General features: G+C 44.7%; 4 protein-coding genes across 4 annotated transcripts; 1 reads left to right on the forward strand and 3 right to left on the reverse strand.

The window, feature by feature from the left end:
* Nucleotides 1-13005: 13005 nt before the first annotated feature.
* Nucleotides 13006-19448, forward strand: LOC310856152 (E3 ubiquitin-protein ligase pellino homolog 1-like; the record flags this gene model as incomplete). Its single annotated transcript, XM_083761398.1, has 7 exons — nt 13006-13094; nt 13674-13752; nt 13840-13938; nt 15781-15969; nt 16645-16836; nt 17427-17741; nt 19158-19448. 7 exons carry the CDS (start codon nt 13006-13008, stop codon nt 19446-19448), a joined length of 1254 nt encoding a protein of 417 aa, XP_083617524.1.
* Nucleotides 19449-23317: 3869 nt separating this feature from the next.
* Nucleotides 23318-25830, reverse strand: riiad1 (regulatory subunit of type II PKA R-subunit domain containing 1). The gene is made up of 4 exons (XM_083761495.1): nt 25727-25830; nt 24388-24464; nt 23523-23572; nt 23318-23424 (listed from the first exon to the last, which is right to left on the reverse strand). Exons 1-4 carry the CDS (start codon nt 25796-25798, stop codon nt 23354-23356), a joined length of 270 nt encoding a protein of 89 aa, XP_083617621.1. The 5' UTR covers nt 25799-25830; the 3' UTR covers nt 23318-23353.
* An 11197-nt stretch (nt 25831-37027) lies between these two features.
* On the reverse strand, nt 37028-56598 carry LOC310856153 (interleukin-6 receptor subunit alpha-like; the record flags this gene model as incomplete). The annotated part of the gene is made up of 9 exons (XM_083761399.1): nt 37028-38168; nt 38673-38802; nt 40543-40606; nt 42950-42987; nt 45172-45340; nt 45806-45978; nt 47282-47463; nt 54822-54945; nt 56430-56598. Coding segments are annotated over 9 exons (1305 nt in total), but the record flags the coding sequence as incomplete, so codon positions are not given.
* A 5481-nt stretch (nt 56599-62079) lies between these two features.
* LOC310856154 (uncharacterized protein) lies at nt 62080-70010 on the reverse strand (the record flags this gene model as incomplete). Its single annotated transcript, XM_083761400.1, has 2 exons — nt 69928-70010; nt 62080-62396 (listed from the first exon to the last, which is right to left on the reverse strand). The coding sequence occupies exons 1-2, from the start codon at nt 69995-69997 to the stop codon at nt 62080-62082; spliced, it is 387 nt and encodes a 128-aa protein (XP_083617526.1). The 5' UTR covers nt 69998-70010.
* Between the last annotated feature and the right edge of the window lie 2079 nt (nt 70011-72089).

The raw sequence follows: 72089 nt of genomic DNA on the forward strand, positions 1-72089 counted from the left end.
ATCAATCAATCAAAAAGAGTGAATAGACTCTGTTGAGTGTCGACGATCACCAATCAGTGAGTCATTGTCCACAGTTGAGAAGAGACCACATCCTCTCTACAGCCAGTGTTGTTTTTGGCAGCAAATTTCTATTTTCGTTTTAGTGATAGTCTCTTGAATAGTTTTCACTTAGTTTTAGTCACCTGGAATGTGTTAGTGTTAGTTTAGTTTTAGTCGACTAAATGTCATGAGATTTTAGTCGACTAAATCTACAGGTGATTTAGTCGACTAAAATGTCGACTAAAACTGTTTGGCGGGCTGATTTTACACTTGTAGTTGTTGAGTTGAGTTGAGTTGATACACTTGTTGTTGTGAGCTTGTAGATCTGCTATTTTCAGCATGCAGACAAGTGTAAAATGACTTATACTGGATCTCTTGTCCACTAGTCCCTTCCTAACATTTTAGTCTTGTTTTTATTTGTTTTAACTGTCAATAATAGATCACAGCTTAGTTTTCATTTAGTTTCCATTTGTTCCAGTTTTTGTCAGTGAAAAAAGGTAGTTGACGAACATTTTTCGTCTTAGTTTAAGTCGACGAAATGAACACTGCAGCCAATCATCAACAGGTCATCAGCAGTGGGGGGGGAGTGGGCCAGGGTGAACAGCAACGTCTTTAGAGGAAGCATGATTTTCACTCAAAACATGGTTTATGAAAACCATGTGATGTCATGGCGGGCCGCGTTGGACCGCAGGCCAGGAGTTTGACACCCCGGATAGAGTGTATATTCAGACTTGTTATCCTCAACTGAAAGCGTATTTTTATGTTTAGCTGGAGAGATCCCCGTACTGAACAAACACTATGGTTACTATGGTTTATAGATTTTAACAAAACAAATACAATTGCTCTGTCTTATACAGGGGCGGCTGTGGCTCAGGAGGTATAGATCACGCAAGTCGTCCAATGATCCCTGGGTCGGCGGTTCGAGTCCCGGCTCCTCCTCCTGTCCACATGTGGAAGTGTCCTTGGGCAAAGACACTGAACCCTACGTTGCCTCCAATGAGTCGGTCGGTGTGAGCTCGCAGTGAGGACGCTGGCGTCGACCGTTCGCCGCTTCAAATAATCTAGTCCCTGATTATAATACAACACCATACAAACATTATTTTAGAACACGATTTGCAAACAACAAGATACATAGATTTTACAAACAACATGATTGCAGTATGAAAAAGATTAAAATATACAAACATGACTAAAAAGATAATCAAGAATCAAGCCACCCAGGATGATGGTGAATAATGACCATAAAACCATTGATTCTGTGAAAGAAAAGAAAAGTTTGAATAATGAATTATACCATAATTGTTTAGTGGTTTTCATTTTTCTTTCTTCAGAGAATCAAAGCTGCTATATATGGTCTTGACGCATCCTGGATGGCTGTATTCTAGGCTTACACTAATTGATATAAATCTGGGAGAAAAATGAATGGTTGATTTTTCAGTGGGTCCAGAAAATGCTCTTTACTCTATAGCAGTGGTTCAAGGACCCCCCCAAGGACCCCCACAATTGACACTCATTAGCCCGCGGATCACCATTTGAAAAGATATGCCAGGGAGCCCCATAAGAGAAGATATGTACGGCTCTAGCAGTGACTCTCAACCCATTTCATTTCAAGGACCCCCAGTTTGACATGCATTAGTCTACGGACTCCCATTTAATGGCATTTCAACTCTGGGACCCCCAATTTATATTGTAAAATCAATGTTAATTTTACTCTGAGAGTGTACAAAATGGGGTCCATTTGTACACTCTCTGAGTTACAGACCCATAATGGTCCATTTGGTTACAAACTATCATTTAGCTGGGGACTCCCTGGAACTCCCTCAGGGACCCCTGGGGGAACCACTGCTCTATAGCAGGGGTGGCCACACTTTATGACTTGAGAGCTACTTTCAAAATGACCAGCTCAACCACATCTACCCACAAAAAGAAATATTATACATTAAGATCATGTGACGTCTACCTGCACAGCTTTTGTGATCTACTGGTAGATCGCGATCTAACTTTTGGGCACCCCTGCTCTATAGTGTTCACATTTAACCTTAAATTCAGTTATTTTATTCATACATTGTCCCCAACTTTGAATTGTTTTAGCAGATTCATCTGATGACCGTCGTCCATCCATGTGACACCTGTTATGATTTATGTGTAAAATTACACCTCTATTAGAAACACTATACAAACGGAACAACTTTACCAGTATACATTATCACAATGATGCAAATATTAAGTGAATGCAAAACATTGAAATATTGATGCCTGCATTTGTTTTTTTCCCCAAGTTAACTTTTCCTACTTGGATGTATAACTTTTTAGTGACTGATAGTTCTCTATAAGTTTCAATGTAACACAGCTCTACACGTTTAGTTATTCTTTGTGATATAATAGTTGTGTTCCAATTTGGCTTTGACAATATACTTTTCTCATGCCAATAAAGCCCATTTACATTGAATTTAAGAGAGAGAACATACCAGAGAACATACAATCAGCTTTGATCAAGCTGATCGTCAGTGAATGGCTGAATCAGCTGAAAGGCTTTGTGATCAGGCTGTACTGTATGTCAAAGTGTAAATAATTTAATCAGGGAGAAAGAGAGAGAGCAGCACATAAATAGCACGTCATGAACCTCAGTTAGTCAGTTCATACATTGAGACTTGAGGACTTGACCGAGCTGTTACTACAAAACATACTTTTAAGAAGCTGTCATTTTCTTCTACCCAGCCTTGTTGGACATCCTACTGAAGATAAGTCAAGTAAGTAAGGGGAATTGTCTTGGTTTATCACGGTTTTCATGTCTATTACAATGTGTACTGAATGAATGTCAACCTATACTTATAGTTTTCATTTCACTGCAGGCGTTGAAGATTTTTTTTTGTCTGAAATACAAACTAAGGTTGCTTGTCTGTCTAAACTCTAAACTCTACACCTATAGCCTACAGGTTAATACTAGCTCAAAATCTGTGGAGTCTGTGTGTCGCGCCGGTTTGGCAATATTGTCCTTTTTCATTATTTGAACACTTTATTCATAAAAGTTACTTTGCCAATTTAGATGTATTATTATTATTATTACATATATCTTCAAGTGAAGCGCACAACGCCTCAAGATTTGAGCTTGCTGTAGATCTGCTACTTTTGAAAGATTTTTTGACCAATACAACTTTTGGAGAAAAAAAGACAGAAATAGAAAAGTCTGTTATCCATTGGCATTTGCAACATTATAGCTTGTTTAGTGTTTGTGGGGATGTGCAAGATATCACTGTGCTTATATTGCAGAATAATTACGGTAATGTTGATATTAAGTAACAACCCTTAATAACAATAAGTGCAACATTATCTATGGGTCTTACCTCGACCTACTGTACATCAGACTTTGATAAAAGTGACACTTAACCATGAGTGTAATAATGTAACATTAACCACTTTAAACATGGCGTCCCTATTTTGCGCATGTCATTTTAGAGGGAGATTTCTAAAAAAACGTCTAAAATATTCGAAAATATCTAGATTCACATGTTCCACAAGCTGTGAAACATTGTGGCCGTGAAGACTGGCTATAATATACAGGGCTTAAGTCTTCGTTCAAAGGGAAGAAGTCACATTTTGGAACCTCATCACGTGTGTTTTTCTTTGTCCTCAGGTTAAGTGGAGCGTAAAGGACAACCACTAGAGGTTAAAGCAGGTGACAGAGGAGTGAAGGACGGCAACGACCACTATGTCTGTAACGATGGAGCAGTCCCTGGACGTCACCAAGAAGTTCCCCGTCCCCGTCCCCGCCCCCGTCCCCGTCAATTATGGGAAGCTCATTGTCCAAGGGTATGAAATTACTCATAAAAAATAAACTATATATGCACAGCAGCTTTTTTTTTAATAAAATGCATACAAAAATAAAAGAATAACCTCAGCTTAATAATGAAGCTATCAAGATTATCAGCAGATGTGTAGAATCAAACTGAAAGTGAAGTGACTACAATCATGCTGCTGGTTGCAGGTGACGACCAATTTGGTTTAATTGTACACTCAAGAGTTCAATTATTGTTAAACATCAGAATTACATAATTTACAAGAAGTCTACACAATTAGGAGAATGTAGAATAATTTTTATTTTGATCAAATATTTGCCTCTCCAATGGTACAAAGAGTTTTGGGTCTTAGTCGAGTTTTGGGTCTGAGCTAAATCTCATCAAGTGGTGGTCCGTGGCTCAAATGGCAAACAAATAACGGGCCTTGATATGAAAAGGGTTGAAAACCACTGTATTAGTGTCACATATTACTTGCCGTTCTAAAGATCTGAACAGAAATTAATCTTGTGGCAAATCTTGGCTTTATTAACACCAGCCCTCCCGTCTTCTCTTCACAGGCCCAACGGGGAGGAGGACATGACCAAAAGCCACTTCGATTTGAGCAAGAGACCTACGGCCAACGGTTGGAAACCAAGCGCTATACACATGGGATGGGCGTCAATCAGGTGAGATCAGTGGTGGACAAAGTGCTCAAATGCTCAGAGTTTATTTAATTTTCCCCAAAAGTGGATGTTTCTAACGGTGAACTTCTCTGTGTTCCATAGTCTGTCAGCCTGGGGGACCAGCACAGGATGACTTTCACCAACGCAGTCACCACGGTCGTGGTGGAACACTGTAGAGACAAACATATGGACATGTTTCAGGTCTGTAGCTTACTTATTACTCATTTACTTAGCCTAATGACAGACATGCCCGACATAGGGACACTATTATAATGGTGAAATTGCTTAATACAGTGTATGTAAACAAGACAAGAGACATGTTAAGAGACATGTTTGTCTCTTAACAGGTCGGGCGGTTGAGGCCAGTCACGGCGAGCCATATTGACTTCCCGGTGACTGACGCGGTAGCACAGGCCGACGGCTGCAGCCTAATCTCGCGGTTCGCCTGCCGCATCAACTGCCAGAGGAGCACGCCCCACAAAGCACACATCTATGCCGCCGGCTTCGACTCCTCCAAGAACATCTTCCTGGGTGTAAGTTATGAAATGTCATGATGGACAAAATGTGTTGTAGGGCCGGCTACACAATTGTGTCTGTGTGACTGTGCAGGGCGTTGCTGAAAAAAGAGAAATCATGCTCAGCATAGTGTACCTGTCATGTATAAGAGTTGGTATAAGTAATGGTAAAAAACACATTTAAATCTGCTACAAAAAAAACAAACAGTTTAGCACTTTTACTTTTGGTAAATACTATAATAAGTAGGCCAGTAAGTACAGTACATATTTATTTTAATGCCAATACGTATATACTTTCACTAGAGCTAAATTAATTGAGAATACAGGACATTGATTATTCTATAGGACGATTTGTTCCCCCAAAAAAGTGTACAGAAAGTGCTTAAATTATGTAGTTATGTGTCTAACCCCACATATACCTGGTTTGCTTTCAGCTTTCAGGAAGAAAACAAAAATACACAGGGACATATTTTGAATATTAGAAGCACGCCTGGGGGTCTACATAGACACATACATACATAGACACATACAAAACAGAAAAAGTACAAAACTATGGCACTCCATCTTTACACAATCTTCTTCCACCCACCCCCCCGCAGTTGGATGCAGTTAAATGGGAGACCGACGATGGTCAGATGGACGGACTGACCACCAACGGCGTGCTGGTGAAGCGCCCGTCCGGCCCGTGGAGGGAGATCTCGGTGCGCGGCCACGCCTTCGCACCCCGGCAGCCGCGCAGCAGTCCGAATCGGGGGGAAAGGGTGAGACATGTGTGACCTGTTCACAACAAACGGTGTGCACGTGCACAACAAGAAATGAAGAAGTTATTAGAAGTCAGTTTGCATTCCATTCTCTTGCATATTGTATACTTTTAGTGGGGCTTTCTGTAGTCGCGTTTGCAGTCTCTTGTCATGGTGCAGTGGGGGAGCGGGCTTAGTGTCGCATTGACCCCGTAGGGCTAGTCTCCCATATTGGCTTAGAGGCCGCCCGAAAAGCACACCAGTACATCGCTCCTAGACCACGTGACTAGAAAGACCCATCATTGATCAGCTCTGCAAGCTGATTAAAAAAAAAAGAAAAATCTTGAAGATTAATAGTTGGCAGCTTGTACATAATTGAAATAACGGTAATTTCTTTCTTTTGACAATTTAGTTCTAAACCACTGACATACATGCATTCCTGTCGATACAACAAAAAAATCAACCAAATCATATGTCTTTCTGGTGTTTCCGTCCAGGTGGACGGCTATGAGCCTCAGGAACTGATGGACGGCTCTCTGATCGACCTGGGTGGCGTCACCCTCCTGTGGCGCACGGCCGAGGGCATGGCTGAAGTGTTCTAAAAATCACACCCGTGTGAACTGAGTGGTGCAATTTCCCTCCCCACCTCTCTCTCTCTCTCTCTCTCTCTCTCAGCAGGCACATCACTATCTCTCTCTGTTTCTGGCGCCCCCTACTGGTACTAATAAGTCACATACTCGTGCTCATGACATACACATACAGTAGATACATACATACGCACGGACATTGCTGGTTGTAGGAGTGGTTGCACCACTCAAAAATTAATAAAGAAAAGGAAAAAAAGGAACAAATGTTTCATTTGTATTTATTTTTCCAATAGCTTTTTTTCAACAGCTTTTGAATGTGGAGGGGTCTTAATTGGGCCCCTTGGGTTTCTGACAATGAACAATCCCTCTGGTCAGTCTGGTGATGCAAATTGAATCACCTCATTGACTGACTCTCTCAAACTTTACAAGCATTAGGCCACGGACCCCTGAATTACTGACAAAAAACAAAATAATATATATATTCTATGTCAAGTGGATGGCAGAGATCGGTGCAAATGGCCCTTCACTCTGAGAGTGTACACATTTAAAGCAATAAGGTCACATTCACACCAGAGAGCTTTGCTGCGATTAAAACGAATCCTGCTGCGCATTTTCAGAAAGTGCACTTCGTTTGGCACGTGTGGAGGCTCATTCGAATCCTAATCTGTATCAAAGAACCGCATTCTACTCTGAGCTAAAACAGGGGTTTCGCTTCGCTTCCACTGTGGGACTGGGGAGTAGAGACTTTAATCTCGATAAATTTGTAAACATTTTGCGCTGCTGTCTGTTATATCAGTGCGCTCAGCGTCATTTAAAATAAACACACCTTATACAATGTATTCAGGGGTTTTCTTTTCACCAAAAGGGAGTGTTTGGCAGAAGCCTCAGCTTATAATGCCAGCCCTTTTAATATTCAACATAGCTATAAAAGGATGAAGATAAAAAACTAAACAGACAGAAAAACAAAACAAGCATAACAAAACCAAAACAAAACATACAAACAAACAAAAAACGGAGGACAACAAAAATAATAATAATAATAATAATAATAATAATAATGGTAATGATAATGATAATGATAATAGTAATAATAATAAACACAAAACAGGAAAGAGTATTTTGGTTATTCTTTTATGATATCAATCCACTTTATAATTGTCTATCATATTGTTTTTAAATAAATGTAATGAGCTGCTTAATTTGACCTCTTTATTGAGGCTGTTCCATAATGTTAAAGATCTTTGTTTGCCATTAGTTCTGGTTTTTATCTTTGAATAAATGCATGTACCTCTGAGATTATATCCTGTTTGTCTTATATGAAACATCCCCTGGATGCAGTCCGGGAGCATGTGATTATTGATTTTATACATGAGTTGAGCGATTTTAAAGTCTACTAGTTCTCTGAATTTAAGACTGTTTCATTTTATAAATAATGTATTGGTTGGCTCATAGTACTCATTGTGGACAATTCTTATTGCTTTTTTTTTTAAGTATGTATATTTGGTTGCTTAATGTTATTTCCCCAGACTTCAATACAGTATGTAATGTGTGGTAATATTAAAGATTGATACAGAATATATAGTGAATCCATGGAAAGAATGTTTTTTGTTTTATGCAGTATTGCGATTGCCCTTGATATTTTTGTTTTTAATTGATTTATATGGGAGCTTAACTTATGGTCAATAACCACGCCAATACATTTATTTTCATAGACTCTCTCTATTTTTACTTTATCTATCGTATAATATATATTGTATATTTTGTTCTATTTGACGATTTCCAAATATAACTACAATTTGGCCTTTTTAAAATAGCCGATCTACAAGCTCACAATCACCACGGTGCGATGCATTCCGAGCTTGTAGATCTGCTATTTTCAAAGTATTTCTATATATAAAATATATTTAGAAGATTTTCTTCTCCCCCCCCCCCCCCCCTCTCTCTCTCTAAATTCAATTCAAATTTAAAGTTCAAATTCCTTGGTTACCTTTCAATTTGCAATACTTTTTTTCCTTTTACACAAGCCTGCCTGCCTGCCTGTCTGTCTGTGGCCTGCCATGCCCTGCAGCTCACGCACAGAGCTACTGTAGAAAGCAGTGGTTCCAAAAGTGAAAGAAAGAGTGGCAGCCATTAAACACGGTGCCGTGTCATTAGTCAGAAGGTTCATTGTTCCGAAATTACTATCCCTATCTCTAACCCTAACCTAAACCTAACCGCAAGCACGGGAGCAAACATAAACCTAACCCCAAGCACGGGAGCAAACCTAAACCTAACCCCAAGCACGGGAGCAAACCTAAACCTAACCCCAAGCACGGGAGCAAACCTAAACCTAACCGCAAGCACGGGAGCAAACCTAAACCTAACCGCAAGCACGGGAGCAGTGCATGTTCGGACTAACGGGACTTCGGATCTATGGGCAGTTTCCTTAAACACAGACGTTTAAACAGTAGTTTGTTTTAGACTACTTAACAATTGTCTGTGCAACCACTTTCCATAAAAATGTTACGTTTATTGAACTTATTGGGGTTAAGGGTGACAGAGCAAAGTCCTCCCTCCCTCTCTCTCTCCCCCTTTCTCTCTCTCCCTCTCCCTCTCTCTCTCTACCTCTCTCTATCTCTATCTCTCCCTCTCCCTCTCCCTCTCTCTCTCTACCTCTCTCTATCTCTCTCCCTCCCTCCATCCCTCCCTCCCTCTCTCCCTAAACAGTGGTCCCTGAGGGGCTCCAGGTGGTCCCCAGCTAAATGGATAGTTGTTAACCAAATAGACCCTTATAGATATTTAACTCTATTAAATGTACTCTATTTAACAAATAGTGGTATAGATAGTCAGGGTCTGTCTGTCTGTCTGTCTGTCTGTCTGTCTTGACATATGGGAGACTATAGCCTATAGCCTATAGCCTACTACTGCATCAAGAATGTGCTTGCATGTGTATCTGAAAAATATAAGATGAAAGTGTAGCATTTTTACCATCATGATCTCTTCAAAGACTCCTCACAAACACACACAGGTTGCTTCTTTCTATTCAACCTTGACCCCCAGAACATGGCTACTCTTCTCTTAAAAAGTGACAGTGACACCTGGTGGAGTTTGCATAGAAATGTAGGCGTATTTGCCACTAGGCTATGCAGTACCTACTGTAATCCTTTTAGCAGATTAAACAAAAGAAAGATCAATCAATCAAAAAGAGTGAATAGACTCTGTTGAGTGTCGACGATCACCAATCAGTGAGTCATTGTCCACAGTTGAGAAGTTTCTTTTGGTATTTAATTTATGTTACCAACGTTTGTGTACACAGCAACACGTACAGGCCCTGTTTTATGTCAATCAATCAAGTCACCTTAATTCAAGTGACATATGCCAAAAAATATATATATATTAGATCATGTGATCTCTACCTGCACAGCTTTTGTGTGTCTTTTGGGGACCCCTATAGTGTTCACATTTAACCTTAAATTCAGTTATTATATTCATACATTGTCCCCAACTTTGAATTGTTTTAGCAGATTCATCTGATGACCGTCGTCCACCCATGTGACACATGTTATGATTTATGTGTTTGATGTGTTTTATTGTATGCAACCATTAATTTATTAACCACGTTCAAAGTGGCATCCCTATTTTTGAAATGTCTTTATAGGCAAACATTTTCTCTTTTTGCCCCCAAAGAAATAGTGAAAATAGTTGATCTACAAGCTCAAGCGACACGTTGAGACCTTGTAGATCCACTATTTTTGCTATTTTAGAAATGGGGCTAAGTTTTTTTCCTCCACTAATTTCTTTTTAAAATTACACCTCTATTAGAAACACTATACAAACGGAACAACTTTACCATTATACATTATCACAATCATGCAAAGATGAAGTGAATGCAAAACATTGAAATATTGATGCCTGCATTTGTTTTTTCCCAAGTTAACTTTTCCTACTTGGATGTATAACTTTTTAGTGACTGATAGTTCTCTATAAGTTTCAATGTAACACGTCTCTACACGTTTAGTTATTCTTTGTGATATAATAGTTTTGTTCCAATTTGGCTTTGACAATATACTTTTCTCATGCCAATAAAGCCCATTTACATTTAATTTAAGAGAGAGAACATACCAGCTGACAATCAGCTTTGATCAAGCTGATCGTCAGTGAATGGCTGAATCAGCTGAAAGGCTTTGTGATCAGGCTGTACTGTATGTCAAAGTGTAAATAATTTAATCAGGGAGAAAGAGAGAGAGCAGCACATAAATAGCACGTCATGAACCTCAGTTAGTCAGTTCATACATTGAGACTTGAGGACTTGACCGAACGGATGAGCTGTTACTACAAAACATACTTTTAAGAAGCTGTTATTTTCTTCTACCCAGCCTTGTTGGACATCCTACTAAAGATAAGTCAAGTAAGTAAGGCGAATTGTCTTGGGTTTTAACTTTTGTCATTTGTGTTACAATGTGTAGTGAATGAATGGTAACATTTTATGCTATAGCTAAACCGCTGTCAACTTTTTACTTAACTTGTTTTCCTGCTGATAAAGGCTGCTCAGTGCACTATTTATTTCAGTAGTTACAATTAATAGCTTCCCTGCAGGCTTTGCTTCAGATTATTTGTCTGAAATACTAACTAAAATTGCTTGTGCATCCATACAGGCTTTAATAGCTAGCACAATAGACAGGTCTCTTGTGTCATGCCGGTTTGACAATATTTTTACTCTGCTGGAATCATTTGAAAACTTTATTTAAAGGACCTATAACATAAAATTAAACTTTTTCAATTTCTTTTGTGTTTTTGGGGCTCCCATATGTGTTTTCTCTCCCCACAAATAACCAATTTTGAACAATCAGGCTTTCATATCATATTGGCGCTTTAATGGAAATTGCTCTCAGAAACAGCTCGACTGATTTTGGCCTCATCGTGATGTCATCAATGTCACCCTACTTTGTATAATTCCTCCTCATCTTCAGTCTTCAGTTGCAAATTTGCATTTCCACTTTGTTTACAATGTCCACCATTGTTGATTTTCCAAGCTGGCATGGAATGTAAACAAGCCTGGTTTAATCTAGCATCAGTATTATAATAGCCTGACCTAAGCAGAGACATTTCTGGCCTAGATGGGAGGGTCGCGCCTCAGAAAAACGCGCACCCTGATTGGATCTCATCGATCTGTCCGTCACCCCCGGCCCTCCTCTCCCCCCTAGTGCAGCGCTACGTCACATCATTTAGAGCGACGCCCACCCGGAAGGGTTGACTCCCACTTTTAGACTGGTTCAGCCCACGGCTTTTTCCAGGCTTTCATCTTTCGCGCAGACGAAATGAAAGCCTGGGTATCGAGGCTAGTATTATAATGACTCAAATATTAAATAATCTGCATATCAGCACCCCCACCACCTCAGGACATTGTGGTACTGCAGCTAAAATTGCTTTCAAAGTCCAGAAAGAAATGACAAGGCCTGGTTATATCAGAGTGGTGATTGAGGCTCAAACCATTAGAAATAACTTTGAGGGACATAGACAAAATGCATGTTATTTGTGCTTTAAACATTACTTTGCAGATTTACATTTATTTTTTACAGATCTTCAAGCTCACAAGGCCTCACAATTTGACAGATTGTTAGCTTGCAGATCTGCTACTTTTGAAATGTTTTGGCCAATTGTTAAAACTCTGTTTTTAAAAGTGCATAATGGTGCCAATACTTTTGTATGTTGACTATGGGACATTTATTGTAGTGGAGTATTTCTACATTGTGGTTTTGCTACTTTTACAAAAAAAGAACACAGTACTTCCACTGAAACCAAGATATAAGTCCGTTATCCGTTGGCATTTACAGCATTGCTTGTTTAGCGTGTTTAGTCTGCCTCCAGTTTTGGGGGTGAAGTATAACAGGATATTAGGCTGCTTATATTGCAGAATAATTACTGTAATGTTGCTAACAACCACTAATAACAATACGTGCAACATTATAGTTTTACCTCGACCATATCAGACTTTTATAAAAGTGACACTTGTAATAACCACTTTAAACGTGCCGTCCCTATTTGGGTAAATGTCGAAAGTATCTAGATTTACAAGCGCTCAAGCTTCGGGATGTGAAACATTGTGGGCGTGAAGATTGGCTATCGCCATACACTAAAGTGTAAACTGTACAGGGCTTAACAGGGCTGGACTGGGACAAAAATTCGGTGCGGGCATTTTCGCGTGAATTTGGCCCAGACCGGCCCACCACAACCAGCATGCAGATAGCAGAAACTCTACCGCCCGCTCTGTCGCGGCACACACAAACAAACAAGCCCTAATACCACCACACAACCCTTTGTAGAGGGTTTATTTGTCACTCACTGATACAGGTACAGTGAAATTATCATGATGGCACTGGCAGAATGGCAGCACGCCCGGACCTTTCCTGGTGGCCTGCCGCCTATTGGCCTGCCTGCCTGTCAAAAAAACGGTTGCGGCCCACCGGGAAAATGCCCGGTATGCCCTGTGGTCCGTCCAGCCCTGGGGCTTAAGCGGACAAAGCGAGGTTGTCTCATTTTGGAATGAAACCTCACGTGTGTTTTTCTCCTCAGGTTAAGTGGGGCGTAAAGGACAGCAACGACCACTAGACTTTGAAGCCGGTGACAGAGGAGTGTTTGGCTGGCAGAGAGAGCCCTGCACCGCCCTCCCTCTGAAGGAAGCAACAATGTGCGAAGAAGTTACCAGGAGGTTCCACATCCCTGTCACCATCGCCATCACCAACCCCATCAAATATGGGGAGCTCACTGTCCTGGGGTATGAAATTATTCATTTATTTAATATTCATCAAATTACACTCTATGCACAGCAGGCATTTTGGAAAGAAAAAAATAAAACAAAAAATAAAGTTTTGCATAGAATCAAACTAAAAGTGAATGAGTCATGCTGAGTCATGAGTCATGAGTCATGCTGCAGGTTGCAGGTGGCGATAGTACTTGTCATTGTTGTTGGTCTGACTCGCCTAATTACTAACCCTATCCCTAAAATGAAACCTACAGTATGGTTTCATTTTACACTCTCGAGTTGCATTATTGTTAAACAATGCAGCAACTTAATTTACAAGAAGTCTACAGCTCTACACAAGTAGAGAATGTAGAATAATTGTCATTATAATCGTTTGCCTGCTATCTCTCCTATGGTACACAAAGTTTTGGGTCCTATTAAAGTCGAGGCGAAATCTCATTAAGTGGTAGTCCGTGGCTCAAAATGCAGAATAAATAATATGAAAAGGGTTGAAAATCACTGTATAGGTGCACTGTCCACGCGTTACTAAAAATTAATCTTGTGGCAAAGTTTGGTTTTAATAACCCCAGCCCTCCCGTCTTCTCTTCACAGGTCCAACGAGGACATGACCAAAAAACACTTCGCTTTGTGCCAGAGACCTGAGGTCAACGGTGCGAAACCAAGAAATCAGGTACGATCAGTGGTGGACAAAATGCTCATGTTTTTTCCCCAGAAGTGGATGTTTGTTTCTAACGGTGAACTTCTCTGTGTTCCATAGTCTGTCAGCCTGGGGGTCCAGCACAGGATAACCTTCACCAACGCAGTCACCACGGTGGTGGTGGAACACTGTAGAGACAAAGATACGGACATGTTTCAGGTCTGTAATATACTGTAGGATCCATAATGGTGCATACAGTGTGTTTTGCAAGTGGTCCCCCAAATAATTTCCAAAACACTATCACTGTAGGCCTTGATCATCTAATATACCATTACGGAATACATTTTAACTTTAAGTATACTATGTTAGTTACCCTTGATGTATTGGTCATTAAAATAAACATGCCCTGCTCTAAAAAGAAACAATTATAAAAATACACTATATTCTGATAGTTATGTCTGTTCAATAAGAGTATAGTCTCCCTGACTCTCCAGCTCTTTACCCACTGAGCTAATAGATACAGCTTAGATGTTGATTAGCTTACTAAGAATATATATATATACACGTCACACACACGTTAGGGCATTAACATAATAATCGATTAGTCGACTAGTCGACTAGCAAACCACTAGTCGACACTGTTAATTGACATCCGATTATTCGCTAATATTTTTAATTAAAAAATAATAATATTAATATATATATATATATTTTTTTTTGCCTAAAGCTTGACAACACAACTGTCTGTGTGCTGTGGTGTTGGTAGTTCGCCTAATCCATTCATGGTTGATTGTGTATTATTATGTCTCATACTGCTCTAATAACTTCTGTTCTACTGAAAAGGGTAACTGTAGGCCTACTGAGATTCGCCCAGAATTCATGCCAGAAAGATTGGTCGTCGTTGCCCTCTGGTGGGTGAATTGATATAGCTTATATGTATTGGAAACGAAACGAAACGAAACTGAAACGAAAAAACCCCACAAATCAGCCAAGATGGAGGAGAAAGAGGATAGTAGCCAAAACCATCGATGCGGCGAGGCGAGTGGTTAGTCATTTCCGACACTCGTCTATAGCAACATGTGCACTGAAGACACGACAGGACCAGTTAAATGTCAAAGATAACCGGCTCCAGAATGACTGCCCCACGCGTTGGAATTCAACCTTCACAATGCTGGAGCGGCTTAACCAGCAGCGCATCCCTGTCCAAGCCGTACTGGAAGACGAGAAAGTCACCAAACCCAGCGTGAAAAAGAAATGTCAAATTAAACCTTCGCAGTGGGAGGTGATCGCGCAGCTCCTGCCTATACTTGGCCCCCTTGCAAAGGCAACTACCATCATGTGTGCTGAATTGCATATCCTACAGTTAAAGTAAAAAGGGGGTAAAACGTGTAGGCCCTTAAACTTTTTTACAGGGCCAGTTTCGAATTGCAGCCGCCTGTAAGTGACATGTAAAAAATGATAAATGTTAATGTTGCCGTTGGTGCGATCATGTATTGAGTAGTGACAGTCAAATGCTGCTCTTTGTTTTATTACGAGGGGAATTCCACGGGGAACCCCTATACGCAGCCACGGTGCGGTGCGGAGCCAATCGTAACGCAGGTTTTTCCCGAATGCGCTGTTTCAATGAGAAGTCTAGAATTGCTCGGTTTTATTGGATAAAAAATATATATATATCACTGGCGAATAATCGATTACTAATCGGCTATCAATGTAGTCGAGTCGACTACCAAAATTGACGTTTGGTTAATGCCCTAACACACGTACTTACTCACTTAACCTATTTTGCGCGGGAACCCGCAGATTAGATTAGATTAGCAGATCTACAAGCTCATGAGCTTGTAGGTCTGCTATTTTTGAAAAATCGAAGAACGACTGACATAGAAACATAGCTTTTTCAGAAAACCGTCAGGATGTAGAAGACATTTTTAGAATCTGATCTCAGGTCAGAATGGGTTAAGTACATAATGACATGCCCAACATAGGGACACTATGGTGACCGTGGTTAATAGGCCTACAGAGAACATGTAAACAAGCTGTAAGTATAACGTTCATTTGTAACAGATCGGGCGCCAAATCGAGCGACAAATGGAGAGCCAGGTTGACTTCGAGGTGACGGACACGGAACCACCGCCCGGTGGCGACAGCCTGATCTCGCGGCTGGCCTGCCGCATCGTCTGCCAGCGGAGCCCGCCTCACACCGCGCGCATCTACGCCGGCGGCTTCGACTCCTCCAAGAACATCTTCCTGGGTGTAAGTTATGAAATAGATTATTTTATTTCTCTCCAAAACAAAATTGTACAGCAAGTGTTCAAATGATGTTTTTATGTGGCCAGGCCATATACCCACCAGTGCATTAAGTTAACCTGGGATTTCACCGTAGCACCAACCCACCTGCACTGAAGCCGCCGCGCCCACAGCTGTTGATAATGGAGGAGGGGATGATTGTATAGTGTGTCAAAAAGTGGTGTATTTCGATTGGGGCTATTTTCAAAGGCTTTCAGCTTTCATGAAGAAACCCAAAATACAGGGAAGACATGTTTGAATATTATAACCACACTTGGGGGTCTATTAGACTAATGATAACTCCATAGACACATACAAAACAGACACTCCATCTTTAAGTGGCGGCGGTGGCTCAGGGGTAGAGTGCCTGGATGGTAACTGTAAGGTTGCCAGTTCGAAGCCGGGCTCCCCCAGAGTTACTGTCGAAGTGTCCTTGAGCAAGACACTGAACCCCTAATTGCTCCCGATGTGCTAGTTGGTGCCTTGCATGGTTTCCGCTGCCATCGGTGTATGAATGTGTGTGTGAATGGGTGAATGTAATGCACAATCTCTGTAAAGCGCCTTGGATAAAGGCGCTATATAAATGCACCATTTACCATTTTACCATTTAAGTAAAACAATCTTCTTCCACCACATCATCAGGAGAATGCAGTTAAATGGAAGAATCCTGATGGTCAGATGGACGGACTGACCACCAACGGCGTGCTGGTGATGCGCCCGCTCCATGGCTTCACGCGGGACTCGGCGCCCGGCCCGTGGAGGGAGATCTCGGTGCGTGGCCACGCCTTCGCTCTCCGGGAGACCAAACGCAATCATCCGCGACGGGGGAATAGGGTGAGTGAGGTCAAGCACGTTCACAACAAACAGTGTACACGTGCAGACAAATTATATAGTTATTTAAATAATAATAATATAGAATCTAGATTATTATTATTATTTAAATAAACTATTAAAGGACCACTTCACTACTTTTCAACCTATCTTCATATAATAGGTCCTCACTAATAATCATGAAAGAATGGTGCAATATTTTTTCTATTCGGTCTGTGTCTCATAGTTTTTTTTAAACAAGATTTTTTTACAAAAATATTTCGATCTGCCTAATGATGATGGAAGACGGTTTCTAAACTGCCCACAGCTGTCCTATGAGACACAGACTGAGTAGGAAAAAATCGTGCCTTTTTTCATGATTATTAGTGAGGACCTATTATATGAAGATAGGTTGAAAAGTGGTGAAGTGGTCCTTTAATCTAGATTCTAGATTAATAGTTGGCAGCTTGTACAGCGCGAAGTATGTTACATAAATCACACAAACGGTCGTTTTTTGGGGACGTTTCAGCGCTAAACTACTGACATAGTAGTACAAAAAAAGAACATCAACCAAATAGTAGCCTTACATCTTTCTCGTGTCTCCCTCCGCCCAGGTGGACCGCGACGAGCCTCAGGAGCTGTTGGACGGCTCGCTGATCGACCTGTGCGGCGTCACCCTGCTGTGGCGCACGGCCGAGGGCCTGGCTGCTCGCACGGCCGCCGCCGCCGCCGCCGCCGCCGAGGGCCTGCAGCGCCGGCCGTCGCTCAAACGCTACGGGCGGCCCTGGCACCCGTTGCTCTTCAACGACCTGCCCTTCCACTCCCAGGTCCTGCCACCCCACGAGGCAGAGCGGGCGGGGGAGCAGCCGTGCGGGGCCTACCTCCAGTGCGGCCATGTGCAACGATACCATGGATTCAGCAAGGCGGAGGTGAGAGTTACAGTATAGGCCTGAACCTCTGGGGCAATTATCACATCATAGCCTGTTAACTATACCGTGACGCATGCAGACAGCACAGTAGCGTTGGGGCCATAGACTGTAAAAGAATATGGACAAAGCGTTCGCCAGGTCTGATATGGACGTAAAATGAAGCCAGTCAGTCCTTGTATTGTAAATCGCCATCTTTCTAGATCCGTTTTGGCCCAGCTGGCCATTGGCTGGCCCATGCAGACAACGAGGCGGGACTTCCCCCCTTCTTCTTAGTTGGTTTTTATTTTGACTCGAACGGGGGGTGGTTCATAGACTGTAACGGTAGCCACGCCCCTCAGAACATACGCGACTTTATGGTCATTTTTTAAATAAATGGGACCATAGTTTTCCAAAAATAATATTATGAAATGAGACTTTAAACTAGTGACTGGAAGCAGAAAGTATTCATGACCATGTTTATTAAGGTAATACAGTCTAGGTGAAGTTGGGCCCAAATACATGGACCTCTATGGGGATATGGGTTTTTTTGGGCCCAATGACAGCGCCACAACAGGCCATTATATGAACTTTCAGGATGTCCCGATTTCCTTAGTGGCTTCACAAAATATCTGTCTGACTGCCCCCCTGGTTGGGGCCCAGATGCATTTAAGGCCCATGGCCACCCACCCGTGCGGCCGTGTCGTCGGTAGTGGTGGGTTCAATGAATCGATCATATGGCAATAATCGTGTCGTATTCCTTGCCGATAATCGTATCATTTTGTACCATATTAACGGTACGGAAGTCGGAAAAGAGGTGTGACTGGCCCTGCAGCACTTGAGTGGTTTAAGTCTGTTTTTATTTGTAAATACATCGAAGATGCGATTATATAATATCCATCTTTAATGGATACAGCCTTGGCCTGGAGGAGAGGTCATCAGGTGGTCCCCAACCTTCTTGAAGTGTTTCGACCCTTAACCCATTCTGAACGGGCACCCATTTTGGTGTCAGCATCATGTTATGCTTTAGCTATTGAAAAATAGCAGATCTACAAGCTCATATCGCGCCACCGAGTGGCGCGATACGAGCTTGTAGGTCTGCTATTTTTGAAAAAAATCGAAGAACGACTGACATTTTTAGAATCTGATCTCAGGTCAGAATGGGTTCATCAGACCAGTGTGTGTCCAGCGGAAACCTCGTATAGAATCTGATCTCAGGTCAGAATGGGTTAAACCACAACTCTCTCCAGTTGGCGAGTCAGTCAGCAGTGATTGGCCAAACAGGAGGCTCCATCTGCCTTGTGTGGTCTTGGGGAATTTCAGCCACTGAGAGGTCTCTGTAGGACTGTGGTTTACGTCTCACCAGACCATAAGTCTGTGCGGTGTGCATGTACATGTTTTGTTAATATTTGATTTCATGACGGTGACAACCCTCTCTAGGTGGAAGCGGAGTGTCCCTCCTGCCGGGTTCGAGGCCCCTACGTGCCTCTGCAGCTGGGCTGCGAGGAGGCGTTTTTCCTGGACGCCGAACGCGGACGCCACGCGTTTGTCCCCTGCGGCCACGTGTGTTCCGAGGCGACCGCCGCCTTCTGGAGTCGGATGCCGCTGCCTCGTGACGCCGCCTCCTTCCCCGCCACCTCTCCGGCCTGTCCCTTCTGTTTCCAGCGGCTGACCGGAGACACCGGCTACATCACACTCTTCAAGCCTATTTTTAAAGATGGAGACTCGTGATTTCTTTTTTTTTTTACTTTTTCTGTTTTGTATGTGGTGGAATCAGAGCTACAAAGTCTAACCACCTGCCTTCACTATACCAAGACATCAGAGACGACAACAAAAACACGTCCGTAGTCCATAACTACAACAATGTGCAAACACAGCAGCAAGATTTGTGAACTGTTGCGATAAAAGAAGTCACCCTAAGGACTACTATCTGTACAAAGTAGGCCGCTAGACATACTGCACATGTAAACAAAGCTGCTACATTTAAACATTTTTTGCATGCTATTTAAATAGTCTTGAGACAAATTGCTGCTATTTGTACTAAAGTGACTATTTGTTTCAAACAAGCTTTAGTTTATACCCTGTATAACACGCATATAACGACACAATGGGACATAGCTCTGTTTACAAAATACTGTACCCTCTCCAACTGTATATACTTTCCCCCTTTTCAATTGTTTTTATTATATTTTGACAGTTGCTTTGGCAACGTAAACATGTTTTCTCATACCAATAAAGCTCCTTTGAATTGAATGGAGTTAACATTACTCTAACAGACCACATGTGGTTAGATATTGAAATATGTCTTCCCTGTGCATGTTTGGTTTCTTCCTGAAAGCCTTCGAGTCAAAAGGCCCAATTGAAATACAGTAGGCCTACACCACGTTAGTGGCATCACAATAGAGCACCGAAGTCTGACGTCAATATCGGTAGCTAGAGGGCGCAAATTCACAGGTTCATGTACTTTTTATTTGCATTGTAATCCCAATAGGGGGATTTTAGATCGCCTCATGTAAGAACTGTGTTTGAAAAATAAACATGTCATCCCGGCCGCTTCACTCATATGGATATGAAGAATCAACTGACTGAGAGAAAACGCTAATGTTAATGCTACTGAATTAGTTACATTTCTGCTAGAAGCAGACCGTATGAGTGACTGACTGTTGCAAACGATACAGAGACACCTCCCTGACAATAACGCAGAGACAGCTTGTTTATTTTTGGACCACAACGCTTATAGTAGACGATATTAAGATCACCCCATGTTATTCTCCATAGAGAAATTACTTCCGCTAACCAGGGGAATCGAAGGGATGAGCGAGTTATGTCAGGACTTCGGTGCTCTATATATCATCCCCTCCTCCCTCATCATACAACAACAGCTGTGGGTGCGGCTTCAGTTCAGGTGGATCAAGACAATCATGAATAATATTCTAAGTCAGCGGTTGCCATGCACCCCCTGTTACCTCCTGACCCAAACATGGAACTTTAAATTGCATAAGCTATATAGACATACATTTACAATGTATCCGCATATATTAACCTGAATATGGCATATATATGTAGCATAGGCTATATTCTGCGTATACTTGCCATATATTGGCATATGTTAATATATTTAAAATAAATATCATGGGTTGTAGGAGGTTGTCCTCTAGGGGAAAAAAACCCTCTTTTCTTTTCTCCCCATATATGCGAGATACTGTATTTTATGTCCAACTGCTGCTGGTATGAACAATAAAAAACAATTAAAAATAATGAATAAAGACTAGCTGGCCACTGCCACCGACATCAAGAACTCCCGGCCAAAAAGCTTGTACTGTGGGAACCAACACACGGGCATCGATCGAGAGGGCTCGTCTGAGGACGACGTAGAGAGAAATAGCAGTTAAGAACAAAAAAAACATTGCATGGATGCACCTGGGACGTATCCTCAGTGATGTATCCCAAGGTCATCGGGGTTTCGGGTCTCACAACATCATACCCCTCACTCAGGTGACCCAGCCGGGGTGATAAAGTCTGACTTATGCGTCCCATTAGGGAAAGACCATGGCCACACAGTCCGCTGCTGCCCAACTGCTCTGCCGGGACTGGGAGGTCGTGGTGCGTGGAGGGACTACTAGGCTCTGTGGGTTGACTCCTGTCCGGGCCCCTCCTACGTCTCACCAGGTCCACTCCTCAGTGGTGTGCACAGACATTTAGAGGGGCAGGTGCTCAAGTGAAAAGAAAAGGGCACCTTGTGCAGCGCATTTTGGGGCGGGAACCCATTTTGGTGCTTTAGCTATTGAAAAATAGCAGATCTACAAGCTCATAGCGCGCCACCGAGTGGCGCGCTACGAGCTTGTAGGTCTGCTATTTTTCTTTAATCGAAGAACCACTGACATAGAAACATAGCTTTAGATTGTGGGGGCCTAAATAATATAGTAGAAGCGTTTTTTTTATCAAGAATTGATCAATGTCACCGCATGGTCCACACACTACAAATTAAGGATTTTGCTCTTAAAAAAGAATTTAAGAGCAAAATTGCCAAAAGGGCAGTGCTCTAGCACCCCCTAGTGTCTATCTGTGCACGCCACTGCCACTCCTGCTCTCACCAGGTGCAGTGCAGGACCTGTGCGTTGCACCAGACTCCCAGCACCATGCAGACACATCATTCAGGACTCCAGCGGCAAATTCTTGAGCCGCAATGGTTGCGCAGGCTCCACCAGCAATTAAGCTCAATTAACCAACAATTAAGCTCACATAGATCGGCTATTTTCAGCGAATATATAGGTTTGGTGTAAGTGGAGAAAGAAAAGCAAGTACAAGTATTGCATCACTTTCTAACCCTGCTAAGATATCTGTCAGACTATCATCTAAGCTGTGGACTCTGGAGCCACTGGCGTTCTAGCCTGTATGTACAGATTAAAGTCCCCAGTGTTTGTTTGTTTGTTTGTTTATTTATAGTTTGTTTACTTTTGTGTTTTTATGTTTTATGTGTTCCGCCCTATGGACCGGTCCCCTGTGAGCGTCTTGAATAAAGTTTGAATTTAATTTAATTGAATTGAGGCTTTACGTGCATGCTTAACTGTCTGAAAATACATACATTACAGATTACACTATACAAGTCTATGAGCTAAAATACATACATTACACTATACGAGTCTATGAAGCTAAAATACATACATTACACTATACGAATGAAGCTAAAAGCGTTTAATAGGCAACACAATTCATTGATTGATTGATTGATTGAAATATTTATTAACAGTTTGTAGAATTTACAGTACATTTTAAGCACAAACTCAATACAAAGACTGTCAACTGTGAGTGGACGACCCAATTAAGCATTACACTTGTTTACAACAGCGTCCACATTGTTCAATTCATCAAAACATTTAAAGACATACAAACATTTAGAGACATACAAATAGACATTTCTATGTAGCTAAAGTACAGAACAGGAATTCATCATATGGGAAGCAAAAAAGGGAAAAGATACATATACAGTGAGGGAAAATGGGGGGGGTGGGGGGGATTCAGATTTTACAGAGGCCAGTTTCGAATTGCAGCCATCCGTAGGTGCCCTTTGAGAGCGGTTTTGAAGGAGTCAAGGGATTCACATGTCTTAATGACTGTTGGTAGGGCGTTCCACATTTTGGTGGCATAGGAGCGAAAATAATTTAGTCCCTTGTTTGTGCCGAATCTGGGTTGTACATGGTTTGTTGCACTCCCTCTGGTGTTGTGGGTGTGGACTTCATACAACATGTAGCTTCATCTCCCTCTCATCTAAGGGCCATTGGCCTGACAAAAACAAAAAGCAAAAAATGCATTAAAGACACATGGTTTACTTAGGCTGATCTGCAAAAGAAAATCTGAGTGATTAGCAGGCAACAGTGCAGCACTATCTCTCTCTCTGTTTCTGGCACAACAGCGCCCCTACTGGCACTAATAGTCATAGGCTACTGGTGCTCATTAACACATGCATAGGCGAACCATAGGTGAACACGGACATTGCTGTTCCTTGGAGTGGTTGCACCACTCAAAAATAGCAGATCTACAAACTCACATGTCACACATGTGGGCATGTTGTGTGAGCTTGTGGATCTGCTATAGTTTCGGTGCGGGACACAGTGGTCCTATTATATGAACGGGCGTCATTGTGTGTCTGTGTGTGTCTTCTCTCTGGGCTGGATGGTGGAACTCAGGTCTGCTCTGGTGAAGTATTCTGAAATTAAAGCATATATTATAATGCTCATAATAACTGTTTATTATTATATGGGATGGCAGTGGGCATGGAAACGGCAGTACTGCACTGGTTCTCACCTGCCGCAAACTGTGGAATGTCACCATCAGGCCTCTTCACAAACACCTCTCTGTGAAAACATTTGGTGATTTATTTGTTATGTTTTAGATGTAGCGATAGCATGTACCACAATGTAGACATACTACAAAAGGCCTGTATTAAAATTACACTTCATTAAAATGTATTCGCATTCTTTTTAATGGTGCCTTTTATCCAAGGCGCTTTACATAGATTGTGCATTACATTCACCCATTATTTACACACACATTCACACACCGATGGTGGCGGAAACCATGCAAGGCACCAACCTGCACATCAGGAGCAATTAGGTGTTCAGTGACAGGTGCTCAAGGCCACTTCGACACTATTTGAAAGGTAATTATTGCACTAAAGCAGTGGCTCTCAACCAGGTCCTTGAGTGGGTTCCAGGTGGTCCCCACAGCTACAAGATGGATAGTTATAGGGAACCAAATAGACCCTTATAGTTTTCTAACTAATACAATGAAACCAAATGGCCCTTATGGGTTCATTTTACACTCTCAAGAGTTATAACATCTGCATTGCTTAATTAAGACGTTTATACAATTAGAGAATATAGATGCTATAATTTGTGACTTGTGATCAATGTTTGCTTGTTTGCTTTGTTTCTGTTTATCTCTTTACCACATCAATACAGCATTGGTGGGATTGTGGAGATAATCTTATCCAACAATAACAACATATTCTTTAGATTTGGGTCTGAGAGGCTAAATCTCGTCAAAGTGGTGGTCCGTGGCACAAATGGCAATTAATGGTCCTTGATATGAAAAAAAGATTGAAAACCAAGTAAAACATATTTCAAAATGTAACTTTTTCTTTTCTTCCAAAAATATCAGATGTACAAACCTCAAAAAGTCACTGATGAGCATCTCCACCTCGGGATGAGACCTCAGGTACTTCTCATTGTTCACACGGGTTTCTATCTGGACATTAACACACAATATTACAATTTACAATGTAGGCATTTAGCAGACGCTCTTAATCCAGAGCGACTTACATTTAAGCAAGAACAAAAGCATGGGAATACATCATACATAAAAGCATTTATCATGAAACATGCGTAAGCTAAGAAGGTAACAGTGGAATATCTATATGATGAAACTATACATACACTATACATAATAAACTATACATATTCACTACTATGCTATACATATGTACTATGGCGTGCTATGACTATATACAATACAATTATAGTGCTGTCTACATAACATGCTATAAGTCTGTGTAAAAATGCTATCTAAGCCAACAGAAATGCTATCTAAGGGGTTAGGGTAAGTGCTATGGCTATATTTACACAACAGCACTCATTTTTATTAACGGGTCGCGCTGCTGCCTCCTGCATTATGTACAAATTCAAAACAGGCGGTACACAGGGCCGTTCAGTGACCCACGACGAGTGCTTCCAAACTCCAGCACTATAGAAAAAGAATCACCTGCACAGAATGTCTTGACAGAAAGTAGCTCATAACATCTCTATTCTCTACGGTGGATTTTTATGAAAAACAAGCTCGGCAGATTGAAAGAGGATAATTCAAGCTTGGCCTAGAGCTGCAATGTTGGTGAGTTTAACGTCGTTTAATACAAGCAGATCGCAAATGCAATTTGGATGAGTAGGGAGTCAATGGAGGGTATTGCAACTCTAGCTTCATCCCATTATAAAAAAATCTAGAGTTGCAAATTGCGGCTAATGTAAAAATTTAATATATGTACATATCACAGTATTTGGAACATTTTATTGTCTGATATTTTGTATAGATGGAGAAGGGGTGGGAGCTATAGCTATGCTTCTTTCCACTCCTTTTTTAATATGCTTTTTATTGTATTTTATTACTGTAGTTATTATTAATTATTTGCTTATATTTGTTTAAAAAAAATGCTTTATATTCAAAATAAACATTTCAATCAAGCAATCAAATGTTAATGTATTGACATGTGTAGGCCTATGATATCTATAAGTCGTTGTTCATGGCATGCATTGTTTTGGAACAATAATATAGGCTACATACAAAACAGTGTTTTTTAATATCGGCAGTTTTATTAGTTGGAATTGGAATGACTAAAACCAAGGCAACTGTAAACGTTGCATGTTTTACACAGAATGCACTTTGTTACCAAAGAAGCGCCGAATTAATTAATTAAAGGACGCTCATTGAAACAACACAAAACTGTTCATATTGTTTACCTTAAACTGTCGCAGTTTGTGCTGTTGCTCAGGGCTCAGAGCTCCCACGTCCGTTTGGTCTGCTGCTGCCATAATCACCTCTGCTCTCAACCACAACAAAGACGCATCAATGTGTTCTTACTTTGGGTTGATTTAGTGCTGAATTAGGCTACGAACTTGGGAGGGTTTAAAACGACGTGAGAAACAACCTGCTGGAACAATTTCATGGTCATCTGTTGTTGACAAGATACAATACAGCTTGTTTGATGCGTTTCTATGTCAACGGCTTGCAACCGTGCAAAACTTCCAGATTTGTCCAGCTGGAGGCAGTGTTGCACAGCCTACAAATTGGCATGACATGTACTGAAGTGAAGTCAAAACAATCTGTCTGTCTGTCTGTCTGTCTGTCTGTCTGTCTGTCTGTCTGTCTGTCTGTCTGTCTGTCTGTCTGTCTGTCTGTCTGTCTGTCTGTCTGTCTGTCTGCCTGTCTGTATGTCCAGCAAACAATGCTACGATGAACAGCAGACAAAAGAGATGTATTTATTTATTTATTTAAGCCTCATCGAAAAGACACACATCAATTATTATCAAAGGACGCAGACATTTTTAGACAAAAATATAGATTTATCTTTGAACATTAACTTCATATTAATACTGTATTTCACTGACAACTGGCCCTGAGTGAAGTAGCTAAAAGAAAAAAAAAAGAACATGTCTTCTAAAACAGTAACAAACAACACAGAGGTTTTCAATATCTCCACATTTGATTGCATTTTTTAAATTGCAAAAGTCCTACTTGTAAAGAGAACACAGACAATGAGAACGTTCGGTTCCAGAGGTTATTATTTTATATTATTATTATTACACTTATAGTGGTACATAAAATTGTAGATCTGCTATTTTTGCTATTATAATAATTATTTATTATCTTTTTGTAGTAGTGGAGTGGGTATGTGAGATTTATAGACATTGGATGAATGAAGAGTATTAAGAGCTTGTGTGACTAAATAACTACATGGGATCGAATGGGACACGTTCACCAGTTTGACATTTATCCTTTCTAATATTATAATAAAGTATATTATAATAAATCCTTTCTAATATTATAATAAAGTAGGCTACATTTACTTCTTTGGTACTCCCTATACCAACAGCCTCCTTCAAAACCGCTCTCAAAGAGCACTCGCATTGGGCGCATTGGGCGGCTGCTAAAAAGGTTAATGTCCCCCCCCCTCGATGTTTCTATACTGTTTTCCTTTTTGTATTTGATGATTCTTTTTGCATACAGTGTATATTTAGATGGCTTTAAATTATGTTGATGAATTGAAAATGGAGGACCCTGATGTAAACAAGTCTTCTTGGTGGGTGCTTTTTTCTGGTTGTATCCGCTCTTAGCAGTTCTTGTATTGGACCTGCACTTTCATTCAACTGTATACCCATTCTGCAATCTGTTTTTCAATCAATCAATCAATCAATCACTCAATCACTCAATCAATCAATCAATCAATCAATCAATCAATCAATCAATCAATCAATCAATCAAATACTATATGTTTGATGCCAATACTTTTCTACTCAGACTACAGGGAACACATTCAATTACCACTACAAATAACAAATACCTGTAACTCTTTGAAAGTGCTCTTTGAAAGTGCTTCTGTTGTTGTTGTTGTTGTTGTTGTTGTTGTTGTAGACTGTCTAAAGAGGAGCCGGCCTGGTGAAGGAGATGCAGCCTCTCCCCCACAAAGCAGAGCAGTTAGTTTCACAAGAGCATCTTGAGAAACGAACAATGTCGCCACACAATCTGCAATGAAACGCAGAAGTGTTTCAACACACACGCATGCTGTGTGAACGACAACACCAGACTGCAGCCATTAAGTCCCATTTCTTCTTGTTCAGACGAGATATTTATAGTGACCGACTGTATCAACCCTGTGGGAGGGTAAATGGGGCATTTATATAGCGCCTTTATCCTTTATCCAATAAGGTGCTTCACAAAGACTGTGCATTACATTCAGCCATTCACTCACCGATGGCGGAGGAAACCATGCAAGGCACCAACCTGCACAATCGAGAGCAAGAGTCTTGCTCAAGGACAATTCGACACTAACTCTGGGGGAGCCCGGGATCGAACTGGGAGCCTTCCGGACCCCAATCGGGCCGCTCTACCCCCTGAGCCACTGACGCCCCTGATCTTTATAGGACTGACTGTCCACACTGTCATTAATTGTGATCTTTAAGACCACACTGTTATTAAATCTGATCTTTAAGACCGACTGTCCACAGTGTTATTTATCATTGATACAAACATATCCGATCCATAACCGACTAGTTAGAGAGAGTCTGGAAAAACCGACGGACCCAGGTTAGACTAGAGAGAGTCAGGAAAAACCGACTGACCCAGGTTAGACTAGAGAGAGTCTGGCAAACCGACTGTCCCAGGTTAGACTAGAGAGAGTCTGGCAAACCGACTGTCCCAGGTTAGACTAGAGAGAGTCTGGCAAACCGACTGTCCCAGGTTAGACTAGAGAGAGTCTGGCAAACCGACTGTCCCAGGTTAGACTAGAGAGAGTCTGGAAAAACCGACTGTCCCAGGTTAGACTAGAGAGAGTCTGGAAAAACCGACTGTCCCAGGTTAGACTAGAGAGAGTCTGGCAAACCGACTGTCCCAGGTTAGACTAGAGAGAGTCTGGCAAACCGACTGTCCCAGGTTAGACTAGAGAGAGTCTGGAAAAACCGACTGTCCCAGGTTAGACTAGAGAGAGTCTGGCAAACCGACTGTCCCAGGTTAGACTAGAGAGAGTCTGGAAAAACCGACTGTCCCAGGTTAGACTAGAGAGAGTCTGGAAAAACCGACTGTCCCAGGTTAGACTAGAGAGAGTCTGGAAAAACCGACTGTCCCAGGTTAGACTAGAGAGAGTCTGGCAAACCGACTGTCCCAGGTTAGACTAGAGAGAGTCTGGAAAAACCGACTGTCCCAGGTTAGACTAGAGAGAGTCTGGAAAAACCGACTGTCCCAGGTTAGACTAGAGAGAGTCTGGAAAAACCGACTGTCCCAGGTTAGACTAGAGAGAGTCTGGAAAAACCGACTGTCCCAGGTTAGACTAGAGACAGTCTGGAAAAACCGACTGTCCCAGGTTAGACTAGAGAGAGTCTGGAAAAACCCCACAAATTTGGGGTTGGTTAAGGCCGATGGTGACCATTATTAGTCCTAGCTGGCTGGAGGTAGAGAAGGCAACGATTTTTTTAATGTCGTTTTGGGTGAGGGCACAGGTGGCTGTGAACAGGGTGGTTAGGGCGCCCAGGCATAGGCAGGTTGTTAGTGCTACTTGGTTGTTTTCTATTAGGGGGCTGAGTCGGATTAGTAGAAAAATGCCGGCTACAACTATAGTGCTGGAGTGGAGGAGGGCGGAGACAGGTGTTGGGCCCTCTATTGCTGAGGGGAGTCATGGGTGTAAACCAAATTGGGCGGACTTGCCAGTGGCTGCCAGGATTAAGCCCATTAGGGGAAGTGTTAGGTTTATGTCTTTAGTGGCGGCAAATATGTGTTGCATTTCTCAGGAGTTAACATTGGTTGCGAGTCAGGCTATTGCCAGAATTAAGCCGATATCACCCACGCGGTTATAGATAACTGCTTGCAGGGCGGCGGTGTTGGCGTCAGTGCGTCCGTATCATCATCCGATTAGCAGGAAGGACATAATTCCGACCCCTTCTCAGCCGATAAAGAATTGGAATATGTTGTTTGCTGAGACCAGAATAATTATGGCGACCAGGAAGACGAGAAGGTACTTAAAGAAGCGGTTTATTTGGGGGTCTGCGTGTATATATCAAGACGCGAACTCTAAGATAGATCATGTTACATACAGGGCGATGGGGATAAATACAATTGAGTAGTGGTCAAATTTGAAGCTTAAATTAATGTCGAAGGCCAGTGTATTTATTCAGGTTCAGTTGGTCACAATTGTCTCTGTGCCTTCGTTTAAAAAGATGAGCAGTGGGGCCAGGCTGACGAAGAAGGCCAGCTTGACTGCAGTCTTTACTTGGGAGGTGGCTCAGTGTGAGGGCACGGGGTGGGGGTTTAAGGTTGTGATAACCGGGAGTATAAGAAGAGTAATTACCAGAAGAAGAGAGGATGTGACGATGGTTGTTAACATAGCTAATACTTGGATTTGCACCAAGAGTTTTTGGTTCCTAAAACCAACGGATGGCTGTTATCCTTTAAAAGCGGGGGGGGGGGGGGGGGGTGTGTCGAGGAGGCCTCGGAGTTTAACCGAGGGGGTGAAGGATTAGCAATCTTTACTGCTGTCGTGCCATCCTCGGTGGGCAAGAGGGTATTAGCCTCTATCATCAGAATCACAATCTGACGTTTTTGTTAAACTATGCCTACAGGCACATCAGCCTCAGATTAGCTCGGGCTTTGTTATTAGGAGGAGGAGGGGTGCGAGGTGGAGGGTGATCAGGAGGTGTTCACGTGTGTGGGAGGGGTCTAGGGAGATGATATGTGTTGGGACGGGCCCTCGTTGGGTTATTAGAAACAGGTACAGGGAGTAGCCGGCAGTAATGAGTGTGCCGGCTCCTGTTAGGGCCAGGGTTCAGGGTGATCAGTTAAATAGGGAAGCAATAATTATTAGTTCTCCCATGAGGTTGGGGAGTGGGGGAAGGGCGAGATTTGCGAGGCTACTTACAAATCATCATGTGGCTATTAGGGGTAATACTGTCTGTATGCCTCGGGCAAGGACTATTGTACGGCTGTGTGTTCGTTCGTAGCTAGTATTGGCTAGGCAAAAGAGGGCTGAGGATGCAAGTCCGTGGGCGATTATGAGTACTAAGGCGCCAGTAAATCCCCAGGGGGTTTGAATTAGAATGCCGCCAGCAACTAGGCCTATGTGGCTGACTGAGGAGTAGGCGATTAGAGATTTGAGGTCTGTTTGGCGCAGGCAGATTGAGCCCGTTATGATTACACCTCAGAGGGCGAGGGCAATGAATGGGTAGGCCAGTTCTTTTGATAGTGGGTCAAGTAGTAGTATCATTCGTATTATGCCGTAGCCTCCTAGTTTTAAGAGGACGGCGGCCAGCACTATGGATCCGGCGATGGGGGCTTCTACGTGTGCTTTTGGGAGTCACAAGTGTACGCCGTAAAGGGGTATTTTCACCAAGAAGGCGAGGAGGCAGCCGGCTCATCAGACTTTATTACTTCAGGTGGTGAGGAGTAGAGGTTTACTATATTGGAGGGTGAGGAGGGACAAGGTACCGGCTTCGTTTTGCAAGAGGAGTAGGGCTACAAGGAGGGGGAGGGACCCTGCGAGTGTGTAGAATAAGAAGTATGTCCCTGCGTTAAGTCGTTCGGCTTGGTTCCCCCAGCGGGTGATGAGGATTAAGGTTGGGATAAGGGTGGCTTCAAACATTACATAAAATATAAAGACTTCTGTTGCTCCAAAGGCCAGGATGAGGAAGAATTGGAGGGAGGTTAGTAGTGAGATATAGGTTCGTTGGCGGTTTAAGGGTTCGGGGGCCATGTGGTTTTGGCTAGCGAGGATTATTAGGGGGAGGAGTCAACAGGAGAGGACGAGGAGGGGTGTTGATAAAGGGTCTGTGGCTATGAGGGGGTTTATTATGGATCAGCCTGTTTCTGAGGTGTGGGTAAGTCAGTGAAGGCTAACTAGGGCGATGACAAGGCTGTGGGCAAGGGATGCGGGTCATAATCACTTGGGCGGGGTCAGCCAAATTAGGGGGAATAGCATGAGTGTAGGAAGGAGTACTTTTAGCATTGCAATAGGTTGAGGCTTTGTAGGCGGTCTGTGCTGTGTGTTCGGGCTGTGGCTACTAGGATGGCCAATCCGGCGCTAGCTTCGCATGCTGAGAAGGCTAGGACCAGCATGGGGGCTGCAGAGTATCCGGTGGCGCCGACTTGAAGGGTTCAGACTGACAGTGCGATGAACAGGGATAGTATTATACCTTCTAAGCATAATAGGGCGGAGAGGAGGTGGGTTCGGTGGAATGCGAGGCCTATTAAGCCTAAGATGAATGCTGATGAGAAAGCAAAATGTATAGGGGTCATAGGGCAATTGAGGGTTTAAACCTCAGTCTCTTGAGCCGAAATCAAGTGTCTTGCTTGGACTAATAGCCCGTTATTCAGCCCACTCAAGGCCGCCTTGTGTTCATTCATAGATAAGGCCCAGGATGAGGAGTCAAAGGACAGTGACTGCTCAGAGGAAGGATTGTAGCGGGTTAATAAGTTGGTCTCCTCAGGGGAGGGGGAGGAGTAGTGCAATTTCAAGATCAAACAGAAGAAATAGGATTGCGACCAGGAAGAACCGAAGGGAGAAGGGGAGGCGGGCAGAGCCTAGGGGGTCAAAGCCGCACTCGTAGGGGGAGAGTTTTTCTGAGTCCGGGCTTATTTGGGGGAGTCAGAAGGAGACGAGGGTTAGGACGAGGGAGAGGAGTAGAGTAATAAGAAGGACGGTCGGGATTAGGTTCACTATCTTCCCCCGGGGTCTAACCGGGGCCGGGTGATTGGAAGTCACTTATACTAACATTGTACTAGAAAGATTAGGAGCCTCATCAGTAGATGGAGATATAAAGGAATAGTCAGACGACGTCTACGAAGTGTCAGTACCATGCGGCTGCTTCAAACCCGAAGTGGTGCCCGGATGTGAAGTGGTACTGGATTTGGCGGAGGAGGCAGACAGCCAGGAAAGTTGAGCCGATAATGACGTGGAGACCGTGGAATCCTGTTGCTACGAAAAAGGTGGATCCGTAAACACCGTCGGCGATGGTGAAGGGGGCTTCATAGTACTCAAGGGCTTGAAGGAAGGTGAAATAGAAGCCAAGTAGAATGGTTAGGGCGAGGGACTGGATTGTTTGTTTTCGGTCCCCTTCTATGATGCTGTGGTGGGCTCAGGTAACTGTAACGCCGGATGCCAGGAGTACGGCCGTGTTGAGAAGTGGGACTTCAAACGGGTCTAGCGTTGTAATGCCGGAGGGTGGTCAGCAGCCTCCGAGGTCGGGGGTTGGGTTGAGGCTTGAGTGATAAAAGGCTCAGAAGAAGCCTGCAAAGAAGAAGACTTCTGAGGTGATGAAGAGGATTATACCATATCGTAGGCCTTTTTGAACGGGAGGTGTGTGGTGTCCTTGGAATGTTCCCTCGCGAATAATATCTCGTCATCATTGGTATATGGTGAGGGTGGTGAGGAATAATCCGAGGGTTATCAGAATTATGGAGTTGAAGTGGAATCATATGGCTAGGCCAGCTGTGAGGAGTAGGGCGGCAACTGCCCCTGTAAGGGATCGAACTGGGAGCCTTCCGGACCCCAATCGGGCCGCTCTACCCCCTGAGCCACTGACGCCCCTGATCTTTATAGGACTGACTGTCCACACTGTCATTAATTGTGATCTTTAAGACCACACTGTTATTAAATCTGATCTTTAAGACCGACTGTCCACAGTGTTATTTATCATTGATACAAACATAGCCGATCCATAACCGACTATAGTTAGAGAGAGTCTGGAAAAACCGACTGTCCCAGGTTAGACTAGAGAGAGTCTGGCAAACCGACTGTCCCAGGTTAGACTAGAGAGAGTCTGGCAAACCGACTGTCCCAGGTTAGACTAGAGAGAGTCTGGAAAAACCGACTGACCCAGGTTAGACTAGAGAGAGTCTGGAAAAACCGACTGACCCAGGTTGGACTAGAGAGAGTCTGGAAAAACCGACTGTCCCAGGTTAGACTAGAGAGAGTCTGGAAAAACCGACTGTCCCAGGTTAGACTAGAGAGAGTCTGGCAAACCGACTGTCCCAGGTTAGACTAGAGAGAGTCTGGAAAAACCGACTGTCCCAGGTTAGACTAGAGAGAGTCTGGAAAAACCGACTGTCCCAGGTTAGACTAGAGAGAGTCTGGAAAAACCGACTGACCCAGGTTAGACTAGAGAGAGTCTGGAAAAACCGACTGTCCCAGGTTGGACTAGAGAGAGTCTGGCAAACCGACTGTCCCAGGTTGGACTAGAGAGAGTCTGGCAAACCGACTGTCCCAGGTTGGACTAGAGAGAGTCTGGAGAAACCGACTGACCCAGGTTAGACTAGAGAGAGTCTGGAAAAACCGACTGTCCCAGGTTAGACTAGAGAGAGTCTGGCAAACCGACTGTCCCAGGTTGGACTAGAGAGAGTCTGGCAAACCGACTGTCCCAGGTTAGACTAGAGAGAGTCTGGAGAAACCGACTGTCCCAGGTTAGACTAGAGAGAGTCTGGAGAAACCGACTGTCCCAGGTTAGACTAGAGAGAGTCTGGCAAACCGACTGTCCCAGGTTGGACTAGAGAGAGTCTGGCAAACCGACTGTCCCAGGTTAGACTAGAGAGAGTCTGGCAAACCGACTGTCCCAGGTTAGACTAGAGAGAGTCTGGAGAAACCGACTGACCCAGGTTAGACTAGAGAGAGTCTGGCAAACCGACTGTCCCAGGTTAGACTAGAGAGAGTCTGGCAAACCGACTGTCCCAGGTTAGACTAGAGAGAGTCTGGCAAACCGACTGTCCCAGGTTAGACTAGAGAGAGTCTGGCAAACCGACTGTCCCAGGTTAGACTAGAGAGAGTCTGGAAAAACCGACTGTCCCAGGTTAGACTAGAGAGAGTCTGGAAAAACCGACTGTCCCAGGTTAGACTAGAGAGAGTCTGGCAAACCGACTGTCCCAGGTTAGACTAGAGAGAGTCTGGAAAAACCGACTGTCCCAGGTTAGACTAGAGAGAGTCTGGAAAAACCGACTGACCCAGGTTAGACTAGAGAGAGTCTGGCAAACCGACTGTCCCAGGTTAGACTAGAGAGAGTCTGGCAAACCGACTGTCCCAGGTTAGACTAGAGAGAGTCTGGCAAACCGACTGTCCCAGGTTAGACTAGAGAGAGTCTGGCAAACCGACTGTCCCAGGTTAGACTAGAGAGAGTCTGGAAAAACCGACTGACCCAGGTTAGACTAGAGAGAGTCTGGAAAAACCGACTGACCCAGGTTGGACTAGAGAGAGTCTGGCAAACCGACTGTCCCAGGTTAAACTAGAGAGAATCTGGCAAACCGACTGTCCCAGGTTGGACTAGAGAGACTAGAGTCTGGCAAACCGACTGTCCCAGGTTGGACTAGAGAGAGTCTGGCAAACCGACTGTCCCAGGTTAGACTAGAGAGAGTCTGGCAAACCGACTGTCCCAGGTTAGACTAGAGAGAGTCTGGAGAAACCGACTGACCCAGGTTGGACTAGAGAGAGTCTGGAAAAACCGACTGTCCCAGGTTAGACTAGAGAGAGTCTGGCAAACCGACTGTCCCAGGTTAGACTAGAGAGAGTCTGGCAAACCGACTGTCCCAGGTTAGACTAGAGAGAGTCTGGCAAACCGACTGTCCCAGGTTAGACTAGAGAGAGTCTGGAGAAACCGACTGTCCCAGGTTAGACTAGAGAGAGTCTGGCAAACCGACTGTCCCAGGTTAGACTAGAGAGAGTCTGGCAAACCGACTGTCCCAGGTTAGACTAGAGAGAGTCTGGCAAACCGACTGTCCCAGGTTAGACTAGAGAGTCTGGCAAACCGACTGTCCCAGGTTAGACTAGAGAGAGTCTGGAGAAACCGACTGACCCAGGTTGGACTAGAGAGAGTCTGGAAAAACCGACTGTCCCAGGTTAGACTAGAGAGAGTCTGGCAAACCGACTGTCCCAGGTTAGACTAGAGAGAGTCTGGCAAACCGACTGTCCCAGGTTAGACTAGAGAGAGTCTGGAGAAACCGACTGTCCCAGGTTAGACTAGAGAGAGTCTGGCAAACCGACTGTCCCAGGTTAGACTAGAGAGAGTCTGGCAAACCGACTGTCCCAGGTTAGACTAGAGAGAGTCTGGCAAACCGACTGTCCCAGGTTAGACTAGAGAGAGTCTGGCAAACCGACTGTCCCAGGTTAGACTAGAGAGAGTCTGGAGAAACCGACTGACCCAGGTTGGACTAGAGAGAGTCTGGAAAAACCGACTGTCCCAGGTTAGACTAGAGAGAGTCTGGAGAAACCGACTGTCCCAGGTTAGACTAGAGAGAGTCTGGAGAAACCGACTGTCCCAGGTTGGACTAGAGAGAGTCTGGAGAAACCGACTGTCCCAGGTTAGACTAGAGAGAGTCTGGCAAACCGACTGTCCCAGGTTAGACTAGAGAGAGTCTGGCAAACCGACTGTCCCAGGTTAGACTAGAGAGAGTCTGGCAAACCGACTGTCCCAGGTTAGACTAGAGAGAGTCTGGCAAACCGACTGTCCCAGGTTGGACTAGAGAGAGTCTGGAGAAACCGACTGTCCCAGGTTAGACTAGAGAGAGTCTGGCAAACCGACTGTCCCAGGTTAGACTAGAGAGAGTCTGGCAAACCGACTGTCCCAGGTTAGACTAGAGAGAGTCTGGAAAAACCGACTGTCCCAGGTTAGACTAGAGAGAGTCTGGAAAAACCGACTGTCCCAGGTTAGACTAGAGAGAGTCTGGAAAAACCGACTGTCCCAGGTTAGACTAGAGAGAGTCTGGCAAACCGACTGTCCCAGGTTGGACTAGAGAGAGTCTGGCAAACCGACTGTCCCAGGTTAGACTAGAGAGAGTCTGGCAAACCGACTGTCCCAGGTTGGACTAGAGAGAGTCTGGAGAAACCGACTGACCCAGGTTCGATTCCAGGCCTCAGCAAGTGTCCGTGAGCAAGACAATTAACCCCTAACTGTCCGCTCCACACTGCTCTGTCGGCAGGTCACGAGCCCAAAATAAAAGGAAAAGCTTGCAGATCTGCGTTATTATACAGTATCTGCCTAGGAGTTTGATTAGGTGGTTCGGGCAGCTATAGTACGGATGCCTCCCGAGCGTCTCCCTATAGGGAGGTCCTGGCTGCACGTCCCACTGGGTGGAGACCCCGGGGCAGACCAAGGACCACGTCCCACTGGGTGGAGACCCCGGGCAGACCAAGGACCACGTCCCACTGGGTGGAGACCCCGGGGCAGACCAAGGACCACGTCCCACTGGGTGGAGACCCCCGGGGGGCAGACCAAGGACCACGTCCCACTGGGAGGAGACCCCGGGGCAGACCAAGGACCATGTCCCACTGGGTGGAGACCCCCGGGGGGCAGACCAAGGACCACGTCCCACTGGGTGGAGACCCCGGGGCAGACCAAGGACCACGTCCCACTGGGAGGAGACCCCGGGGCAGACCAAGGACCACGTCCCACTGGGAGGAGACCCCGGGGCAGACCAAGGACCACGTCCCACTGGGTGGAGACCCCGGGACAGACCAAGGACCACGTCCCACTGGGTGGAGAGTGAGACCCCGGGGCAGACCAAGGACCAGATGGGGGGGATTATATCTCCACACGCCTTGGTTTTCCCCCTAGGAGGAAGTTGCTAATGTTTCGCTGGAGAGGGAAGTCTGGGGCTCTCTGCTGGAACCGTTTCCCCCGCGACCCGACTCCGGATAAGCGTTTGAAGTTGGACGAATGGAGAGGAGTTTGATCCTGATAGACAACACCTAGTATGTTCATGGGACAGTGTTTCAACGCATCATGTGCTGTGTATGTATAGCCTACGCATAGCTCACAGCGTGACACACATCTGCTACTGTGGAATCTGTGAGAAGGTCTACTTTGGTACTGTAAGTATGTTCGTTGCCAATACTTACTAGTACTTTATGCAAAACAAAAATATACCTGGATTATTTAACTGTACTATCACTGTTCTGGCAGTTGTAATTGGCTATGGTACACTGCGAGTTGGCGGGTAAAGTAATAGGCTACTATATTTGAGTAAAGTGCATTCCATATACTCATTCCAACGTTCGATCTGGAATTGTCTTCGGAAATGGAGGTGATATAACTATAGTAGTAGGCAATTAACGACTCACCAAACTCACTCACCTATCTCGATATTATAGGTTCATCATACGATTTTCACATTATTTTTATGTGTGCTTTCTCTTATCCTCTTCAATACAGGGTTAGGCAAATTACTTCTCAATTCTCTTACAAAGATCCTTTCTTTTTTTTACACGCCCTCTGCTGTTTGCATCGCTGTTATTAAATCGATCACCAGTTTTAATTAATTGATTCTCATAATTATCCAGATCATTGTGCTGACTCCCTGAGCTATAGTTCTGGAAGCGTTTTACCACACTGGAATATTTTGCGAAGTCGTAAGGACTATGTATTGCTCTTAATGATATTATAGCATTAGTTAGCCAACGCTGCCTACGTGTGAACCAGGAAGTAGCTGCTGTTGTCGAAATGAAGAACTTTGGTCTCCTCCGTCACATCCTCTTCTCCTCCTCTCTCCTCCTCCTCCTCCTCTTCTTCTCCTCCTCCTCTCTCCTGCTCCTCCTCGCCGGGGAGGGTGTGTTTGTAGCACGGGGGGGACATCACCCCCTGTGGCCAGGAGGACGTGGCAGAGAATGTGGAGGAGGAGGAGGGCTTGTGGGGGAAACATGGCTGCAGCAGACCTACGCGCCTGATAGAAGGAAGATAAGACGTCTTAGTTTATACTTTATAGGACTTTATTTTCTTCTTAAGAGGCCGATTCTACAAAATAATGGCTTCTAAATCAGTAGTTCTTAAACTATTTTGTGCCAAGGTACCCCCAAATTTATATTTAGAGGCCCCCCCTATCTGAATTATTTTGGGGTGCCAGCTAGGGACTCCACAGAAGAGAAGATTTGCGTTTAAAAAAGCTTGCAGCGTGGCACAAAGTGCAATCTGATTGATTGATTGATTGATTGATTGATTGATTGATTGAATGAAAATTGTATTAACAGTTTGCAGAATAGGTACAGTTCAAGGAAAGTACAGGTCTATCGCCCGTCCTCTATCCTGTCCATCTGTCCGTCTACTATCTTGAATCATACTGAATTACTATTTAAATTAAACAAAAAAACATATTATGGTAATAATAAACTTTCACTGCAATATGTAGGCTACAATATGCACAATAACCGTTCCACATGAAAGCACTGACCTTATGGTGTAGGCAGCCAGCGCCACCAACAGCCACAGGACGACACAGGAACTGACGGCCAGCAGCATGTGATACCACACCACCTCTGTCCAGTCTGACCACCACCTCACCTCACCACCACGCTCACCACCTAAACAACACACACGTTTCCCCCATAAGGGAAGGAAGGAAGGGGGTGTCAATGAGATCTACCACATAAACAACACACACGTTTCCCCCATAAGGGAAGGAAGGAAGGGGTGTCAATGAGATCTACCACCTAAACAACACACACGTTTCCCCCATAAGGGAAGGAAGGGGTTGGCATTATGAGATCAAGGCAGGAAAAAAGAAAGTTTGAGCAAAGCTTCTACCACAAACTGTACAGCTAAAGTTGTTTTACAAGGGGTGCATACTTAGTTTAGACTAGTCATTGGTTAGACATGGGTTAAGGTTAGGTTTAGGTGTGCTGCCCCGTGGGAGGTTAGGTTTAGGGTGAGGGTTTGTAGATAGGTTGTAGTTGTAGGACTAATGACTGGTCTAACCAATGACTAGTCTAAACCAAAAACTGTCTAAACTGTCTAAGTACTGCACCCCTGTCTGTCTGACACACTGACTTTTGTCTTTTGTGTGTTCATCCTTTTTATTCTAGCTCCTTAACTAATGCACGGTACACATCAGCTGCTACGCTCACGCAGCATCATATATTCCGGTATATATTATCTCAGGTACTACTGTACTGTATGTGTAAATATGGGGGGGGGGGGTTTACCTTGTAAAAGGGTGCAGTACTTAGTTTAGACAGTCAGTATACGTGTCAACCGCATAATCTATACATGAGACGACTGACACTGGTATAATCAACGGGTAGGTCCAAGTGGGCGAGCGAGGTCGGCTTGACAGGTCCAGGAAACGTTGGCTCCCTGCTACTCCAGTCCTCATTCATCGATTCCTGCTTCCTGTTCTGGGGAACTGGGGGGAGGGGGGGGGGGGGATCTCCTGAAGTCTACACACATTTACTTGGTTTTCGAGACATTCAGTTGGAGAAAGGCATCCCCACACCAAGAGAGAAAAGAGAAAGAGTGTGTGCGTACATGCGTGTGTTTTGACCATAGACTGTAAAAAATATGGACAAAGCGTTTCCCGGGTCTAACATGAACGTAAAATGAAGCCTGTCAGTCCTTGCACTGTAAGTCGCCGTCTTTCTAGATCCGTTTGGGCCCAGCTGGCCCATTGGCTGGCCCAGACAACGAGGCGGGACTTCCCCCCCTTCTTCTTAGTTGGTTTTTATTTTGACTCGAGTGGGTGGGGAATCCCGATCATAGACTGTAACGGTAGCCACGCCCCTCAGAACATGCGCGACTTTATGGTCATTTCTTTCATAAACGGGACCATAATTTTCCAAAAAGAATATTATGACATTAGAAATGAGACTTTAAACTAGTGACTGGAAGCAGAAAGTATTCATGACCATGTTTATTAAGGTAATACAGTCTAGGTGAAGTTGGGCCCATGATACATGGACTTCTATGGGGCTATGGGTTCTTTTGGGCCCAATGACAGCGCCACAACAGGCCATTATATGAACTTTCAGGAAATCCCGATTTCCTCAGTGGCTTCACAAAATATCTGTCTGACTGCCCCCCTGGTTTTGACCTAGTTCCCATGCCATTGGGTGCAACTATGAGCTCCCTCTTCAAGCCCAATGGTAGAGGGGGAGCACGCACGCACATGCACACACGCACACGCACACGCACGCACGCACACACACACACACACACACACACACACACACACACACACACACACACACACACACACACACACACACACACACACACACACACACACACACACACACACACACACACACACACACAGTGGTCATTACCTTTGGTGGTCAAGACAGCCTCAGCAGGGATTCCAGATCCTTCAGATTCGGGGTAGAATGGATACTGTGGACAACATGGAGACATCATTTATTATGCTTGATTCTGATTGGTCAATCCCTGAATTCAGCAGTGTTATTTGAGTATACCACAGACGAAAAACAGTCTAAGTCCAAATATCATTCTGACCCCTCCACGAAAAGGCCTCGTTGTCCTGACCCCTGATCTATCATTTATACATTATGGATCAATAGTGTGGACTTTTAGACTGTTTTTCGTCTGTGGCATGACCGCTGATCAAAGCCTCAGAGCACCTGCAGGCTGCGCTGCGTCATGCTCAGTCAGTCAGTCAGTCAGTCAGTCGTGACAGACATTTAAGAGCAGGTGATTTAACACCATATAATGTTGATGACCGCAAACATCTGTGTCTGTCTGACTCATTTAATGATGAGGTGTGAACAGCACTGGTTCTGCATGTGACAAAGTCACGAAGAAGAATCAATCAAATCAATCAATTATGTGCGTGCGTGTGTGTGTGGGTGGGTGGGCTCCAAGATATTGCCTGTGATGCAGTGGCGTGCACAGACATTTAGAGGGGCAGGTGCTCAAGTGAAAAAAAAAGGGCACCTTGTGCAGCGCATTTTGGGGCGGGAACCCATTTTGGTGCTTTATAGCTATTGAAAAATAGCAGATCTACAAGCTCGTAGCGCGCCACCGAGTGGCGCGCTAAGAGCTTGTAGGTCTGCTATTTTTCTTTAATCGAAGAACCACTGACATAATTATAGAAACATAGCTTTAGATTGTGGGGGCCTAAATAATATAGTAGAAGCGTTTCTTTATCAAGATTTGATCAATGTCACCGCATGGTCCACACACTACAAATTAAGAAAGAAAATAAAACATTTTATTTTATTTTTTTTAGCAAAATTGCTAAAAGGGCAGGGGGTGCTCTGGCACCCCCTAGTGTCTATCTGTGCACGCCACTGCTGTGATGGAATGGCGTTACTGAGCTGCTTTTGCATGTCACTGCAGTCTGTCTGTCTGTCACGACTCTGATCGACATGTATGGACAAAGGTTTATTAGACCCTGTTAATATGAAGGTGACATTGACGTGGCACATGAGATACGTCACCATGCATAGATGTATTCTGTGAGGCTATATACTGTAGCCTGCTCCAGACCAGGCTAACAGGCTAACAGCCAGGCTTGACTCATCCTGGTACCTTAACTGTTCAGTCAACAGTCAACAGTCAATACTGTCAACGGGTGTTGACTTAATTTTATTAGTCCAGGAAGTAAGTGAGAGCCGTGTCCATCCATGACATCATGGAGTCCATGGACACTTTCAAATCCTACTAAAATAATCTAAAAACACATATTATTATTACCCACATAAAAACCCCAATGGGAAAGCGTTTCTTGTCTCCAAAACATCATTAATAAAAGATCTGGTTGCAAAAGGGGTGAAGTGCAGCCCTTTAACAGTCACATTATTATATCGGTGAAAATAATCTGGATTATTTTGAGACCTCATTTCTTACACATTATATCCGCTATTGTCTGCCAAGTCATTTCTCACCGTTTTATTATTACAGCATCTGTGTTGTGTATGCTTTAACTTCCCCATAAAGCCAGTCTCATCCGTTTCAGGAGGAGTACAATCTGTAATCTCGTGGTCTGTTGCAGAAATCTCCACTTGACCTCGTGGCCTTTTTTTGAAAGGAAGCTGTGATTGTGAATTAATGTGAATCATGGCCTTTTTTTAAAGGAAGCTGTGATTGTGAATTAATGTGAATAATTTACAGTGTCACTTACAGTATAGTCACAGTCTGACTACATTAAGGTCGAAGCTGGCTTTGTCGTAAATACTGCATTAACCCATTCAGGGCGGGAACCCCTTTTGGTGTTTTAAGCATTATGTTGTACTTTAGCTATTGAAAATAAATAGCAGATCTACAAGCTACAAGCTTGTTTTACATACTTTCGTGGGTCCTTGACATGAAAAAGGTTGAGCACCACTGAAAGAAACATTTAGAAACTTTTAGGATTTAGAAGATCTTTTTTTTTTTTTGCCTCAGACTGCAATAAGTCATTAAGACCTGAGGTCGCTACAAGAGCTTGTTGCACCTGGCAGTTTTATGAATCTAATCAATATTCTGGCAGTTATATGAATGTTCTTGTTTGTTCATGTATTTGGCCGCAGACTCCCGTCTCAAAATATGTTTTCTTTGAAATGTATTCAAATATTTGCACAACATACAAAAGAAAATAAAAAAGCATATCTACAAACTATGAGCTTGCAGATCTGCTATTTTTTAATTGCCAAAAATATTGGTTATCACAATAATCGTGTCACACACAGAGGACTTGATTGTGACGGACGGACGGACAGACAGACAGACAATTACCATGGTGATGGACAGGTCATCAGTGTTGGAGGTCTGAGCTGGGGGTTGGACACACACACACACACACACACACACACACACACACACACACACACACACACACACACACACACACACACACACACACAGAAAGAACAGGATTTCCCACATTAATTTGGAATTCATGGAAATGGCCGTGAACTTGACGCTCACGAAGGTTGTTCGGAAACTCCGCCAAATCCTACGGGACCTCTTTAGGTGGCAGAGAAATCTGCGCAAGCATACACTATACGCGTATAGATTTATTCAGAAGGCTTTAGTCTTCATGCTGAATCAATACATTGTTCCCAAATCTCAGATAAAATATGTAGGCATGTGTCCCCAACATATTGGTCGATCAGCACATAAAGAAACTAGAAAAAGTGCCCTTCTGGGCACAGGTCTCCACCAGGATAGGAATGTAGGACATTGCAGCTTGCCTTCATCTGGTGGTTGGATAAAAGGGCAACAAAAGTAAACTAGGGAGTTGGCATACAAAGTTATCCACAGATCTGTGCAGTTAGAGGTAAAAACACTTTTCGGCCAGTTATAGCGCCACCTTGAGGCTGAGTTGAAATTGTTCATGTGGCATTTCTTCCTCGGCCTAGTGGGAATGTGTGTGCACAATTTCACGGAAATCACACGATGTGTTCATGATTTGCAGCATTTTGTTTGAAACTGAGCACTCCTGTGAACTTTGGAAGCCAATGTTAACCAATCAGGATGGAGTCTGAGAAATCTGAAAGACCCGTTTCGTTGAATGGCTCTAGAGAGACTGTGTACCAATTTGCGTGATGTTTGGACAAAATCTGTAGGTGTACTGTGCAAAAAATTGTTTTGCACAAAGCGGCCTCCTGGTGGCGCTATAACAGGCCGTTCTGGAAAGTTTGGGGCAGAGGTTCATCGTTGGCATCCAGGGAGTGTGTGTGCAAAGTTTGGCATCGACCGGGTTAACGGTGGCCGAGATTAGCTGCTCACGGACACACACACGGACGGACACACGGACGGACGGACGGACGGACGGACGGACGGACGGAGTGCAAAACATACTCTCCCCCCATGCCTTCGGCCTGGTGGAGACAATTATAGCCTATATAATAAAAGCTGAGTGCACTTGTATGCCTAAATGCATGCATTCTATAGGCAAGTTAGTAGAGTCCCATACAGAAACTGCCCTTGCAAGCCCGACACCTTTTTATTTATTTATTAGGATATTACTATAGCATGCGCGATTGCGCTTCTCACTTGACAGCTTTCTACTCGCAGTGCAACGCGTTGTGAGCTTGTAGATCGGCTCTCGCGCATGTTAAAAAACAAACTTATAAACACATACATAATTATGGTCATAATTTATGTAGTGCAAATAAGTAACTGTTTCACTCAATATAAGAAAGCTTTCACCTAGTAACAGTACTTTTCATTTTATTTATTTTACAGTCAGTGTATTTGCCCCGGGTCTGTATGGAAGGAGTGCGCACGCACGCACACACGCACGCACGCACGCACGCACGCACAAACGCACGCACGCACACACACACGCACGCAACAAACAAACAAGCAGTGGCTTCAAGTTCATCATTCCACCCCACTAGACCGGAAACAAGGAAGGAAACCCCCCTGCCCCACCCCCGGGTGTCATGGCAACTTGTGTGTGTGCGTGTGTGCGTGCGTGCCTGCCTGCCTGCCTGTGTGTGTGTGCCTTGTTGTGGGTGACGCGGTGAAGGTTGTTGATGTCCAGGTTCACTCACTCAGGACACCCAGACCCTGACTCTGATTATCCGTTCCTTTCGCCCCCTGATGGTCTGCTGGTGGGATTATCTGTTCTCATATGCTGTCCTTTCAGAACCCAACGCCTCCACAACACAAGCCCTAATGCTTCCTGTTATACAACAGGTCGTTTTCGAGGAAGCAATTTTGTGTGTGTGTGTGTGTGTGTGTGTGTGTGTGTGTGTGTGTGTGTGTGTGTGTGTGTGTGTGTGTGTGTGTGTGTGTGTGTGTGTGTGTGTGCGTGCGTGTGTGTGTGTGTGTGTGTGTGTGTGTGCATGTACTAACCTGTCCAGGTGTGTGCGTAGAGCGCGGGGCTCCAGTGTGTATGTGTGTGTGTGTGTGTGTGTGCATGTACTAACCTGTCCAGGTGTGTGCGTAGAGCGCGGGGCTCCAGTGTGTGTGTGTGTGTGTGTGTGTGTGTGTGTGCATGTACTAACCTGTCCAGGTGTGTGCGTAGAGCACGGCGCTCCAGTCGCTCCAGAGGCCGTCGTCCCAGTCGTCCTTGGCTCTGAGCTGCACAGCGTACTCCTCACCGGGCATGGCGTCAGTGATGGAGTAACACATGTTCTTCTTCATGACCTGCCAGTACACCGTCTCTCCACCCATCTGTGCAGAGAACACACGCATGTAGGCGCACGCACACACACAGCCACGCACGCAGCCACGCACGCACACAGCCACGCACGCAGCCACACACAGTCACACACACGTATGTTTGGCTGTCGTTGGTCAAACATCATTTATTTACTATTGAACACAGGAAATCACTGCATGTGTGCGGTCAGCACACACATGTCCATTTGTAAAAGTCTTGCCTTGCGAAATAATGGCAACAACACTGACGTTGCAGTGTGTGTGTTTTGAGATTTCGCAAATGTGATTTCTCGACCTCAGTGCATGAGACTTCCCGCTATAAGATATACAGTATATGTCACAACAAGGAGTACAGTACACATACCTGTACCACAGTGTCTCCATAGTGGACTATGTACAGTAGAGGTACAGTACACAAAACTGTACCACAGTGTCCTCCATAGTAGACTATGTACAGTAGAGGTACAGTACACATACCTGTACCACAGTGTCCATGGTGGACTGCAGCGGCCGGTACATCAGCTCGTACTGCAGGCTGTAGAAGTGGTCCTTGCTCTTCCAGGACAGCGGGGGTCCCCAGGTGACCTCCAGCCTTCTCTCCTGACCCTCCACCTGGGTCACGCTCACCGCCGAGGGGGGGTCTGGCTTCACTGGGGGGGAGAAAGACAGGATGAGGGGAGACGGGACGGGGTTAGCAACTTATTACTTAAATGCCTTAATGTCATATTCGACCATGGTAGGCTTCCGGTTGTTTATAGGATTGACTTTAAAATTCTGTTACTTGTCTATAAAGCTCTCAATGGTCTCGCACCTCCGTACCTCCGTGACTGCCTACCTAGATATGTCCCTAGCCGCCCCCTCAGGTCCTCCAATGCTGGCCTACTTGAAGTGCCTAAAAAAAAGTGCACAAAAAAGTACGGTGAGGCAGCTTTTTGCTTCTATGGCCCAACAGCCTGGAATAAACTTCCATTCGAGCTCAGACACGCACCCTCTGTAGACATTTTTAAATCTCAACTCAAGACTCACCTCTTCACCCTTGCTTTTAGTTGAGTTTTATTTTTATTTTATGTCTTTTTATTTATTTTATGTTCTTATATTCGGTTTTTTTCTCTGCTATTGTTTTATCATTTTAACTACTTGTGTTTTTATTGTATTTTATTTTTGTGTCCTGCCCTGTGAAGCACTTTGAGCTGCATTTATGTATGAAAAGTGCTATACAAATAAAGTTTATTATTATTTATTATTAATATTGTCTATCATTTTGTTATATTAAACCCCTCTGGTGTCTCGCATTTTGTTTTCAAATGCTCATTTTGGTCATGGGTGGAACTCCGCACACCATTTTCTGCTCTCAGAAATATCTTTAGGAAGCCCGAAACGTTACCACCATAAAGTAAAGATATTTCCGGGAGCAGACTCTTTGTATTCCTAATCTATTACTTTGATCCAGCACCGACTATATTAGTTAGTTACTAGGTTATATAGATGCGTGTGTCTTTTCGGCTGTTTTTCAGCCTCCTCTGCCACTGTAGCCTATTTGTAGATATTTCTCGTCACACAGCTTGCAGAAAAAGAGAATGAGAGAGCTTTACAACAGAACTATTATAGGGGCCAAACTATTAGAGCATTTGAACACTGAATGATGCCTGCCTTGCAGTCACACTGTGGGACAGACAGGGTCTCCATTTGTGGGACGCCTGAAATGTCTTGGGAAGGACGGGCCTGTCCCACACAAAGGGGGTCATCTGGTCAGCCTAATACACGCACACGCACACACGCACACGCACACGCACGCACGCACGCACGCACGCACGCACGCACGCACGCACGCACGCACGCACACACACACACACACACACACACACACACACACACACACACACACACACACACACACACACACACACACACACACACACACACACACACACACACACACGCGCAGTGACTTACGGATGCCCAGAGGGCTGAACTCCAGCACGGGGCTGAGCCTGCTGCCGGTCAGGCTGGACACACACATCACGGCCCTGTGCGTGGCCCGGTGCTCGTCCTCGCTGTGCTCCGCCGCACACCACCACCGGGACAGACGGGACGAGTACGAGCACTCTGTCCTCGACGGCGGGTCGCCCTCCTGTCTAGAGGGGAGGGGAGAGGAGAGGGGAGAGGTGGTTAGTCCTCCTGTTTAGAGGGGAGGGGAGAGGTGGTTAGTCCTCCTGTCTAGAGGGGAGGGGAGAGGTGGTTAGTCCTCCTGTCTAGAGGGGAGGGGAGAGGTGGTTAGTCCTCCTGTCTAGAGGGGAGGGGAGAGGGGGTTAGTCCTCCTGTCTAGAGGGGGAGAGGAGAGGAGAGGGGAGAGGAGGTTAGTCCTCCTGTCTAGAGGGGAGGGGAGGGGAGGGGAGAGGGGGTTAGTCCTCCTGTCTAGAGGGGAGGGGAGGGGAGGGGAGAGGGGGTTAGTCCTCCTGTCTAGAGGGGAGGGGAGGGGAGGGGAGAGGGGGTTAGTCCTCCTGTCTAGAGGGGAGGGGAGGGGAGGGGAGAGGGGGTTAGTCCTCCTGTCTAGAGGGGAGGGGAGAGGTGGTTAGTCCTCCTGTCTAGAGGGGGAGAGGTGGTTAGTCCTCCTGTCTAGAGGGGAGAGGTGGTTAGTCCTCCTGTCTAGAGGGGAGGGGAGAGGTGGTTAGCCCTCCTGTCTAGAGGGGAGGGGAGAGGGGGTTAGTCCTCCTGTCTAGAGGGGGAGAGGTGGTTAGTCCTCCTGTCTAGAGGGGGAGAGGTGGTTAGTCCTCCTGTCTAGAGGGGGAGAGGTGGTTAGCCCTCCTGTCTAGAGGGGAGGGGAGAGGGGGTTAGTCCTCCTGTCTAGAGGGGAGGGGAGAGGTGGTTAGTCCTCCTGTCTAGAGGGGAGAGGAGAGGGGGTTAGTCCTCCTGTCTAGAGGGGGAGAGGTGGTTAGTCCTCCTGTCTAGAGGGGAGGGGAGAGGGGGTTAGTCCTCCTGTCTAGAGGGGAGGGGAGAGGGGGTTAGTCCTCCTGTCTAGAGGGGAGGGGAGAGGAGGTTAGTCCTCCTGTCTAGAGGGGAGGGGAGAGGAGGTTAGTCCTCCTGTCTAGAGGGGAGGGGAGGGGAGGGGAGAGGGGGTTAGTCCTCCTGTCTAGAGGGGAGGGGAGGGGAGGGGAGAGGGGGTTAGTCCTCCTGTCTAGAGGGGAGGGGAGGGGAGGGGAGAGGGGGTTAGTCCTCCTGTCTAGAGGGGAGGGGAGGGGAGGGGAGAGGTGGTTAGTCCTCCTGTCTAGAGGGGGAGAGGGGGTTAGTCCTCCTGTCTAGAGGGGAGGGGAGAGGGGGTTAGTCCTCCTGTCTAGAGGGGAGGGGAGAGGTGGTTAGTCCTCCTGTCTAGAGGGGAGGGGAGAGGGGGTTAGTCCTCCTGTCTAGAGGGGAGGGGAGAGGTGGTTAGTCCTCCTGTCTAGAGGGGAGGGGAGAGGGGGTTAGTCCTCCTGTCTAGAGGGGGAGAGGTGGTTAGTCCTCCTGTCTAGAGGGGAGAGGAGAGGGGGTTAGTCCTCCTGTCTAGAGGGGAGAGGTGGTTAGTCCTCCTGTCTAGAGGGGAGAGGTGGTTAGTCCTCCTGTCTAGAGGGGAGGGGAGAGGGGGTTAGTCTTCCTGTCTAGAGGGGAGGGGAGAGGAGGGGAGAGGTGGTTAGTCCTCCTGTCTAGAGGGGAGGGGAGAGGGGGTTAGTCCTCCTGTCTAGAGGGGAGGGGAGAGGGGGTTAGTCCTCCTGTCTAGAGGGGAGGGGAGAGGAGGTTAGTCCTCCTGTCTAGAGGGGGAGAGGTGGTTAGTCCTCCTGTCTGCAGGTGTATATATGGTGTATAGATATAGAGGTGTATTGTTCCAGATGGTGTATAGATTATACACCATCGAACGGGTATTATGGACTTGTTACCAGTGTATTTAATTTACATTTTTGCGAAATATTTAGTGTGGCCAAGTATTGGGAGTGTGCGGCCAAGTTTCACGACAACCGGGTGCATTCTGCCTTCATGCTTTGTGTGTAAGATGACGCGTACAGTACTGATGTACAGTACAGTACAGTGTACAGTACTGTACGTAGATTGGAAAGATCTGTAGCTGCAGTGGCGAAAATAAAAACAATCTGTGCGCTGTAGCTATTTATCAAAACCTTATTTGTGTTTGTTTAGAAGTTGAATCTTCTCAAATATAAATTGTACGTTTTTAAAATTTATTAGAAAATATTGCACTTTTTCTCTCCTCTCCTCTCCTCTCCTCTCCTCTCCTCTCCTCTCCTCCTCTCCTTTCGTTTTATTTTCTAAAATGTGGCATATCATACTGTAGGAAGCAGGAAATTGATGCAAGCAGGACCTCGTGCACCCGAGGAGTCGTTTCCTACACTGTCACGTCCATGATAGATGGCAAGAACACATTCTTGGCATGGCGTGAACCCGGGCCAAGATAATGTGTTCTTCATGCCAGTGAAATGTCCTGCAGGGAAAATGCAACAGGAAATAAGGGTCCCGTGTAGGAAAGGAGGCGCGTCTGATTATGTCTATTGTGTGAATGGTGATTCATTTCCCATCATCATCATCATCATCATCATCATCATCATCATCATCATCATCTGTTTTTAACCCATTTTGGCGGGAACCCCTTTTGGTGTTGGTAAAACCTTGTTATAATTTAGCTATTGAAAAATAGCAGATCTACAAGCTCGTAGCTTGTAGGTCTGCTATCTTTGAAAAATCATAGCGCAAATTTGGAAACATAGATAGAAACATAGGTATTTCAGAAAACTGTTTTTGATTTAGAAGACTCTTTTTTTTTTTCGACGTCAGGCCTAAATGGGTTAAAGTCCGTTTCCGAGGCACCGCTGGGTTGGACTGGACTCTCGATATGGCTTCCTTCCACCGGGAACCGCATGGTCGATGCCGAGTGCTTTCATGTCAGCCGACATATTCTTAGGCCGGCCACTGGGTCTTGTCCCCTCTATAGGTTAATCGACATTACTTTCTTTTTTTTATTTATTTTTTTATCCCACGATTTTGTAACTCATTTTTCACCCCTGTGTCAATCATCTAATGTGATCCTGGGCTCTACACACCCTCCACCAACCTAGTCCCCATATATGGGGGACAAGGGGAGAGCAACGGACTTGAACTCATGCTTCCTTCATGCCCGAGTATCCAAGTTGCTCCTTTACACCTGACAGGGGGGAGTTTCCCTGGTTGGACGTAGCGCGTGGAAGGAGCACGTTATTCCAACCAGTTCCTTTCCCCTCCATCAGGCGCCCCGGCTGGCCAGGAGGAGGCAGTTTAGTGACCAGGATTACTGCATGTTTTTTGTGAGGGTACCTACCCTAGGGGACACGGGGAGAACATGCAAACTCCACACAGAAAGGCCCTTTCGCCAACCCCGCCCCCACCGAAATTCCTTCCTTTTTTCTTTTTTTTTTTTAATTTATATTTTTATCCCACGATTTTGTAACCCATTTTTGGGTTCTGGGCTCTACACACCCTCCACCAACCTAGTCCCCCATATGGAAATCCCTTCCTTACAACAGTGGTTCTCAAAGTCTGGCGACTCCCAGGGGTCCAGTGGGTTCCCAGCTAAATTAATGTGAATCAATATTTGTTTAACTATATACTTCAGGCTAAACAAGCTATAGGCCTACAGCTCACAAGGTGATGCCATGTGACACGTTGTGAGCTTCTAGATCGGCTATTTTCCAAAAGAAATCTCAAAAAGATGTGAAAATGTTTAGATGTCGTTGAAACATTGCAACAACAGCACACATCTTGTATCTTGTGACCCTGGCACAGAATAACCGCGGCAAAATATTAATTTGAGGTCCATGACACAATCAGATAATGTCTGAGAACCAGTGACTATAATGTCCTTATACAGAAAGGAACTGGTTGGAATAACGTGTTCCTTCCACGCGCTACATCCAACCAGGGTGTAAAGGAGCAACTTGGATACTCGGGCATGAAGGAAGCATGAGTTCAAGTCCGTTGCTCTCCCCTTGTCCCCCATATGGGGACTATGTTGGTGGAGGGTGTGTAGAGCCCAGGATCACATTAGATGATTGACACAGGGGTGAAAAATGGGTTACAAAATCGTGGGATAAAAAAAATATATATAAAAATAAAAATAAAGTCCTTTATTTTTTTGCCTGACGCGCAGGCAATTCATTTTCGATGATAGGTGTGCGTTTATTTTTGGACGAGAAGTTGAGGGGTCGCGGGCGACAACGCTTGCGTTGTCTCGCCCCTCATGAGCAGACCTGATCAGATGTTTTAGTGTTAGTCTAGTTTTAGTCGAGTAAATATCATAAGATTTTAGACGACTAAATCTACAGGTGATTTAGTCGACTAAAATGTATTTTGGCAGGCCTTGATGCAGTCGTATAATGACTGATTTTACATTTTCTGAATTGAAGATTTACAATCTCACAACGTGTCGCATTGTGAGCTTGTAGATCGGATATTTTCAACATGCAACCAAGTGTAAAATGACTTACAGTATACTGGATCTCTTATAGTCCCTTCCTAACATTTTAGTCTTAGTTTTAGTCGTCATATAGCTTAGTTTTCATTTATTTTCCATTTAGTTTGTCAGTGAAAAAAAGGTAGTCGACGAACATTTTTCGCCTTCGTTTTTAGTGGACGGAATCAACACTGGTGTAGGTCAAACCCCTGTGAGTCACATGGTTCTGTGTCATTGGTGGTTCTGTGTCATTCATGTCCACCCGAAACCTCTAGTGGCTCAGACCGTCGCCGTGGATACGGGATGCTCACCAGACCGTCGCCATGGACAACAGAGGCTTGTGTATTGAGCGTGAATGATGATGTCATGATGATCCATCTGCTCTCATAGGGCTAGATCTTGCGCCACCCCTTAACCCTTATCCCTAAACTCATTTGCCACTATTAAAAAAAACACAACCTTTTAAAATAGTTCAAATAGCTGATCTACAAGCTCACAATGTCTGGATGTAGATCGGCCAGTTGAACTATTTTAAAATGTTTTTCAAAATAGTAAAAAAAATGCAAATACGTTTAGGGATAAGGGTGGCGCAAGATGGAGCCCATAGGGTAGAAACTATACACATTTTGGGCAGGAACCCTTTTTTGTGTTTTAAACATTATGCTATAATTTAGCTATTGAAAAAAAAAGCAGATCTACAAGCTCATAGCGCTTGTAGGTCTGCTATTTTTTTTAAATCGTAAAAATGTGGCGCAAATCTTTGAATAAACATTATTTCAAAGTGAATGTTTTTAACTCAGGTCTAAATGGGTTAATGATGGAGTGTCGTGCTTTTTATGTGGACACGCCCACCAGTATATGCTGGTTTGCCTGGTGGGCGGTGATGGGTGGTGGTGGGCGGTGATGGGTGGTGATCCACCTGAACTGAAGCCACACCCACAGCTGTTGTTGTATGATAAAGGGGGAGTGGTTAGGGGATATGATGATGTCACTATAGCACTGTTTTCGGCATTATCAAGGTTTCAGCCTCCAGGAAGAAACCCAAAATTCAAAGGGAAGACATCATTGCAAACACAACCACACAAAGGGGTCTAATGAAGTACTGTCACCTCATAAACACATGACATAACAACCACACAAAGGGGTCTAATGAAGTGCTGTCACCTCATAAACACATGACATAACAACCACACCAAGGGCTCTAATGAAGTGCTGTCACCTCATAAACACATGACATAACAACCACACCAAGGGCTCTAATGAAGTGCTGTCACCTCATAAACACATGACATAACAACCACACCAAGGGCTCTAATGAAGTGCTGTCACCTCATAAACACATGACATAACAACCACACCAAGGGCTCTAATGAAGTACTGTCACCTCATGAACACATGACATAACAACCACACCAAGGGGTCTAATGAAGTACTGTCACCTCATAAACACATGACATAACAACCACACAAAGGGGTCTAATGAAGTGCTGTCACCTCATAAACACATGACATAACAACCACACCAAGGGCTCTAATGAAGTGCTGTCACCTCATAAACACATGACATAACAACCACACCAAGGGCTCTAATGAAGTGCTGTCACCTCATAAACACATGACATAACAACCACACCAAGGGCTCTAATGAAGTGCTGTCACCTCATAAACACATGACATAACAACCACACCAAGGGCTCTAATGAAGTGCTGTCACCTCATAAACACATGACATAACAACCACACCAAGGGCTCTAATGAAGTACTGTCACCTCATGAACACATGACATAACAACCACACCAAGGGCTCTAATGAAGTACTGTCATCTCATAAACACATGACATAACAACCACACCAAGGGCTCTAATGAAGTACTGTCACCTCATAAACACATGACATAACAACCACACCAAGGGCTCTAATGAAGTACTGTCACCTCATAAACACATGACATAACAACCACACCAAGGGCTCTAATGAAGTACTGTCACCTCATAAACACATGACATAACAACCACACCAACCACACCTACGTCTAATGAAATGTCACCTCATGAACACATACAAAACTGGGAAAAAACACAATAATCACGGCATCTAAAATGTCAATGGGAAACACTACCTCTCTCTCACTGCCAGTGCTGGAATAAAGTAAACAAGAACCTTTAAAAGCCAACGTGACGTCAGTCACACCCAAACCCAAGTCCCCAGAAGCCAGAGGGAGAAGTGAAGCGCGGTGGGCACGGTGGCCAATTAGCCCTTCGCTATAAGTCCCCCCCGCCAACCTGTCCTTGTCCAATAGGCACGTTAGCAACGGTTACTAAGAGAGGGGAGATGGCAAGCTTTCCTTCTCACCCGCATAGAGCGTCGCAGTCCCGCCCCCCCTCGAGAGACCTGGGAAATAAATCCCCGTTCATTTTCCGGACTGCGACGCTCTATAGGGATGCAAGTTAAATGACAGGATTTGGTGTAATGCACTGTGTTAATCAGTATTATCGCCATCACCTTGGTCAATCAATCGTGTAACTTTCCGGACGTCAAGCGGTGTATGTGTTCAACAACACAGCCATGCAAAAATACCAAAGACCAATATGGGCTCGACTCACGAGCTTGCGTGCGCGGGGTTGTGCGCGGGGTTCATCTGGTTGTTAGATCGTAGATTGGCTATTTTTGCCAAAACACTGCAATTGTGGAAAACGACACAATAAGGACATGTAAGGATAGGGCATAGTATTGTATATTTGTCTGCCATTAATTGGTTTGATGAATTGAGTACCAAAGGACCTCAATGGAAACAAGCCATAGGCTTTCTTGGGGTTTAAATCCTCTTAGCAGCATGGGAAGTACAGTACCTTGTACTGTACTTCACTGTTTTTTCTTTTTCTTTTGCAAACCGCTAAAGTATTCAAATCAATCAATCAATCAATCAATCAATCAATCAATCAATCAATCAATAAATCAATAAATCAATCAATCAACCGATCAACCAATCATAAAAAGGAAAGGACAAGATGCCGGACGGTTCTCACCCCTTATAGAGCAGCAGGGAACAGGACGTGTGGGCGGAGACCGGCCGCTGCGGCGTCCAATCACAGCGGATCTTACTGCTGGGCGATCGCTTGTAACACTGCAGGATTGGCTGCTCTGGAGGACCTGCAGGACGAACAACGACGGGTAACATCTACATCACTCTGGATGATGATGATGAGAAACCTCCTTAAAGACCTGTCTGTCTGTCTGTCTGTCTGTCTGTCTGTCTGTCTGTCTGTCTGTCTGTCTCACAAACATATAAGTATAAGTGTATACAGGGTGTCTGCACCTTTCTAACCTTATTAGGACCACACTGGCCAAATTGTCAAATATTAGGCCTACTTAAGAAAGAGTTGCAAAAAGAGCTGATCTACAAGCGTACAGTTCGGCTATGTATCTGTGTGGCACAGAGTCAAACTAAATGTAAGGCCTCAACTCCTTCAATTCCAAGTGAGTGTCACGGTGGGGGAGGTCCCCAGTTCAAATATGATTATTTTGGGAGGTCCCCAGTTCAATATGATTCATTTTTGAGAGGGCTCAGTTCAATTATGATTATTTTGGTTGGGTCCTCAGTTGAAATATGATTATTTTGGTGGGGTCCCCAGTTCAAATATGATTATTTTGGTGGGTCCCCAGTTCAAATATGATTATTTTGGTGGGGTCCCCAGTTCAAATATGATTATTTTGGTAGGGTCCCCAGTTCAAATATGATTATTTTGGTGGGGTCCCCAATTCAAATATGATTATTTTGGTTGGGTCCCCAGTTCAAATATGATTATTTTGGTTGGGTCCCCAGTTCAAATATGATTATTTTGGTTGGGTCCCCAGTTCAAATATGATTATTTTGGTTTGGTCCTCAGTTCAAATATGATTATTTTGGTTGGGTCCCCAGTTCAAATATGATTATTTTGTTGGGGTCCCCAGTTCAAATATGATTATTTTGGTGGGGTCCCCAGTTCAAATATGATTATTTTGGTGGGGTCCCCAGTTCAAATATGATTATTTTGTTGGGGTCCCCAGTTCAAATATGATTATTTTGTTGGGGTCCCCAGTTCAAATATGATTATTTTGGTTGGGTCCCCAGTTCAAATATGATTATTTTGGTTGGGTCCCCAGTTCAAATATGATTATTTTGGTAGGGTCCCCAGTTCAAATATGATTATTTTGGTTGGGTCCCCAGTTCAAATATGATTATTTTGGTGGGGTCCCCAGTTCAAATATGATTATTTTGGTTGGGTCCCCAGTTCAAATATGATTATTTTGGTTGGGTCCCCAGTTCAAATATGATTATTTTGGTTGGGTCCCCAGTTCAAATATGATTATTTTGGTAGGGTTCCCAGTTCAAATATGATTATTTTGGTGGGGTCCCCAGTTCAATTATGATTATTTTGGTGGGGTCCCCAGTTCAAATATGATTATTTTGGTAGGGTTCCCAGTTCAAATATGATTATTTTGGTGGGGTCCCCAGTTCAAATATGATTATTTTGGTAGGGTTCCCAGTTCAAATATGATTATTTTGGTGGGGTCCCCAGTTCAAATATGATTATTTAAGCGGGCTGAAATAGATTTGCATCTGCAACGTTCCATCGTGATCTGGGGACTCGTACCTGCCACGTGAATCTTGACAGAGAAGTTGTGTCCGTGTCGGTGACAGGTGTACGCCCCGGTGTCTGTCACCGCCACCGCGGTCAGTGCCAGGATGCTGCCGCGCCTCCCAAACTGCACCCGTGCTCCTGCTCTTCCTCCTCCTCCTCCTCCTCCTCCTCCTCCCCCTCTTCCTCCTCCTCCTCCTCCGGTCACCAGCCTGCCGTTCCTCCTCCACTGAGCTCTGCTCCTCCTCACAGCCCTGGTCACCCTGAGGGCCTCGCCCTGCATAGAGACAGAGGAGGACAGAACCATTTAGATATAGAAACCTTAGAGTATATATGAATAGAGACGGCACCGGATTCCTCCTCCCATCCACTTGCATTAAGTTGCTAGGAACAAGTGCATTCTGGGATGGATTGCCCCAATAACATGAATGCGCTGGTCGTTGACTATCATTGTGCCGTTTGTGCGCGTTCAAGTATGAAACATTCGTTCACGTGTCATGGCCCCAATAACATGAACGTGCACAATGATAGTCAACGGACGATGGCTGCCATGTTATTTGGGGTCCAAAGTGGCCAGTGATAGACCATTAGGCTACATAGTTCTGCTTTAACCCATTTTGGACCCCAAGAGGGGTTCCCATCTAGGAGGGTTTGAACACCAAAAGGGGTTCCCGCCCAGAATGGGTCATTGTTTCTGGCCTTACTTGTCTTTATGTTGTCCTAAGTGTTGGTTTTTGTATCTGTAGGACCACACCGTGGTGTTCACATAAAATAAAAATATAAAGTATAAAAAAAAGATCTGCCATTTTTCTAACGTTATCCTCAGAAAGAATGTGGATGTTGTGGTTGATGTAAAAGCACTGTACCTAAATACTATGCCACTCTTTCCCTGTCAGAGAGGCAGGGGCTGAAATCCCGTTAAGAGGGGAACTTTTGGACAAAAATAGCAGATCTACAAGCTCACAACGCGTCACGCTGTGACGTGTTGAGAACTTGTAGATCAGCTATTTTTGGGGCACAACCTAGCACTGTTTTAGCCTGGCTAATAAGCCAGACTCAAATTTGAGTCTGGAGATGCTGTGTATGGATCTTGTTTCCGGGGGGCGGGTTCAAACACTTTCTCTTTGACACAATTGGTCAGATCTACTGTCAGTCTAAGGTCTCAATCATTGAAAGTCGCTGTACCAAAGCCCGCCCATATTGCATACCGTGTCCCGATTGGCCGCCCCAGTTCCCTGGTGTAGGAAATGGGCGTACAATTGAGCCTCTCCAGACCGTAATCCGCCGGCAGGCAATGTTTTTTTGCCAACGGCTGATTCGGTCTGGTTTATTAACCAGGCTAGCACTGTTTAGCTATAGAGATGCGGTGTGTAACGACATGGATTTCTAAACACATTTGTTCAACGCAAAATACTGTGTTCACATTCAGGAGAAAAACTATTCCTCCTGAATGCTGCCTTCCTTCCGGCATGGCATGTAAACAAAGGAAAGGAGTGGCATTTGCATTTCTTTCACCGTAGTAGGCTAAACGCTGCATTCGTGGTCTGGAGAGGGCAGTTGTTTTACAGACGGGTATAACCCATTCTGAACGGGCACCCATTTTGGTGTCGGCATCATGTTATGCTTTAGCTATTTAAAAATAGCAGATCTACAAGCTCATATCGCGCCACCGAGTGGCGCGATACGAGCTTGTAGGTCTGCTATTTTTGAAAAATCGAAGAGCGACTGACATTTTTAGAATCTGATCTCAGGTCAGAATGGGTTAATCAGACACAGTGTGTGTCCGGCGGAAACCTCGTATGAATCTGATCTCAGGTCAGAATGGGATAAGGGCATGGGGCTGAAGCCCCTATGTGTGCACGTCCCTGCATGGCCTGTACCTTTTCCTCCTCGTGTTCATCGTGGTCATCATCGTCGTCGTCGTCGTCGTCGTCGTCGTCGTCGTCCCCAGCCTTCCAGTCATACTCATCGGAGGGAGGCAGTGTTTGATGCTGCTTCTCTGTGCTGTCTGCTGCTGCGTAGCCGTAGAGTAAAGGCCTATTCATAGTCTGGATGTTCTTCTCTGTGCTGTCTGCTGCTGCGTAGCCGTAGAGTAAAGGCCTATTCATAGTCTGGATGTTCGGTGGTGAGCTGACCACCGGAGCTGAAATAACGTTGAGCGGTGGTGAGTAAAAACAGAGAGAAGAAGGGCTGGAGCGGTGGAGGTGGTTTGCTCTTCACCGCGGCTCAGTGACGTCATGTTGTAGTTCTGGTGGTCACCTCAGTGACGTCATGTTGTAGTTCGGTGGTCACCTCAGTGACGTCATGTTGTAGTTCGGTGGTCACCCCACCACCGTAAATCCAGACTATGTATGAGCCTTAAGTCACATCATTATAAATGTAAATTGAGATCAGTCTGGGAAACCATGCATCGGCAAAACAAAAGTAGAAGGATATATAGGAACTAGAATGAATACTGCGGAATAGAGGGTACATAGATATATATATATATATATATATATATCTATATAAGAAAGATAGATGGCTCACCCGCGCTGCTGGCCAATGAGAGCGACGTTGCTACGTGGTGGCCATCTTTCATTATTTTCAAACGGTTTGGTTTGTTATAAACGTCAGAGACGTCCCCATATTTATATGCTTTTAAATGAAATTTAAGCAGATAAGTGTCCTGAATCATATCCACGTTGATAACGTTTGTATTAAACCAACCCGTTTGTAAATCCGTCAAGATTTGAGGGAGTTATGACTGTTTTTGTTTGAGCTGCCGTAGAACATACTGTACTGCAGCCCTTCAGCAAGATGGCCGCCGGGTGAAAAGAAAGAAAGGTATACTATGTTTACCCAGGGTAACTGGACTAAGGAAAGGAAAGGTACTATGTTTACCCAGGGTAACTGGACTAAGCTCAAGAACTTGTTTACAGCCAGGCCCTGCTCATAGAACATTTCATGGTAGGGGGTTCAATGCCTTGTTCAAGGGCACTTCAGCGGTGGTAATTTTAACGTGCCGGTCCGGGGATACGAACTATAGCGACCTTCCGATATCAAGACCGCTCCGCAAACCGTTCGGCCACCGCTGCCCCCATGCAGTCTCTGAACTACGTCAGAGACTCTGCCTTGAGCCATCTAGCCTTTATATATACGGTATCTATGAGAGGGTATGCGCGTGACATCATCATCATCATCATACCCGGAATTTATGCGGGAACGCCTACTGAGTGTCAAAACACTACTTTCTGACCTTGACAGCGCATACATCCAAACAGAAAAGTCCTGTCTGATCTCATTAACTGACTTTAAACAACATTCAATTCACTTTGTCACTCGATTTGCCTCTGAAATTCACTTCATGCATGCGCATGCCATATCTATAGTGTGGTTGCCTACTGTATATATATATATATATCTAAATTATTATTGTTCAATTAGAAGAGTTGAGTTGGGTATGTCACAGTATACTGTCCAATCAGATGAGGGCAAAGCGCACAAATGCCTTGGGAAGAGTTCTGAATCTCTGGCCCACAGTTTACTGAGGTTATGTTTAGGAATAAGGTTAGGTTTAACCGTTTAGGCAGAGTTTACTGAGGTTATGTTTAGGAATAAGGTTAGGTTTAACCGTTTAGGCAGAGTTTACTGAGGTTATGTTTAGGAATAAGGTTAGGTTTAACCGTTTAGGCAGAGTTTACTGAGGTTATGTTTAAGAATAAGCTTAGGTTTAACCGTTTAGGCAGAGTTTACTGAGGTTATGTTTAGGAATAAGGTTAGGTTTAACTGTTTAGGCAGAGTTTACTGAGGTTATGTTTAAGAATAAGCTTAGGTTTAACCGTTTAGGCAGAGTTTACTGAGGTTATGTTTAGGAATAAGCTTAGGTTTAACCGTTTAGGCAGAGTTTACTGAGGTTATGTTTAAGAATAAGCTTAGGTTTAACCGTTTAGGCAGAGTTTACTGAGGTTACGTTTAGGAATAAGGTTAGGTTTAACCGTTTAGGCAGAGTTTACTGAGGTTACGTTTAGGAATAAGCTTAGGTTTAACCGTTTAGGCAGAGTTTACTGAGGTTATGTTTAGGAATAAGGTTAGGTTTAACCGTTTAGGCAGAGTTTACTGAGGTTACGTTTAGGAATAAGCTTAGGTTTAACCGTTTAGGCAGAGTTTAGTGAGGTTATGTTTAGGAATAAGGTTAGGTTTAACCGTTTAGGCAGAATTTAGTGAGGTTATGTTTAGGAATAAGGTTAGGTTTAACCGTTTAGGCAGAGTTTACTGAGGTTATGTTTAGGAATAAGCTTAGGTTTAACCGTTTAGGCAGAGTTTACTGAGGTTATGTTTAGGAATAAGGTTAGGTTTAACCGTTTAGGCAGAGTTTACTGAGGTTACGTTTAGGAATAAGCTTAGGTTTAACCGTTTAGGCAGAATTTACTGAGGTTATGTTTAGGAATAAGGTTAGGTTTAACCGTTTAGGCAGAGTTTACTGAGGTTATGTTTAGGAATAAGGTTAGGTTTAACCGTTTAGGCAGAGTTTACTGAGGTTACGTTTAGGAATAAGGTTAGGTTTAACCGTTTAGGCAGAATTTACTGAGGTTACGTTTAGGAATAAGCTTAGGTTTAACCGTTTAGGCAGAGTTTACTGAGGTTACGTTTAGGAATAAGCTTAGGTTTAACCGTTTAGGCAGAGTTTACTGAGGTTATGTTTAGGAATAAGGTTAGGTTTAACCGTTTAGGCAGAGTTTACTGAGGTTACGTTTAGGAATAAGGTTAGGTTTAACCGTTTAGGCAGAGTTTACTGAGGTTACGTTTAGGAATAAGCTTAGGTTTAACCGTTTAGGCAGAATTTACTGAGGTTACGTTTAGGAATAAGCTTAGGTTTAACCGTTTAGGCAGAGTTTACTGAGGTTATGTTTAGGAATAAGCTTAGGTTTAACCGTTTAGGCAGAGTTTACTGAGGTTATGTTTAGGAATAAGGTTAGGTTTAACCGTTTAGGCAGAGTTTACTGAGGTTACGTTTAGGAATAAGCTTAGGTTTAACCGTTTAGGCAGAGTTTACTGAGGTTATGTTTAGGAATAAGGTTAGGTTTAACCGTTTAGGCAGAGTTTACTGAGGTTATGTTTAGGAATAAGGTTAGGTTTAACTGTTTAGGCAGAGTTTACTGAGGTTACGTTTAGGAATAAGCTTAGGTTTAACCGTTTAGGCAGAGTTTACTGAGGTTACGTTTAGGAATAAGCTTAGGTTTAACCGTTTAGGCAGAGTTTACTGAGGTTATGTTTAGGAATAAGGTTAGGTTTAACCGTTTAGGCAGAGTTTACTGAGGTTACGTTTAGGAATAAGCTTAGGTTTAACCGTTTAGGCAGAGTTTACTGAGGTTATGTTTAGGAATAAGGTTAGGTTTAACCGTTTAGGCAGAGTTTACTGAGGTTACGTTTAGGAATAAGCTTAGGTTTAACCGTTTAGGCAGAGTTTACTGAGGTTACGTTTAAGAATAAGGTTAGGTTTCACCATTTAGGTAGGCAGAGTTTGCTGAGGTAATGTTTAGGAATAAGGTTAGGTTTAACCGTTTAGGCATAGTTTACTGAGGTTACGTTTAGGAATAGCAGGCAGAGACCGTTCTATACCACTCCGCCACATTTACGCCCGAGGAGGCGACTGTGTATTTGTGGCGAGCGTTCTGGTATACATTCACACTGCTATATACTTACTATGGAGTGCGCCGGTCACTCCGGTGTTGTCATTCACAGTGTGCGTGACCATGGGGAGCAGAATGCCGTCGCCGCGCTGCGTCGCGGGGGCCGGGCTCTCTCCGGTGGCGGTGACGGCGTCGTTGTGGTGCGTTGTGGGCGTGGCCGGGCTCTCTCCGGTGGCGGTGAGGTCGTTGTGGTGCGTTGTGGGCGTGGCCGTGGTGACGTTGACCCGGACCCCGTCCACCATCACCCACCCACTGCAGCTCAACAGCACGCTGCTGCCTGGGTGGAGGGCCACCACGCCGGGAGGGGGGTCTGCAGATAAACAAGAAGAATGACACGCGTATCATTTTTTTTTTTTTTTTTAAGATTTTTTTTGCGGCTTACGCCTTTTATTGATTTTTGAAGGGACAGACAGTAGGCTGACAGGAAACAGGAGAGAGATGGGAGGATGACATGCGGTAAAGGCCGTGTCGGGTTCGGGAGTCGAACCCGCGGCACACTGCGACTGGATCACCAGTCCGGTGCCCAGACCGTTACGCTACGGCCTGGGCCGACACGCGTATCATTAACGGCCAGGTGAAACAAGCCTCCTCCGTAGAATGACACGCGTATCATTAACGGCCAGGTGAAACAAGCCTCCTCCGTAAGAAGAATGACACGCGTATCATTAACGGCCAGGTGAAACAAGCCTCCTCCGTAAGAAGAATGACACGCGTATCATTAACGGCCAGGTGAAACAAGCCTCCTCCGTAGAATGACACGCGTATCATTAACGGCCAGGTGAAACAAGCCTTCTCCGTAGTGCATCTGCCCTGCCTTTTCCGCGGTGTTACAGACTCTGGGTTGAGACCATAGAGTTATAATTATATCTAGAGAGCGGATGAGGAGCGACAGCCCCCCCCCCCCCCCCCCGCTATTCACTTCAATGAAAGTCTGGGGGCTTGGTCGAGACTTCTGCGTGGCATTTCAGAGTATGGGGTCAGACTCCCATTGGCTTAGGCGGCGTTTCAGAGTATGGGGGTCAGCCAATCATGACTAGGTCCTGCAAAAGTTGCCATAAGGTCCTCATCATAGCCAACAGCAGCGACCATAAGGCAGGTTTCACGTGGAATTTCTTTTAAATAAAACAACACAACCTATTTTTAGCTTTTATTTTTATGAATTCCTACCACAAAAATGTAATTCTGTGTTGTCACTGCTGTTGTATATCCTACTGAATCAGAATCACCTGCCAGTGAGGAGCCCCCATCTGGAGACGTGACATTCAGAATAAGAACATTGTGTGTCGTGTAAGAAACAGAAAGTCTAAAATGTGCCACGGATAAGGGCATGTCTATACCACAGACACATTAAACCCTAACCTCAGTCTTAACCGGCCACGTATAGGTCAGACAAACGGGAGGTCGAACGTATGGGCAGTGTGGCAGTCCCCCATATTTATGACCCCATGCACTGTGCTGATATACTGTACATACAGTCATACACAGTTGTATGCAGACACACAGTCTGACCATGTTTGTTGGTGTTTTTAGTTATCTTGACACGCTTGTTCAACTTCCTATGAAAGGGCTAAATATAGCACGTGTTGACATATGCATGCCTCACACATTAGGTGCAGTTAATGTTGATAGCGTTCATAATTCTGGCCATTTCTGAAACCCGCTTAGAGGACACAGTTGAGGATGATTCCGTTTTAATAGACATAAATTATCTACAGAAGGGACGGCAATATACCTTATGGGGGAGGAGAACTTTGCATTTTATATTTGTCGTCGGGTAGAAACCTTGCATGTCCAAATACGGTTACTTACAGTATTTCTCATTGGGAAGCTTGCCATAACTACTTTTAGCCTATAGTTTTATAGGCTAAAAGTAGGCCTACCTGACCTGAGACTAAAACCTAGCTGTTTTCTACCTAAGTATTGTGGTATGAAAACCGTTTTTTAAAATTAGTATTATTTAACAAGTACATAAAAAAACCTGAGAAAATTGCAGACTTAGAAAGCTCACAACGCATTACATTGCTACTCATTGTGAGCTTGTGAATCTGATATTATTGCTACTAAAACGCGAACCCGGCATAAAAACAAAGGCTAATAGGCTGTTGATCTTTGAAAAGAATACAATAACAAAAAACATGAAATGTGGAGATACACGGTTTCTGTCTGACAATCGGACAATATATTCAAAGTCACATCCGTGTTCAGTAGCCTACACACAGAGAGGGTTTGATGTCAAGTGCTGTTGAGACACTAGCTGTGGTTGCATTTTCACCTTCCTCATTTAAAAGCCTGTCACTCTGTCGCTGCTGTTTAGCTTTGGACCAAGACGTTAGTCTTTCTTTAAGTATAATTCAATAGACACTAAAACACATTTCAATAGAGGGAATGATGTAGCTCTGTGTGCAGAGATTATAGTCGGTGGGTAAACATGTACAGTAGATCAATTACGTTCCTACGATGCATCTCGCTTTTTAATTACTGCACAACATGGCATATATTTTGCGTCAGTTAATTACCATTGCCTTATGGAACTGGTTTCTTTATTTATAAACTGCTGTGATGTGTGGATATAATTAACCAACCGCTCTCCACAACATATGTACTGTAAGTCTTGACTTAAAACCAAATCAAATGGCGAGCTTACACTATATGTTAAATGGGACAGGCTATGATAGATTATGTCACATCGACGCATTCTCAGTCCCAAAACGGCAAGCGTTTGACTGGAAAGGACAGGGGGGGGGGGGGGGGGGGGACGACATGTTGACTAGAGGGGATGTGAGTTTCGGTTCTGTCCCCATCAGGACATTAACTCGAACAGCGCCGCCGCTGAGTCGGCTGAACTTTAGACAGCACGCCTTTGTCGTTGTAACTGTTTTTAGTAAACTCACTTCCACACTCCTACAGTGCACTTCAGCATTCCTGGTGTCCGGGTTATGGCACCATATGACTGGAAGAAACATTTGATGTTTGGTCACATTTGGTAAATGGTGCATTTATATAGCGCCTTTATCCAAGGCGCTTTACAGAGATTGTGCATTACATTCACCCATTCACACACACATTCATACACCGATGGCAGCGGAAACCATGCAAGGCACCAACTAGCACATCGGGAGCAATTAGGGGTTCAGTGTCTTGCTCAAGGACACTTCGACAGTAACTCTGGGGGTAAGAGTACATGTTGTACAACGGCGTGTTGTGGTGGTGGTTGACTGGACAGTGCAGATGGGACGTTGTGTAAAAGCCACTTGGTTCATACTTCCTTTTTTTGCAACAACCTGTCCTGTTCCCTGTTCTGTTCTGCTCTCTCTCTGTGTCTCTGTGTCTCTGTGTCTCTGTCTCTCTCTCTCTCTCTCTCTCTCTCTCTCTCTCTCTCTCTCTCTCTCTCTCTCTCTCAATAAATGTCAATCAATCAACGAGGTGTGGCCCAGGCCGTAGCGTAACGGTCTGGGCACCGGACTGGTAATCCAGTCGCAGTCCCGGACCCGACACGGCCTTTACTGCATGTCTTTACTGTCTGTCCCTTCAAAAATCAATAAAAGGCGTAAGCCGCAAAAAAAAAATCTTAAAAAAAAAAAAAAATCAACGAGGTGTGATAAGGTGACATTTTAAATAAATAAATAAATATCCTTGTTTAGTTTTTTCTCCACATCTTGACACAAGGAATCCTTGTGCATTCTACAGAGGAATAGCCATTCTCTCCAGGTTCATTCCAAAACGCTCAAATGTGTGTAGAGTGAGAACAAGGAGGGGGCCGAGTATAGATCCTTATTGGGGGACCTCGGTCAATGACACCAAATGCATTTGCAGTAGTATTTCACCTCTCGTGTAGCAAAGTATTGCAAAGACCAGCACGCACGCACGCACGCACGCACACACACACACACACACACACACACACACACACACACACACACACACACACACACACACACACACACACACACACACACACACACACACACACACACACACACACACACACACACACACACACACACACACACACACACACACACACGTACGGCTCACTAACTGTCATTCCCTATTACGGTACACAGTGAGGGATACTTTGGGAGAGAATACAGTAGGCCTAGAGATGTTTTGTTTGGTTAAATGTTCCTTTAAATGCAGTGCACGCGGTTCATTGAACTCATGGAGCCTCAATAAACAAACACAAGGATTTACAGGGCAACATGCACGGGGGCGCACGTCACACACACACACACACACACACAAGCACGCACGCACGCACGCAAGGGAAGCGTCTGTGTTAGTTTATCTACATTTGAACCACTTAAGTGATGTTTTTACTTGACTCCGTTGAGTAAAAGCGGGCGCTGTTTCTCCTTCATTGGCCGATGGGTTCTCGGATTGTGCATTTAGTAAATGTAGCAAAGTGAGTGTTTTGTATTTTCTTCCAGTGTACTAAAACATGGCACTGTTCCAAATCCGTGGAAGTGGGTCAATGTTGTCGGCAGGTTAAGACATTCCACAGAGAATTGAGTTATCTCAAGAAGGGTACATGTACCAGCTTGCCTGATTATTATGAAATGTGTCTGCAGGATGCCTGTAGGCCTGATGTCGAAATTAAACAAAAATATCCTGACAGTTTTCTGAAATACCTATGTTTCCAGTGGTGCTCAATATTTCATGTCAAGGACCCCAAAAATGATATGTAATTGGCCGCCGCCGACCCCCCCATCTGCAAATGTGTTGTTCCAGGAACCCCTCAGAAGCAAAGATTTGAGGTAAAAACGTTTGCTCTGAAAGAAAATATATTAAAAGATTTGCGGCATTTTTCAAAAATAGCAGACCTACAAGCTCATAGCACGGCACTCGGTGCAGCTCTATGAGCTTGTGGGTCTGCTATTTTTCAATAGCTAAAGTATAATGCTTAAACACCAAAAGGGGTTCCCGTCCTGGGTTTTAACCTGAGTTTAATTTCAATGTTTTCATTAGCGATTCATTCAAATATTTTCTCACATTTGAGCAGTTGAGTCGAATAACCATCTAAGTGCATATACTTTATTCTGACCCCTCCCCGATCTGCCCTGAAACCTTATCCGTAATTTATACATTAGGGATAATTAGCGTGGACTTAAGATGGTTATTCATCTCAACTGCTCAATTTAGATGGACTTTTGAAATGCTGTGCTATTTTAAAACAAGGTAGGCCTACTATGTTTACCCAGGGTAACTGGACTAAGCTCAAGAACTTGCTTACAGCCAGGCCCTGCTCATAGAACATTTCATGGCAGGGGTTCAATGCCTTGTCCATAAAGGGCACTTCAGCTGTGGTAATTTTAACGTGCCGGTCCGGGGATACAAACTAGCGACCTTCCCATATCAAGACCGCTCCGCAAACCGTTCGGCCACCGCTGCCCCAACACTAGACCTGTACGTGCCCGTCGGCTATATGGCCTACTTGAGAATGATGCAACTTGGGAAACTAATGATACCCGTTGTCAACTTGTCATAGCACCCGTTTTAACCCTCTGTCTGTGTCCCACATGGAGATCTCTCTTTCTGCCTGTGTCCCACATGGAGATCTCTCTTTCTGTCTGTGTCCCACATGGAGATCTCTCTTTCTGTCTGTGTCCCACATGGAGATCTCTGTTTCTGTCTGTGTCCCACATGGAGATCTCTGTTTCTGTCTGTGTCCCACATGGAGATCTCTGTTTCTGTCTGTGTCCTACATGGAGATCTCTCTTTCTGTCTGTGTCCCACATGGAGATCTCTCTTTCTGTCTGTGTCCCACATGGAGATCTCTCTTTCTGTCTGTGTCCCACATGGAGATCTCTGTATCTGCCTGTGTCCCACATGGAGATCTCTGTATCTGTCTGTGTCCCACATGGAGATCTCTGTATCTGTCTGTGTCCCACATGGAGATCTCTCTTTCTGCCTGTGTGTCTGAAGAGGGCAAACTGACAGACTGTGAAAAGGGGACTGGTTAAGTAGGCTAATCAATTGTCAGGTGTGGGGTTGCCAACCATGGCAATCAATTGTCTGAGGCAGAGGCTGGAAATTGCACAGGTGAGGGGATTTAGGCTGATTAGGCCCACTGGCAGAGCCTGAGCAGAGCCTTTTATGGTGGTTCTGGAGAACCGTGGGTCCGACTGACTCGATACCGGGCACCGCTCTCCCTGCGGGGGTGTGGAACACGTGTGTCGGATATGAAGTCGGTGGGGCAAACGGTTCTCGAGTTATGTGCATTACAACCATACACACACGCACGCACGCATACACGCAGAGACGCATTTATAGGATTTTCCCATGGACCACATGCAGGCCTATTTATGCCACAGACCACTAGACTAGACCATCGGTTGAGAAACAAACAGTGGTAGGCTATAGACATGGGATGCATTGCATAGCAAGTGAGCCCATATCCAATCCCACCCCAACACAACCGTACTGTGGTCCCCAGGTGGATTCTTAGTCAGGACGGTGGTCCCAGCTGGTGCACAATCAGTTGAAAACCGCTGGCCTAAAGGGTTAACCCATTCTGACCTGAGATCAGATTCATACGAGGTTTCCGCCGGACACACACTGGTCTGATTAACCCATTCTGACCTGAGATCAGATTCTAAAAAATGTCAGTCGTTCTTCGATTTTTCAAAAATAGCAGACCTACAAGCTCGTATCGCGCCACTCGGTGGCGCGATATGAGCTTGTAGATCTGCTATTTTTAAATAGCTAAAGCACGACATGATGCCGACACCAAAATGGGTGCCCGGTCAGAATGGGTTAAAGTGGTTAACCCATTTAGATTCTACAAATGTCTTCTAAATCATGACAGTTTTCTGAAAAAAAACCTATGTTTCTATGTCAGTGGTTCTCAAACTACATTTATTTCATGTCAAGGAGCCCCAGAATTATATCTATTTGGCCGCCGACCCCATCTCAAAATATGTTGTTCCAGCTGGGGAGCCCACTCTGACAGAATATATATTCAAAGATTTGCGCCACATTTTCAAGATTAAAAAGAAAAATAGCAGATAGCAGCTTGTTGTAGATGACTTTAACATGTGACTAAACCTAAACGGAAATGTTACTCAAAACACTATATGACTCAAACTAAATCAAAAGCACAGTGTTCTGGCACAACAGCACAACACAACAACAACACATAGGTAGTCACATAGGTCAGAGGTTTTCAACTGGTGGTCCGTGGACCACTGGTGGTCCGCGAAGGTATTGCATGTGGTCCCTGGCCATGCATTTAGTATGTTTTTTATCGACCGCTATAGTTGGGAAATTAACTAGTTCATTAAGTGACCTGGTGATGTATGATGACATCAATGTCAGTTACCCAACTCAACAGTGGTCCCCAGGTTGATTCTTAGTCAGGGTGGTGGTCCCCAGGTTGATTATCAGTCAGCGTGGTGGTCCCTGGTTCATAATCAGTTGAAAACCCCTGACATAGGTGAACCAACACGCGGCCACATAGGTGGTGAACACGGACAAATTGCTGTTCCTTGGAGTGGTTGCGCCACTCAAAAACGTGCTGTCAAAATAAACATCATGATAGATAGATACTGTAGATTCTTTATTTTTGTGTCATGCACCAAAGGCGCCCTGACTGCAGCCCACATGGACTTACAGGACACACCATATCATTGCTTCAATATTGCATTGTGTACAAGAAACAGGTTTGTTTTGTTGTTGTTTTTTTTGTGTTTACACAAACAAAACATTCTGCCTTTTTCCCCACGCTTTGCATAAAAAGTCTGCTAAAGCTAAAAATACCTTTCCTAAAACAAAATTCTATAGTTTTTCATAGTCCTCTAACCAGAAAAAGTTTAGCTTAGTAACAGACTTTAATGTCAACTCACCTTTCCGCGGACAGTTTCCCAGTAGAAACCCGCGCGCGGGGAGCGCACACAGGAGCAAACACAGCAACATTCTCTCTCTCTCTCTCTCTCTCTCTCCCTCTCTCTCTTTCTCCACGCCGTCAAGATCAGGATATCTTTCTGTTGTTGTTGTTGATATGTCTCCTCTGCCCGCAAGACATCGTCTTTACACCCTTTACATTGTGTGTGTGTCTGTGTATCTGTGAGTGTGCCTCTGTTGCACAGGGTTCACATACACACACACGCACACACGCACACACGCACACACACACACACACACACACACACACACACACACACACACACACACACACACACACACTGCTGCGCTCTCCTCTCCGCAGCTCCGTTATTGTGAAATCCTCCCCCCTCCCCTTCCTCTCTCTAACAGAGGGAAGCCCTCAGCCCTGTGACAGCGAAAACACTGTAGCTATAGCCAAACAGAGGCCCCGGGCCCATTTTGAGGCCACGCAATTATTTTAAAATATACCCATTTTTGTGTAAAACCAAAAAAAGGACAAAAAAACCCCCCACAAATACATAACATAAAATAAAAAACAATATTCAAAATTAGGGATCAATGACAAAAACAAAAAAAAACATTGCATGGATGCACCATGGGGAACGTATCCTCAGTGATGTATCCCACATGGTCATCGGGGTTTCACCATGGGAACGTATCCTCAGTGATGTATCCCACATGGTCATCGGGGTTTCACCATGGGAACGTATCCTCAGTGACGTATCCCATGGTCATCTGGGTTTCACCATGGGAACGTATCCTCAGTGACGTATCCCATGGTCATCGGGGTTTCACCATGGGAACGTATCCTCAGTGACGTATCCCATGGTCATCTGGGTTTCACCATGGGAACGTATCCTCAGTGACGTATCCCATGGTCATCTGGGTTTCACCATGGGGAACGTATCCTCAGTGACGTATCCCATGGTCATCTGGGTTTCACCATGGGAACGTATCCTCAGTGACGTATCCCATGGTCATCGGGGTTTCACCATGGGAACGTATCCTCAGTGACGTATCCCATGGTCATCTGGGTTTCACCATGGGAACGTATCCTCAGTGACGTATCCCATGGTCATCTGGGTTTCACCATGGGAACGTATCCTCAGTGATGTATCCCATGGTCATCTGGGTTTCACCATGGGAACGTATCCTCAGTGACGTATCCCATGGTCATCTGGGTTTCACCATGGGAACGTATCCTCAGTGACGTATCCCATGGTCATCTGGGTTTCACCATGGGAACGTATCCTCAGTGACGTATCCCATGGTCATCTGGGTTTCACCATGGGAACGTATCCTCAGTGATGTATCCCATGGTCATCTGGGTTTCACCATGGGAACGTATCCTCAGTGACGTATCCCATGGTCATCTGGGTTTCACCATGGGAACGTATCCTCAGTGACGTATCCCATGGTCATCTGGGTTTCACCATGGGAACGTATCCTCAGTGACGTATCCCATGGTCATCTGGGTTTCACCATGGGAACGTATCCTCAGTGATGTATCCCATGGTCATCTGGGTTTCACCATGGGAACGTATCCTCAGTGACGTATCCCATGGTCATCGGGGTTTCACCATGGGAACGTATCCTCAGTGATGTATCCCAACGTCATCTGGGTTTCACCATGGGGAACGTATCCTCAGTGATGCAGTATCCCATGGTCATCTGGGTTTCACCATGGGGAACGTATCCTCAGTGACGTATCCCATGGTCATCTGGGTTTCACCATGGGAACGTATCCTCAGTGACGTATCCCATGGTCATCTGGGTTTCACCATGGGAACGTATCCTCAGTGATGTATCCCATGGTCATCTGGGTTTCACCATGGGGAACGTATCCTCAGTGACGTATCCCATGGTCATCTGGGTTTCACCATGGGAACGTATCCTCAGTGACGTATCCCATGGTCATCTGGGTTTCACCATGGAGAACGTATCCTCAGTGATGTATCCCATGGTCATCGGGGTTTCACCATGGGAACGTATCCTCAGTGACGTATCCCATGGTCATCTGGGTTTCACCATGGGAACGTATCCTCAGTGATGTATCCCATGGTCATCGGGGTTTCACCATGGGAACGTATCCTCAGTGACGTATCCCATGGTCATCTGGGTT

This window comes from Protomyctophum parallelum (genome assembly GCF_964188405.1).
Source record: "Protomyctophum parallelum genome assembly, chromosome: 3".
NCBI lineage: Eukaryota > Metazoa > Chordata > Actinopteri > Myctophiformes > Myctophidae > Protomyctophum > Protomyctophum parallelum.

Bases quoted from the DNA above. Each gene is read 5' to 3' on its own strand.
- riiad1 (XM_083761495.1), bottom strand. From the start codon at position 25,798: ATGGCAGCAGCAGACCAAACGGACGTGGGAGCTCTGAGCCCTGAGCAA. The intron at 23,573-24,387 runs GTTTGTACATCT...ATGTTTTCACAG, and splicing joins CTCATCAGTGACTTTTTGAG to AGAGGTGTTTGTGAAGAGGC. The intron at 23,425-23,522 runs GTGAGAACCAGT...CTTTAATTTCAG, and splicing joins CATTCCACAGTTTGCGGCAG to AATACTTCACCAGAGCAGAC.